The 70,965-nt window shown below is 42.6% G+C and overlaps 3 protein-coding genes, 1 long non-coding RNA gene and 2 pseudogenes across 4 annotated transcripts in view; 5 read left to right on the top strand and 1 right to left on the bottom strand.

The window, feature by feature from the left end:
• Positions 1 to 12,625: 12,625 nt before the first annotated feature.
• LOC148000791 (disks large homolog 5-like) lies at positions 12,626 to 19,897 on the top strand. The gene is made up of 5 exons (XM_087587078.1): positions 12,626 to 12,853; positions 13,592 to 13,754; positions 14,918 to 15,049; positions 15,508 to 15,684; positions 19,309 to 19,897. The coding sequence occupies exons 1-5, from the start codon at positions 12,703 to 12,705 to the stop codon at positions 19,391 to 19,393; spliced, it is 708 nt and encodes a 235-aa protein (XP_087443204.1). The 5' UTR covers positions 12,626 to 12,702; the 3' UTR covers positions 19,394 to 19,897.
• Positions 19,898 to 21,706: 1,809 nt separating this feature from the next.
• Positions 21,707 to 28,116, top strand: LOC148000789 (glutaredoxin-1 pseudogene; annotated as a pseudogene).
• Positions 22,494 to 27,882, top strand: LOC148000790 (uncharacterized). The gene is made up of 2 exons (XR_015638638.1): positions 22,494 to 22,584; positions 26,452 to 27,882. It is a non-coding gene; the product is annotated as an uncharacterized LOC148000790 (long non-coding RNA).
• Positions 28,117 to 38,641: 10,525 nt separating the features above from the next.
• Positions 38,642 to 42,197, top strand: LOC148000788 (uncharacterized). The gene is made up of 4 exons (XM_087587077.1): positions 38,642 to 38,748; positions 39,499 to 39,657; positions 41,020 to 41,151; positions 41,598 to 42,197. The coding sequence occupies exons 3-4, from the start codon at positions 41,039 to 41,041 to the stop codon at positions 41,797 to 41,799; spliced, it is 315 nt and encodes a 104-aa protein (XP_087443203.1). The 5' UTR covers positions 38,642 to 38,748; positions 39,499 to 39,657; positions 41,020 to 41,038; the 3' UTR covers positions 41,800 to 42,197.
• Positions 42,198 to 59,736: 17,539 nt separating this feature from the next.
• LOC148000787 (small integral membrane protein 14 pseudogene) lies at positions 59,737 to 60,036 on the bottom strand (annotated as a pseudogene).
• An 8,175-nt stretch (positions 60,037 to 68,211) lies between these two features.
• LOC134481924 (uncharacterized) overlaps positions 68,212 to 70,965 on the top strand; it is a 7,201-nt gene continuing 4,447 nt past the window's right edge. The window contains exons 1-3 of the mRNA XM_087587076.1: positions 68,212 to 68,353; positions 69,094 to 69,256; positions 70,414 to 70,545. Of these exons, the coding sequence (XP_087443202.1) occupies positions 68,221 to 68,353; positions 69,094 to 69,256; positions 70,414 to 70,545 (428 nt within the window). The 5' untranslated portion in view covers positions 68,212 to 68,220. The remainder of the gene's footprint in view (positions 68,354 to 69,093; positions 69,257 to 70,413; positions 70,546 to 70,965) is intronic.

Below are 70,965 nucleotides of genomic sequence, written 5' to 3'. Positions count from 1 at the left end.
CATTAGAGCACATTTGCTGACACACTTTTATTGCAGTTCAATTTCTATTGCATGCCTTTTGAAAACACATCTAGGGGCTGGGGATTTGGCTCAGTGGTAGAGCGCTTGCCTAGGAAGCGCAAGGCCCTGGGTTCGGTCCCCAGCTCCGAAAAAAAGAAAAGTAAAAAAAAAAAAAAAAAGAAAGAAAAGAAAGAAAACACATCTAAAAGTGGGGTGGGCTTTTCCAGCTAGATTCATGACCTTTTCTCTCCCACTCAGCACCCATACTCAAATCACCTGCGGACATCTCGTTTCCTAAACACAGGTGTGGCTGTCTCTTTTACTTTTCCCCATGGGATAGTTTAGTTAGAATGATCTTACCGCACCAGCCCATCAATGACTGGCTTTCTAGCTTTAATGACTTAGGAAAATTTCTGTTTGTTGATAATGGAAATCGCCCACTGTATAAAGTCATTTGCTCCTGCTCTCAAACAGAGGAAAAGAAAGAGAGAAAAGGTCTGCCTGCTGGGCATACTCAAGGTAGGTCAAGGCCTGTTGGCAGATTTTTCAGCCTGAGGTATGGAACCATAAGAGAAGGTGTACTTGAGGCTTAAATTTCTATTGACCTTGGTGGAAAAAAACGGAGAAGTTTGGGGAACGGGAACGAATGCATTGTTTATTTTAACAATTTGTTTCTGTTAGCTTGTGGTTATGCTTCCCACAGTACTACAGTAAAACAGGGCTTTGAGAAATATGCTCGTTGTTGCCTTGTACCCACCAGCATTCCTTTCATAACTGTGTCTTTCCTCTTCTTTTGGCCTTTCATATTCTGATCCTCATCTGCCCCTCAGAGGACCTTTCCACTTCCTACCACTCAGTCCACCAAAGTAGGGCCATGCCGTTTCAGGAAACTGGAATTTCTGAAAAGCCCATTGAATCTGGAAAGCAATATACCCCAGGATATGTCCTGTAGGTCAGAGTAAGATGTTGCAAAAAGAGGAAAACTGACTGACCTCCCACTTTGTGCTTTCAAAAAGAACAAATACTTCAAAAACTTAGTTTCTCCCTCCTCCCCATTACAGAATCTGATTTCAGCCCTGCACACTGTGCTCTCCTGGATCCATGGATGCTAAGCTGCAGGTTCTGGAGATGCCAACCCCTCAATGTCTGCTCAACTCAGTCCATTCATTCTCAGTTCCTGGAGTGATTGCGTCCACCGACCCATACGCCCATCGCCAATCGAGAGTATTCCACGCAGCAGATCGAGTTCCAGCAAGCAGAAGGAATCTTCACTCACAGAACACATTGCGGACCTTACCTGACACGCTGGACAGAACTAAGAGGTTAGTGAGAAACAAGTGTGTGTGAATACCATCCTATGTCGCCATCTTCTGGGCACATACAGAATTACATCCTATTACCTTACTTGGGAGTCCGAGGCTTCCTTCTACCCTCTCAAGTTCAAGTCACAGATGCAGATATTCACAGCCAACCACTGGACTAAGCCTGGGGACCACAATGAAAGAGTTAGGGGAAAGCCTGAAGGAGATGAAGGGTTTGGAACTCAATATGAAGAACAACAATATCAATTAACTGGAGCCTTCAGAGCTCCTCGGGACTAAACTACCAACTAAAGAGGATACATGGTCCTGGCCATGGCTCCTGATACATAAAGTGTAGAGCATGTGTAGCAACAACTGGCTCATCTGACATCTATGGGAAGGGAGACAACTGGCCCTGTAGAAACTTGATGTCCCAGAGAAGGGGGATGCTAGAGGGGTGAAGTGGAAGTGGATGGGTAGATGGAGGAGTGCCCTCTTAGAAACAAAGAGGACTGGGAGGGTATGGGGGTTCAAAGTGGAGAGATCAATGATGGGGATGACATTTGAAATGTAAACAAATAAAATGACTAGTGTATAATAGATGGTAACAGACGTCTCCATAAGGACTAGATATTCATTATCTGTAGCAGGTTCATTGAAAGTCAAACTCCATAATTGTTGTGACTTACTTATTATTGAAATTTCACATAGATGAACCCAAGCAACATTTTAACTTTTCTCCTTGAACCTATAATAAATCATTAGTTACCTTTATAAAACAATTTAAAAAGCAATTAGGGTTTCTACTCTCTTAGGCTTCGATACAGTGCCTCATTTTAGCTGTCCCTCTCTATGTTCCCTCCATTGCTGCCTCGCCCTGTCTCTTCACATTTCACATTCCTATCCCTGACAGTGTCCCTCAGCAATCCATGAGTGAACTTGTACTTCCCTAAATGAGGACAGTCTGGCCCACGTCCCTAGACCCTCACACTAAACTGATCATACAGTCACACAGATTGAAGAATCAACAGCTAACATCCACATTTAAGTGAATATGTATCCCATTTGTCTTTTTCAGCTTGGATTACCGCATCCAGAATGACTTTTACTAGATCCATTCATTGTCCTGCATAGTGCATGCTTCCTTTTTGCCTTTTGTATTGTTAAGCAGCAATGCAGTCTGTAAATGCACCACGTTTTCTTTATGCATTCATCCGTTAAGGGACAACTTAAATATTTCCAAATTCTAAGTATTACAAACGAGCTTCACTGAACATGGTTGAGCAAAGGTCTGTATTCTACGATGAATCAACATCTGGACATGAGACCTGGAGTTGTATCTTAAGGAACAACAATTTTCACCTTCCTGAAGAACCATCATACTGATCTCCGAAGTTGCTGTAGAAGTTTGCCTTTCCACCAGGAGAATATGAATGTTCCCCTTGCTCCATAACCCAGTCAGCTTGAGTTATCACACGTGTTATTAACCTTAGTCATACTGACAAATATGAAAAGTGATCTCAGAGTAATTTTAATTTGCATTTGTCTGATGTACTAGGATGTTGAATATTTCTTATGAATTTCTCAGTCATTTAAGTTTCTTCTATTATGAATGTTATGCTTAGATAAGTAGCACATTTTAATTATTTTTCTTGAAATATAGTGTTTTAGTTTTTCAAATACATTTTTTTTTATTTTTTTGTATTTTTTTTTATTAACTTGAGTATTTCTTATATACATTTCGAGTGTTATTCCCTTTCCCGGTTTCCGGGCAAACATCCCCTTCCCCCCTCCCCTTCCTTATGGGTGTTCCCCTCCCAACCCTCCCCCCATTGCCGCCATCCCCCCATAGACTAGTTCACTGGGGGTTCAGTCTTAGCAGGACCCAGGGCTTCCCCTTCCACTGGTGCTCTTACTAGGATATTCATTGCTACCTATGGGGTCAGAGTCCAGGGTCAGTCCATGTATAGTCTTTAGGTAGTGGCTTAGTCCCTGGAAGCTCTGGTTGCTTGGCATTGTTGTACTTTTGGGGTCTCGAGCCCCTTCAAGCTCTTCCAGTTCTTTCTCTGATTCCTTCAATAGGGGACCTATTCTCAGTTCAGTGGTTTGCTGCTGGCATTCGCCTCTATATTTGCTGTATTCTGGCTGTGTCTCTCAGGAGCGATCTACATCCGGCTCCTGTCGGTCTGCACTTCTTTTCTTCATCCATCTTGTCTAATTGGGTGGCTGTATATATATGGGCCACATGTGGGGCAGGCTCTGAATGGGTGTTCCTTCAGTCTCTGTTTTAATCTTTGCCTCTCCCTTCCCTGCCAAGGGTATTCTTTTTCCTCATTTAAAGAAGGAGTGAAGCATTCACATTTTGATCATCCGTCTTGAGTTTCGTTTGTTCTAGGGATCTAGGGTAATTCAAGCATTTGGGCTAATAGCCACTTATCAATGAGTGCATACCATGTATGTCTTTCTGTGATTGGGTTAGCTCACTCAGGATGATATTTTCCAGTTCCAACCATTTGCCTACGAATTTCATAAACTCGTTGTTTTTGATAGCTGAGTAATATTCCATTGTGTAGATGTACCACATTTTCTGTATCCATTCCTCTGTTGAAGGGCATCTGGGTTCTTTCCAGTTTCTGGCTATTATAAAGAAGGCTGCGATGAACATAGTGGAGCACGTGTCTCTTTTATATGTTGAGGCATCTTTTGGGTATATGCCCAAGAGAGGTATAGCTGGATCCTCAGGCAGTTCAATGTCCAATTTTCTGAGGAACCTCCAGACTGATTTCCAGAATGGTTTTACCAGTCTGCAATCCCACCAACAATGGAGGAGTGTTCCTCTTTCTCCACATCCTCGCCAGCATCTGCTGTCACCTGAGTTTTTGTTCTTAGCCAATCGCACTGGTGTGAGGTGAAATCTCAGGGTTGTTTTGATTTGCATTTCCCTTATGACTAAAGATGTTGAACATTTCTTTAGGTGTTTCTCAGCCATTCGGCATTCCTCAGCTGTGAATTCTTTGTTTAGCTCTGAACCCCATTTTTTAATAGGGTTATTTGTTTCCCTGCGGTCTAACTTCTTGAGTTCTTTGTATATTTTGGATATAAGGCCTCTATCTGTTGTAGGATTGGTAAAGATCTTTTCCCAATCTGTTGGTTGCCGTTTTGTCCTAACCACAGTGTCCTTTGCCTTACAGAAGCTTTGCAGTTTTATGAGATCCCATTTGTCGATTCTTGATCTTAGAGCATAAGCCATTGGTGTTTTGTTCAGGAAATTTTTTCCAGTGCCCATGTGTTCCAGATGCTGCCCTAGTTTTTCTTCTATTAGTTTGAGTGTGTCTGGTTTGATGTGGAGGTCCTTGATCCACTTGGACTTAAGCTTTGTACAGGGTGATAAGCATGGATCGATCTGCATTCTTCTACATGTTGCCCTCCAGTTGAACCAGCACCATTTGCTGAAAATGCTATCTTTTTTCCATTGGATGGTTTTGGCTCCTTTGTCAAAAATCAAGTGACCATAGGTGTGTGGGTTCATTTCTGGGTCTTCAATTCTATTCCATTGGTCTATCTGTCTGTCTCTGTACCAATACCATGCAGTTTTTATCACTATTGCTCTGAAATACTGCTTGAGTTCAGGGATAGTGATTCCCCCTGAAGTCCTTTTATTGTTGAGGATAGCTTTAGCTATCCTGGGTTTTTTGTTATTCCAGATGAATTTGCAAATTGTTCTGTCTAACTCTTTGAAGAATTGGATTGGTATTTTGATGGGGATTGCATTGAATCTGTAGATTGCTTTTGGTAAAATGGCCATTTTTACTATATTAATCCTGCCAATCCATGAGCATGGGAGATCTTTCCATCTTCTGAGGTCTTCTTCAATTTCTTTCCTCAGTGTCTTGACGTTCTTATTGTACAGATCTTTTACTTGCTTGGTTAAAGTCACACCGAGGTACTTTATATTATTTGGGTCTATTATGAAGGGTGTCGTTTCCCTAATTTCTTTCTCGGCTTGTTTCTCTTTTGTATAGAGGAAGGCAACTGATTTATTTGAGTTAATTTTATACCCAGCCACTTTGCTGAAGTTGTTTATCAGCTTTAGTAGTTCTCTGGTGGAACTTTTGGGATCACTTAAATATACTATCATGTCATCTGCAAATAGTGATATTTTGACCTCTTCTTTTCCGATCTGTATCCCTTTGATCTCCTTTTGTTGTCTGATTGCTCTGGCTAGAACTTCAAGAAATATATTGAATAAGTAGGGAGAGAGTGGGCAGCCTTGTCTAGTCCCTGATTTTAGTGGGATTGCTTCAAGTTTCTCTCCATTTAGTTTAATGTTAGCAACTGGTTTGCTGTATATGGCTTTTACTATGTTTAGGTATGGGCCTTGAATTCCTATTCTTTCCAGGACTTTTATCATGAAGGGGTGTTGAATTTTGTCAAATGCTTTCTCAGCATCTAATGAAATGATCATGTGGTTCTGTTCTTTCAGTTTGTTTATATAATGGATCACGTTGATGGTTTTCCGTATATTAAACCATCCCTGCATGCCTGGGATGAAGCCTACTTGATCATGGTGGATGATTGTTTTGATGTGCTCTTGGATTCGGTTTGCCAGAATTTTATTGAGTATTTTTGCGTCGATATTCATAAGGGAAATTGGTCTGAAGTTCTCTTTCTTTGTTGTGTCTTTGTGTGGTTTAGGTATAAGAGTAATTGTGGCTTCGTAGAAGGAATTCGGTAGGGCTCCATCTGTTTCAATTTTGTGGAATAGTTTGGATAATATTGGTATGAGGTCTTCTATGAAGGTTTGATAGAATTCTGCACTAAACCCGTCTGGACCTGGGCTCTTTTTGGTTGGGAGACCTTTAATGACTGCTTCTATTTCCTTAGGAGTTATGGGGTTGTTTAACTGGTTTATCTGTTCCTGATTTAACTTCGATACCTGGTATCTGTCTAGGAAATTGTCCATTTCCTGAAGATTTTCAAATTTTGTTGAATATAGGTTTTTATAGTAAGATCTGATGATTTTTTGAATTTCCTCCGAATCTGTAGTTATGTCTCCCTTTTCATTTCTGATTTTGTTAATTTGGACACACTTTCTGTGTCCTCTCGTTAGTCTGGCTAAGGGTTTATCTATCTTGTTGATTTTCTCAAAGAACCAACTTTTGGTTCTGTTGATTCTTTCTATGGTCCTTTTTGTTTCTACTTGGTTGATTTCAGCTCTGAGTTTGATTATTTCCTGCCTTCTACTCCTCCTGGGTGTATTTGCTTCTTTTTGTTCTAGAGCTTTTAGGTGTGCTGTCAAGCTGCTGACATATGCTCTTTCCTGTTTCTTTCTGCAGGCACTCAGCGCTATGAGTTTTCCTCTTAGCACAGCTTTCATTGTGTCCCATAAGTTTGGGTATGTTGTATCTTCATTTTCATTAAATTCTAAAAAGTTTTTAATTTCTTTCTTTATTTCTTCCTTGACCAGGTTATCATTGAGTAGAGCATTGTTCAATTTCCACGTATATGTGGGCATTCTTCCCTTATTGTTATTGAAGACCAGTTTTAGGCCGTGGTGGTCCGATAGCACGCATGGGATTATTTCTATCTTTCTGTACCTGTTGAGGCCCGTTTTTTGACCAATTATATGGTCAATTTTGGAGAAAGTACCATGAGGAGCTGAGAAGAAGGTATATCCTTTTGCTTTAGGATAGAATGTTCTATAAATATCCGTTAAGTCCATTTGGCTCATGACTTCTCTTAGTCTGTCGACATCACTGTTTAATTTCTGTTTCAATGATCTGTCCATTGATGAGAGTGGGGTGTTGAAATCTCCCACTATTATTGTGTGAGGTGCAATGTGTGTTTTGAGCTTTAGTAAGGTTTCTTTTACGTATGTAGGTGCCCTTGTATTTGGGGCATAGATATTTAGGATTGAGAGTTCATCTTGGTTGATTTTTCCTTTGATGAATATGAAGTGTCCTTCCTTATCTTTTTTGATGACTTTTAGTTGGAAATTGATTTTATTTGATATTAGAATGGCTACTCCAGCTTGCTTCTTCTGACCATTTGCTTGGAAAGTTGTTTTCCAGCCTTTCACTCTGAGGTAGTGTCTGTCTTTGTCTCTGAGGTGTGTTTCCTGTAGGCAGCAGAATGCAGGGTCCTCGTTGCGTATCCAGTTTGTTAATCTATGTCTTTTTATTGGGGAGTTGAGGCCATTGATATTGAGAGATATTAAGGAATAGTGATTATTGCTTCCCGTTATATTCATATTTGGAAGTGATGTTATGTTTGTGTGCTTTCATTCTCTTTGTTTTGTTGCCAAGACGATTAGTTTCTTGCTTCTTCTAGGGTATAGCTTGCCTCCTTATGTTGGGCTTTACTATTTATTATCCTTTGTAGTGCTGGATTTGTAGAAAGATATTGTGTAAATTTGGTTTTGTCATGGAATATCTTGGTTTCTCCATCAATGTTAATTGAGAGTTTTGCTGGATACAGTAACCTGGGCTGGCATTTGTGTTCTCTTAGGGTCTGTATGACATCAGTCCAGGATCTTCTGGCCTTCATAGTTTCTGGCGAGAAGTCTGGTGTGATTCTGATAGGTCTCCCTTTATATGTTACTTGACATTTTTCCCTTACTGCTTTTAATATTCTTTCTTTATTTTGTGCGTTTGGTGTTTTGACAATTATGTGACGGGAGGTGTTTCTTTTCTGGTCCAATCTATTTGGAGTTCTGTAGGCTTCTTGTATGTCTATGGGTATCTCTTTTTTTAGGTTAGGGAAGTTTTCTTCTATGATTTTGTTGAAGATATTTACTGGTCCTTTGAGCTGGGAGTCTTCACTCTCTTCTATACCTATTATCCTTAGGTTTGATCTTCTCATTGAGTCCTGGATTTCCTGTATGTTTTGGACCAGTAGCTTTTTCCGCTTTACATTATCTTTGACAGTTGAGTCAATGATTTCTATGGAATCTTCTGCTCCTGAGATTCTCTCTTCCATCTCTTGTATTCTGTTGGTGAAGCTTGTATCTACAGCTCCTTGTCTCTTCTTTTGGTTTTCTATATCCAGGGTTGTTTCCATGTGTTCTTTCTTGATTGCTTCTATTTCCATTTTTAATTCCTTCAACTGTTTGATTGTGTTTTCCTGGAATTCTTTCAGGGATTTTTGCGATTCCTCTCTGTAGGCTTTTACTTGTTTATTAATGTTTTCCTGTGCTTCCCTAAGTGTGTTCATGTCTTTCTTGAAGTCCTCTAGCATCATGATCAAATATGATTTTGAAACTAGATCTTGCTTTTCTGGTGTGTTTGGATATTCCATGTTTGTTTTGGTGGGAGAATTGGGCTCCGATGATGGCATGTAGTCTTGGTTTCTGTTGCTTGGGTTCCTGCGCTTGCCTCTCGCCATCAGATTATCTCTAGTGTTACTTTGTTCTGCTATTTCTGACAGTGGCTAGACTGTCCTATAAGCCTGTGTGTCAGGAGTGCTGTAGACCTGTTTTCCTCTCTTTCAGTCAGTTATGGGGACAGAGTGTTCTGCTTTCGGGCGTGTAGTTTTTCCTCTCTACAGGTCTTCAGCTGTTCCTGTGGGCCTGTGTCTTGAGTTCACCAGGCAGCTTTCTTGCAGCAGAAAATTTGGTCTTACCTGTGGTCCCGAGGCTCAGGTTTGCTCGTGGGGTGCTGCCCAGGGGCTCTCTGCAGCGGCAGCAACCAGGAAGACCTGTGCTGCCCCTTCCGGGAGCTTCAGCGCACCAGGGTTCCAGATGGTCTTTGGCTTTTTCCTCTGGCGTCCGAGATGTGTGTGCAGGGAGCAGTCTCTTCTGGTTTCCCAGGCTTGTCTGCCTCTCTGAAGGTTTAGCTCTCCCTCCCACGGGATTTGGGTGCAGAGAACTGTTTATCCGGTCTGTTTCCTTCAGGGTCCGGCGGTGTCTCTGGCAGGGGTCCTGCTGCTCCCCCACGGGAGCCCAGAGGCCTTATACAGTTTCCTCTTGGGCCAGGGATGTGGGCAGGGGTGAGCAGTGTTGGTGGTCTCTTCCGCTCTGCAGCCTCAGGAGTGCCCACCTCACCAGGCGGTTGGGTCTCTCTCTCACCGGGTCTGGGAGCAGAGAGCTGCTCAAATACATTTTTATATTAGCCTGTTGGGCCATACCTTGGAGTGTTTCCCTTCCCCCTCGCTGTGACTTTCAGCCTGCTATGGCAAGAAGTTGTTTACACCTTTGGCAGCTGCTCTAGGCCCCTAATTTGGGGCCAGTACCTTCCATGGCACCCAGCCCTCTTGCTGAGCCTTTCAGCTTATTGATGTTAAGAAGTTGTTTAAGCCCCTGTGTTGGGGCCAGAACTTGCCACGATGCAGATTTTTCCCCTTTTCCTATTTTCCTGGTTGGGGATTTTCGCCTGCTTTATTGTTTTTCCACGGCTTTTGCCTCTGGTATATAAGGAGATCTCAGTAAAGCCCGGATAGCATTCTTTTAACACGAATGACCCGAGTGTGTGTTCCTTCTTAACTCTTATAGTCCTATGCCCGAATCTCAGTGTCTGGATGACACAGGCATCATCAAATGGAGGTCCCACCAAGATCGGGAAAGAGAGGACAACCTGACGAGATGGTCCCAGGAAACCAGCCAGTGAAGGAGGGATGCATTGGGGAAAATGGGCCAGGAAAGGTCCCAGTAAGCAGGATACAGAAGCACCGTGGGCATTGAAAACACATGCAAAGAAAAATAAAGATTTGGGGTAGTGGTGAGTAAACCTTGTAAAAAGGGACAAGGTAATAATGGTCAAATGTTTTTGTGTATGTGTTCTTTTAGAGTTATGCTAAAATCTAGAGAAGCAAAGTCAATTCTCATTGATGCTTTTAGGCTTTGGACCCTGATTAGAGACAGTTTACACCCCGGACAAGAGAGAAAATGGTTTGAGAAAAACAGTCCTCCCAGACTCTCCACAGATGCTTTGGCAAAAGAAGGAAAATGAGATTAAGCTTTTTAAGAGCTCTCCTAGGGACATCCTGCCTCCTTGCTGGCTCCTATTGGAGAAGTGCTCATTTCTGGTTCTGGTCCTTTAGGTAGGATATCTGGGTCCCTTTGGTGGGACACCATCTAGCTCCTTCCCTCTATGTCTATTGTCTGTCCTTGGTGCACCAAGCTGTCCACGGGTGTCAGTTTATGTCTGGGTTTTGCTTCTCGTTGCTTGAATGTTTTGTGTTTCATGTTTAAAAGAAAAAATGGTGAAAACTTTAAATGCTGGTTGATTCTCCCCTTGATTAAGTTTTAAGTCCTTTCAAGAAATAACAAATAAATAAAAACCGTTTCAATTGACCTTTGGAGCCCTGCATCCTAGATAACTGGTTATCTCTGGTGTTAACTATTATGCATGTCCCTGACTGGATCAGGCCTCAATGGAGGAATGTAGCTAGGAGCCTAGGTCTGTCCACTGGGGAAGCTCCCCAGGGGGCTGGCTAAATAGATTAAATAGACTAAATACACTAGCTGGTCTTAAAGGTGCCAGCAGCTTCAAAACTTCTATGGTAAGGGAGCTGGTGTCTGTTTCTCTTAGAGAAATCTGTGACTGTGATTATTGGATTCAACACATAACAAGGTGCTTCTTTTAAAATGACAGCTAAAAAAGTAAAAATTGTGTTTGATCTAAATAGTAAAGATATGTGTAGTCACTTCATTTTTTTTCTGTTTGGTTTTAAATGTATAATACGCTTTACGTGTCTTGGCTATAGGTTACTGGCTTTTAAGTTATTGGGTATGGTTAAAAATTTGTAACATTGGTAACAGAAAGTTGGCTTAAAAAAGGAGTCATTCTAGACAACACGTGGCATGAGGCAACCCAGGGAAACAGGTCTAGGTTGGGTAATACTTTACTATAACTCTTATCATGGAAACAGGACTTATAAAAGAATTTAGGGCAGTGTCTCTTTGGTGAGGTATTAGAGCCTGCACTATCGTTCCTTCATATGCCAGGCTTGGCCGTCATACTTTATAGCATGAGGAATGGACTTGGTGTTTTGAAGAGACTGGATTTTGGAGGATAGATAGTTTGCTGGAGGGTGAGTTTTGCTTTCCAAAGTTATGGCTGTGCTCTGGGGTTAGGAGGGAAACTTAAAGATTTTGGCTAATGATTGCCAGTGTTACATTGACTACAGTTTACAGTCTGATCCCAGACAGACTCGGGATTCTAACTCACACATATTTGTAATTAAGAAAAAATCAAACAGGTGGAGATTGTGACAAGGGTTGATGAGGCTATGGAACTCATAAGAGCATTACAGCCCGGTTGCTTACTGCAACTGCTATTTCAAGAAATACATATAGAATTATTATAGATTTAAGAGATTGCTTTTATGCTGTTTCTTGCACTCTTGGGTTGTTGTGAAATATTTCATTTCTTGTGTTTCCTTGGGTTTTGTTTGACTTGACCATACATTTGTATGCCTTTTTGAAAGAAAAATGTATTCATTTTTATTTATTTTGGTGAATTGTTCTTGGCTGACTTTTGTCTGTGGTTCCTCTGAATGCAATTCCCTCGGTGGCCAGAGGAGGCACCAGATACCGAGTTATAAATGATGGTTAAGCACCCTGTAGGTCCTCTGAGTGAAGACAGCAGGTTGCCCAGGTGTGCACCATGATGTGCTACAGCTTCTCTGCTTCCTCCTGCTCTTCCTTGGCCAGCAGCACTTTGCGTTCTGCCCCTCCATGGCTCTCACTTGGGTCTCAGTTCCCTCACTTTTGGGGATTTTAAATTTTCAGAATGTACAGAAAGATTACAATTTGATGTTTGACCTATACCTGAGAAGCTTTTTTGCTAGGAGAAGGGAGTTTCCATTGCATAAAATGGGATGGTAAGGCCAAGATTTCAGGAAAAAACATGGGTGAATATATTGAAACCATGACCCCTCTCAAGGCACAATCCATGAAACAACGTACTCCAACTTGCATACATTTAAAGGTGTAGGAAAAAAAATATTGGACTCTAGGGAACAGTAAAAATTGTGGGAATTGGATTATATGTCACATGCATGGACCCTGGGTTTATACATTTCAGGGAGAAGAATATCCATCATCCACGGTCTTTAGATCTTTGGCTGTTAACAAAGATGTTCTCTCCATTTCAAGCCCGGATACAACTCTCCCTCTCCTCAGCAACTGAGTTGTAATGAAGGAGTGAGAACTCTGAAGCTCTGGAAGGAGAGTGTGCGAATGTGTGTTCCTGGCTCAAAAGTGAGTCTCTGGAAAAGCTACTGCAGAAACTGGCCAGTCTGGTAGAGGTAGTTAGCAAGTAAGCTATGGCATTTCCCAGTGACATCACCGGTAGTGTCTTCCCTGGAAATTCTCTTGTATCCAGGAGACACTAGAATCTTCTGAGATGTCACCAGTGTTGTGGTGACACCAACTGCCTGAGCAATTTCCCTTCAGTTTCTAATGGGTTCCCGAGGAGGCATGTTCTCCAGGATCCTCAGTCTCTTTCGGAGGGACAATCATATCCATGCAGAGACCAGACCAAGGCAGAGGGAGGCCAGCCCTCCATCACGTTGGAGAAGAAGACGAATGGAAAGGTCCTGGAGGAGGTCAAGTGAGTACTGGGCAGGGCAAGGGGGATTCCTGGAGGAGGTTGGCTTGAGCTGGTCCTTCCAGGAGTAGGACATATGATTTAGAGCCCCAGTCTTCCTAATGGCTGACGCAGACACAACAATTTCTGATCATTAGTTTGACAGAAAACCAAGAACTGTTATATGTCAAGGGGCTTTCCTTGGATCTCTTTAACATCATGGGCAGTGTCAAAGAATACCAGGATGAGCCTCTGTAAGAATAACAAAGTGTCTCTCTCAGGATCGGCTGTTGAAGCACTTCATTCTCAGCAGTGTCCTGTATATTACGTGGGTAATCGATGCCAAGAGGGATACTCTCCTGGTCATATATCAAGGTCTCAGTCACTTTGTCCTGGAACACACAGACTAGGGATTCAAGATGTTAAGCAGTTTGAACTCAAGGACTTACCTGCCTCACATCAGACATTAGCTGAGAAGGTCCTCCATTTCTTCTTGTTTAGGCCAGCTTTAGAATTTCAGTGCCAGAGGAATGGTTTTAGGAGGTGTGGTCTATATCTATGATGGCATATGTCATCATATGGCTCTGATGGTGGGAACAGGGAACTAGCTGAGTTCAGCTTAAAGATAGCTTTCTTGCTCTGTCAGGGATTCACTGTATCTGTAGAACTGTTCATCCTCAGACTTCTGTTTAGAGCAAGCATAGTTTTTCTTGACACTGTGTCCACATATATGCCTGTTCACTGTTGTTTATCTACCTACAGAGTTTGATCAGAAGGCATCGTCCCAACCCTCCACAACACCTGTTGAAGAGGAGAGAATGAAGCGTTTGGAGAACCTCAAAATTGCTCTCCACAAGATGCAGAAGGAGAGAGATGAACTCAGGAGAATACTGGCGGATTACCCGGGAAAGAATTTAAATGACAGGTAGTCACAATGCAAGTTCTGTTAAATCCACATGTCCTCACATCGCAGTAGGCTACAACTCCAGGGTGTCCTCATGGTCAAAAGCACTTTCCTGATTGTATCAGAATGTGAAGTTCAGATGGGAATGGGATGGTGGCACAGGCTATTTTAATTCCTACAAACGTAAATCATAGCCTGTAGCCTGATTGAATCACAGTCTGGGAGTGAGGGTAGTAGTGTGTGAGCTCTCATTGTGTGATTTAAGTAGCCTGGACAGGTGTTGGCTTGTGGGAATTTCTAGGTGCTCTGATTATGACCAATCATTGTTGTAATTGACGTGGAGGTGCTTTGGGTTCAATAGGTCCTGTGAGGAGCTGGAGGGGCCTAATCCCACTTGGTGCCGCACAGTGTGTGACTGGACTGACAACAGGGGATCATTGGTGTTCTCTGATTTTATTCATTGTATTTGGAGATAATGCCACATCCTTGTATTTAATTGGCATTCTAATTGTATTTGAGAGAGAGAGAGAGAGAGAGAGAGAGAGAGAGAGAGAGAGAGAGAGTTTTATGTGAGTTTGTGTATATGTGTCTGCATGTGTGAGTGTGTTTGTGTGTATCACTTAAGATCTGGGTATTCTATGTACTGATTTGGCCTGAGAATTATCCTGTGTCAATTTCCATGGCATGATGATGATGAGGGTGAGAGCCTCACTGTGAGCAGTAGAACATTTCACATCTGCTCAGGTGGACGCACATGGGAATCTCCTGGTGCGTGTTATAAATTCTTTTCCCTGTAAATACTGTTCATGTTCCTTTGGGTTTTCATGTAGCAATAGATTCTATGATTGAGAATTGTTACCTAAGAACAGGAGAATAGTCTTCATGGGCTTAAGTTGGAGCCTGGATTGTGACACAGGGTCCTCAAATGTTCTTGGTAAGCTAGTCTATTCCTTCAAACTCCCTCAGGGAGCTCAAGCAAATCAGCTCCCTCCTTTTGTTTGCTGGCACTGCTGTCTCCGTGTTCATAATAATAAACTTAATAAATACCAAATGGACCCCGTACCAAGAAGCAAGGGCGTGGCATGTCCTAGTCTGGGGTAGTTCAGGATTCAGTCTGAATTCATGTAATTCTTGAATCCTTCATTCATAATGTTATTTCATCCTTGGACCATGCCCTACCACAGGAACAACTTTGAGTCCGAGATGCTCACGATGCAGCACCAGGAAGTGATGACCGACATGAAGAAAATGAGCGAGCAGGTCAATAGAGCTTTGGTCAAATGTACACACCTCACACTGGAAAATGACTGGTACTGGTGAGTAACTTACAAGGTTGTGACCCCAGCACAGGGCACAGCATGTGTCAGCCCATTCTTATCTTTGAAGTAAAGTGAGGATCAGGCTTTATAGTGTTTGAAGCAGACCAGGAAGCCTGTGTCTAAGGAAGGCTCTAGGACACACAAGACACAGAAAGATTGGCCTCCAAGCGACATTCTAATAAAATGGACAAATAAGCACACATAGGGATTAAGTCCTCTTCTGGGAAAAACTTGAATCAATGGTGTCAGGTTTTTGAGAAGTGCCCTGAGTCTTCTGGAATGTGGCTCTTTTCTCCATTTGACCTGTCTCTAGGTCATGCTCCATGGCTACTGTGGAATTGGACTATAATCTGGGGCTCTCTTCAGATCAGGACCCTAGAAGGAGTAATGGACTTGGAGACGTGGGAGGAAGTTGGAGAATGGCTGGGAGTCACCATTTTTTCTTTGTGTCTCAGCCGCAGCTTCTGCCCCCTCCTAACTGAGTTGTTTGAGCTGAAGAACAATGCCCAGAGAGCACGGCATGAGAACAGGGAGCTTCTATGGGAACAGATTGCACTGGAAGAGTCCATTAAGGAAACAACAAGGATCTGTGGGGAAGCCAGTATGAAAATCCGTGTATCAAGCAGCCTCAGGTAGGATGAATGAAGCATCAAGGGCAGGTTTTCCTGATATCTAAGCATAAACCAAGTCAAACCAGTTTAACCTTCTCCAACTTATCCAGACACTCTCCTAGGTCTCATCCAGTTGTTCATCTCTTTGAACATTTACAAAACTTTCTGTGATGTTAGCTTCATGCAAGAAACTGGAGGATTGACAACCAAATCCTCCTGCTCAACTAGAAAATGCATTTCCTTAGGGGGATCTGTTGATCACACACTGCACACTTACATGCCATTATGCTAGAGGGATGCCATGTGGTAGCCGTCTTTGTAGTGCACAGAACTGATTAGAGTTCAGTTCAATTGCCAAAAGAATGGCTCTCATTGTCAATTATGATGGGGCTTGTGGACTTTCTCTCCTTTTCCCCGTACATTGAAAATGGTCCCTCCTGCCTGTCCAAATCGTGGTTTCTAGTGACAGAGCTTGAGAAGCAGTTTGTCCGTCCTGTTTTATGTCAGTGTTTTAGTGGTCTTTCCTGTGGCTTATGTCCTGGAGCTGACTGGATGAACAGGGATGTAAGAAAGACTTCTCTCAGGGTGAGGGTTTGTGTGAGATATGTGAGGATTAGAGGGATATTTTTGTCCAGCTCTCCCAACCTAGTGTGCCCAAGAAGTGCATTCCCTACACAGGTTTACTCTATAAGGGATGGATAGCAGTGTCTAAGCTCTCACTTGACACATTTCCTTTGCCTCATCTGCATTCAACAACTGTTCTTCCAGCATGATGGCCTCCCCATTCTTTTCTGCTTCTCACTTATGATTTCTGTTCTCTCTCTCTCTCTCTCTCTCTCTCTCTCTCTCTCTCTCTCTCCCCCTCTCTCCCTCTCTCCCTCTCTCCATCTCTCTCTGACTCTGTGTGTGTGGGGGGGTGTTTTTTGTGTGTTTGTGGGTACATATATGTGTGATCATGTTTATGACTATGGTGCATATTGTACTTTGGAAGTTGTTTGTTTTAATTGTTTGTGATATGGGGGTCTTATATATATAAGTGTGTGTATATGTGTGCTTTTTCACATGTGTGTGTGAAGTCATCAAGTTTCTGAACACAGACACATATATATATTTATATATATTGTATAAGTCTATATGTGCATATTTAGAAACATGTAAAAGTATACACACACACACACACACACACACACACACACACACACACACACACACCACAAACACTCTGAGAGAGAAAGAAGAAGAGAAAACATAATCTTTCCAATTACATTTTAAACTGTTCTTAATGGGGTCTTGATCACTATTCAAACTATTTACACTGGGAAAACTATTCATAAACATTGATATTACTTGGAGAAAACTCAGGAATAGGGTACAGGGATGTGAGGAGAGGCTGCTGTGTGAAATCTATATACCTCAGTGTAGAAACTGATGACTCAGAGCTCTTCTGCCTTCTTTGCTCTCGGTGTATAGTAACACTGGAAGGTCATGTGGCTTGTTGTGTCTTCTCAGCATCCTGGTTATGTTAATCATTACCTGCCACCACTTTCTCTCCAGATTGGCCTAATTGGTTGAATATACCTTGGCTTTGGAGTTTGGCCTGGAATTTGTTAATTGAAAGATTAATTTGCTTAGAGTTGAATCTGCAAGCAGAAGATGTCCAGGAGTTATGCTGAGGTGGAATCACATCTGTGCCTCAGACAGAAACTTAGGCTCAAAATCGTCCAAAGCACTCACCCTGTGTTGTGTTGTGGCACTCTCAACCATTGTTATTCAAAATCATTTGATCTGAGTGAAAATCATCTGTAAGGAGGGTTTAGAACAGTGATGACCCTCAGACATTGCTGGAGGTGTCAAATGGGTAGCCCTGTGAGAAGCTGTGTACAACTCTTGTGAAAGTTCAACCTTTTGACACAGCGATTCCAGAACAAGAAGTAGGTGTGAGCAGAGAAACTGTGGCACATTAGTGTTTAGTGGTTCACCTCAGAGCAGCCATGAAGCAAAATTATCCAGATGTCCACCAGTCAGAAAGTGAAAAGGTACAATGTTGTCCAGCCCTTCCATGGACTGTGGCTGAGTTTGATTATACCTGCCAGCATTTGGCTTTGAATTAGTCAGCCTTATCTTACTGGAATTATATCTGATAGCATCCCAGTCCAAGTTTTACCTTGGATTGTGGTTATAGAGATTTCCTAGCTGTTTGTGCTGGTAGTTTGTTTCCCCTGTCAGGTACTGTATGGTAAAGGGACCTCATATTGAAAAATGCAGCTCACTTTGCATGCACTGGGAAACAGTGGGCCAGAGGACTGAAGAGGCTCACCTGCCCCCCCCAGTGCTCTGTTTCCTGAAATCAGCCTCCTGTGCACAGCCTTGTGACCTTGCTAAGCAGGCTTGGCTAACAGGCCTAGATGTCACATTTCTAATTTCTGATTTTCATGGGAATACACTTTATTGGCTGAGCTGTCTTTAGGCTATGCTCACTGTGTACTTACCCCACTCCAGGTTTTTTTTTTAATGCCACAATAGTAGACTGGGTGAACCCTTCTATTACCATTAACTGGGAAACTAACCACATTCTGCAAAATACTCTGCTTGTATATGTGAACAAATATATTTGGGTGAGTTCAAAAGTGTGTATGTCTGGGTGTCTGTCTGTCTGTGTCTGTATACATGTATGTCTCCATGGACAATATAATCTTCTAATGACCAGGATGAGGAGAGAATGGAGGAAAGTCTGCAGGACCCCCTGAATCAGCAAAAACTGGTCACTGAGCAAAAGGCCTTGTCTGAGAAGATGCAGCATCATTTCAGTGTCACTGAGAGGATTTGAAAGCACAGGATGAGAGGACCCAAGTAGATTCCCTGTACTTATAAACTGTCTTATTGGGTGTGTGACTTTCTCCATAGTTCTCAGCACCTGTCAGCTAGGAGCAGCTCAGAATATTTTTCTTGTCCATTTTAAAAGAAATTCCATCCATGAAGTGTATGTGATCCATAGAGATTCTGGCTATTGTGTACTGATCCCTCCAGTCTGTGCTCTCTTGTATTATCTGAGCCCAGTGCCTTTAAGTCTCCCCACAAATAGTTTTACGATACCCATAAACAAAGGAGTGGTATAGTTTATTTTCTGCATGAGTATCTCCTTTGGACTTCAATGCCTACCCTCGGCAAGATTTCCATGCAGCATATTCTTGCCAAGTATAATATCACTTCAGTGTGCATGTACTTCTTGAGATATTGTTTCTCTGAGTCTTTGCAGATATTGAGGTTGTCATGTGGACCCCAGGCATATTCCTGCACTGGAGGAATAATAATAGTCTTCATTTCAGTGATGGCCAGGCTTCCAAGGCCTTCCTATTGTTTTCTAGTTTGTTCATATCTCTCCTCATCTGACATTGAGACATTGCTACATGATATTAAAATATAATGTATACGTATGATTGGAATTATCTGCTGTTCACTGTTTAATTTTTAGCAGTTTTAAAAGCTGGGAAAATATGCAGGCCTGTGTGATCTCTTACCCTTCTCACTTGGGCATGAGAGAATGACCTCAGATGAAAGATCATCCTGGATTATCCTGCTGAATTGTGCTGCTGTGTATGGGATAAGTGACATGGCAGGTCCTCACCAGGTCTTATCCACCCCTAGGTCTGAACACTGCAGCAGAAGCTTTCCCAGGGCACAGAGCAGGACTACAGCTCTCAGAGACAGAACTGTCCACCAGGAGCACTGAGGGTGCAAAGATTGACACCACCTCCCACATCTCAGTCCTTGTAACCATACCAATCTTGGGCTAATTTTGAAAGACCTTGAGATGTGGCCTGGAACACGCCTCACGTTTAACCTTTTGACGACTTGTCCATCAACAACCAACCACTCCGAGTGAGGCAGGTCTACATTCCTCTTGAAGAGATTTTTACCATCGTACCTGCCGTTCTGCTGTGTTTGCAAGGCCAGCAACAGGCTGGAGTTATATGTTGAAGAATCAGCAGGAATTGAATGCTGACTAATTTACTTGTTATATTTGTTTTTAGTTTGAAGTTTGGTTTTATGCATTTGGTTTTATTTGTTTACATTTGAAGTTTTGTTATTTATTTGTTAACTTTAGTTTTTTAATTAATATGCTATATTCTTAAGGCTATATACATTGAACTCATTGACTCCCCACTTTAAAATGTTCTTGAATAAATTAATTTTTGCCAATAAATAACAATGTGACCTTTAACCCTTCACTCACAAGACCGTCCTGAGTCGTGTGTGGTTTTTCCTCCTGTAACAGCACAAGTGTAAGGCAACAGTGGTTTTCTGCAAGTCTCATGGAGCTTAGGCTTCACCATCAGTTCACAGCCAGCCAGAGCTACGCAGGAAACTGTGCTCTTGATGTAGACACTTTGTCATGCTCTGTGGAACCCACCTTCATGATGAAAAATATCCTTGCTTTATCCTTGTGCTCACAAATTTAGCTTCCTTTATAATGACAAACAAAGGAGAAACAGAGAAGTATTTCTCTAATACATTAGAGGAAATAAAACCATTCAGTATAGGAATATAAAAAGCGATCAGGACACACGGAGCTGTATGCCTCTGCATTCCTTGTAATAAAGCATCGGTTATGACTGCAGATTTATTGAATTCCAGCAATTTTGGAGGAACGATATTTTTAAATTCTTTTATTAGATATATTTCTTTACTTACATTTCAAACTTTATTCCCCTCCCTTGTTTCCTTCCTTAAGCCCCCATTCCCTTCCCTCTCCCTTCCCCATATGTGTATCCCCTATACATCCCCCTTATTGTTCACCACTATTCCCCTGCACTGCCCCTGGAACATTTTCTTTATTGTTTTGTTGGTTTGTTTGTTGTTACTCTTTTTCTCCTATTTTTATTAAATTGGGCATTTCTTATTTACATTTCAAATGTTATCCCTTTTCCCGGTTTCCTGTCCATCAGCCCCCTAACCCCTCCCCTCCCCTTCTATATGGGTTTTCCCCTCCCCATCCAACCCCCATTACTGCCCTCTCCAACATTCCCTACACTGGGGGTTCAACCTTGGTAATACCAAGGGCTTCCCCTTCCACTGCTGCCCCAACAATGCTATTTACTGCTACCTACGCAGGGTCAGTCCATGTGTAGTCTTTGGGTAGTGGTTTGGTCCCTGGAAGCTCTGGTTGGTTCTTATGGGCTTGCAAGCCCCTTCAGCTGGCCTCATATGGACAAGGCATATTTTCTCACTCTCTCCTTCTAGAGACCAGTAGGAACACATATACTGGATAGCCATGCTTATTGTCTAAACTGCCAGGCGTCCAGGTAGGGCATTAGTGAATACAGCATCATATCTCAGCATCTCTTACAGTAAGGGTTGGAGCAGAACTCCCCCATCTCGTCCTGGGTGACGATGTAGATTAGACCCATCAGATTAAATAAAGAATTGAAAAAAAAATATTTCCTGGGGGTGAAGTGGTGAGGAAATCATGTTGCCGTCCCATAAATGCACTGCTATGAGCAAGCTTCAGACAGCCTGGGGGGATGCAGCCTGCAGCAGAGACCACAGGTCTGTGGTGGAGAATGATTCAGTTCAAAACTGGGAAGGGAGAAGGATGGTTGATATTGTTCCAGTAGATCTCACTGCCTATAAAAAGAGTTTCTTCCAGATCAGTGAATGGTTCTTGTAAAGCAGCTCCTGGACTGGACTACTGAGACCAACCATGAGCCCTCCAGACTGGTGCTTTCCAACCAACAGACAAAAGTATCCACTGTAAAAATGATACACAGATATATACACAGAATACCAGGATGGATACAGAGTTTCTTCAGTTCCATGAATGAGGTATTCAGCAGGTGAGATGGCTCAGCATATAAAGGTAATTGTTGCCAACTCCCTACACTTGAGCTCCTTCCTAGGACCTACATGATTGAAGGAAAGAACAAACCTCTCACAACTTGTCCTCAGATTGTTATGTAGTTGGGTTTTTCCGGTCTTGGTCCACAGAAGCAAAGACATCAGGTTTTCCAATTCCATTTGACACGGGACCAGTACCTTCAACCGAATGTTCCTTCCTGGAAAGCTGCAGCCTGTCAGCGTGGCTCAGTGGTTTGTGAACTGCAAGTGTCCGTCTGGGAAGGTGGTTGTGTTAATCCAGCCCACCTGCCCCTATTGCAGAAAGACCCAAGAAATCCTCAGTCAACTGCCTTTCAAACCTGGTCTTCTGGAGTCTGTGAACATCACAGCCACTTACAACACCAATGAGATTCAAGATTAATTACAACAGCTCACTGCATGGAGAACAGTTCCTCAGGTCTTCATAGGTAAAGAAATACTGAAAGACCCCCTCCCAGAAAGGGAATTGTACAAGCCCAAGGCCCTCAACTATAGAAGTAAAAAGTAAGTTTTTAGATATGTGGGACAAGCTGACCCATCATTTAGACGAAACAGACCATAAAAGAAAACAAAATGCAGAAACCAGACTAAATTATGGGCACTGCTTCATGGGCCACCTGGCAGAAAAAAGAAAAAGTCCCTGACCCCCCGGAAGCCCTGACCACCATGTACTTTTTGCTAACTCACTGTTATGATTATAGCCAAAATAGGTAACATACACGTATGCCTCATTTACTCCACCAATCACATCCCTGTAACCATGCATCTGCTTCTGTAAGCCGGCTTCTGCTCCCCAAAATACTATAAAAAGCCCACCCTGGCTCTGCTAGGCGCGCCAGTCTTCCGAATTGACTGGGACACCCACAGATACCTGTGTATCCTGATCAATAAAAATCCTCTTGCAGATTGCAGCCTGTGGACTCGGTCTGGTCATTGGGCTTGAGGATCTCCCTCCTGAGGGAAGATTCTCTCTGAGAGTCTTACATATGGGGGCTCGTCCGGGATCGGAGATCCTCTGCCTAGAGACCACCGACCACCCACCGGGAGGTAAGCTGGCCAGTGTTTGTCTTGTCCTGTCTTGTCTTGCTTTGTGACTTGTTCTGTAAATGCTTAGTTACTTGGCTTGGGTCTAGACCGTTTGTATTTGGGCGGGCCAGAGAAGGAGCTGACGAGCTCGAACTTCTCCCCCGCAGCCCTGGAAGACGTTCCAAGTGTGTTTAGAGCCCGGTTTTTGGGGCCTCAGCCTGTATCGGAAGTTTACGTGGTTTTGGGTTGGAGGAGAGAGGAGAGAGCCGGATCCACTGAAGGATTCAGACCCTCGTCGCCTCTGTCTGAATTTTTGGTTTCAGTTTGACACTGAAGCCGCGCGGTGCGTCTGTCTGTCTGACTGTTGGAATTGTTTGTCTCTTTGTGTCCTAATTTTCTTTGAACACCTGTGGAAATTGGTTATAGGATGCTTTGTCTTGGTCTTGTTTGTCTGGGTTGTTTTCTGTGGTATTGTCCAGTGTCTTTTTGGCTTTTGTTTCGTTTTTGAACTTTGGATAGACGACTGTGTTTAAAATCTTGGAATGACACTGTGTTTGAAATCATGAAACTGTTTGCTTTGTTTGTCAAGGAGTTTTACTTGGTCCTCTTGGTGCTTAACTTGGAAATAATTTGCTTGAGAAAAATTGTTTTATCTTTCTCTCTTAGCCTCCTCCCCAAGGAGAGATGCCCCTCCCTTTGCTCCCCTTGTCCAGTCTAGCTGCTGTTAACAGTTGTGTATGAAGAACTCCAGGTTAGTGAGTGACCCTGTCTGAAGCAGGTATTAACAAGAGCCTGAAAGCTTTACCTTAGATCCTGAAGAAAAATTCTCCCTGTTGCTTAAACATTCACAGCTTCTAAGGAAGGGACAGCACAGAGTAGGACAATATAGGGGCTGAGGGTGACAAGCATGCAGGCCTGCTAGCAAGCTGCAGGCTGCGCGTGGGCAGTGGTGCAGCTCAGGCCAAGTCAGCGTAAGAGGAGTTTCAAGGTGATGAGGCCGGCCCGGGTTGATGCTTTGACAACAAGAAGATAGCGTAGAGTTAGTGGTTGTTTTATGAGACTTTTGGCCCTGAAAAAAAATAATAATTCCAGTTGCTGCCTTCAGTGACCAGACCTTCAACACTTGCTCACAGAAGGAGAGTGTTCATTAAGAGAAGTTCTTTAAGGGAGCCTGCCATATCTGCTGGCCCTATTCCAAGAGAGGAGTTGATCTCCAACATTAAGTAACCTTCCCTGTTAGTCATCATTGACATGGAGAGTGCCTTTGATCCTATCCCCACAGCAGCCAGTTCCTACCCCTGTGGTCAAAATGCCCCAGGTTTGGGGGCAGAGAAGCCCCTAAAATAGTTTCGAAAAGAATCTGCAACAAACTGTGAAGAACTTTGTTTTGCCAGTCAAAATTTAGAATTCAGGCTTTGGCTGTGGCCAAGGTCAGGATTAATGTTTTCTTTTCCATGGGCCTTTAGCCCACTGAGACAGTTTGGTAAAGGGCTGCTACTGAGGTCCTGAAAGTCCCAGGTGAACTGGTTACAATTCTTTTGTCAGCCACTTGGTATCTAGCACCCAGGTCCTAACCATCTCTCCATCCTTTTGTTATTAGTTCTTAAGTCCAGAGAGATGGTCGGTAACAGATCAGCTCCCTCTGCTTGCCGTTCTGTTTCACAGACACAAAGCTTGTGCTTATTTTTACAACAGCCTTTTTGTCCCAAAAAGTCCTCCTGGTTTAGCTGTGTGACTAAATGCTATTTGTCCTCTTCAGTGGACCTCTATTCTCAAGATTCTCTTGTTTTCTCACCATCCCATTTGAGATGCTTGTTAGTAACTGTTACAGGTCTTCTTTACCACTGAGGAAAGACAGAATCCTACTGGAGGCCAGAAAGAATGTTCCAGACATAGATGGAAGACCCTCACTCTTGACTGTTGACTTGAATACCCCTGAAGGTAGGGAGTGCTCCAGGTCTGCCACCAGGCTCCAAGGGTGGGTCTCTGAGGGGCTGGAAAATGCCCCACCAATCTGGCTAAGATAAGAAAAAGATATAAAGAGAGAAAGTTACAAAAATTTAAAGGGTTAAGCTAAGTTGCTGAGAGTTAGTGTAAGTTGCAGAGAAAGTAAAGTTGAAGTGTAGTTACATAAGTGGACAGCATCTAATAGCTGTAGAGGAAGATGCAGAAGATATGAGAGAGAGACTGAGGAAGAGAAAGAGGAAAGAAGGTAAAAAGAGCAGGAAGCTAAGGAAGAAAAGAGACAAAAGGAAAAAGAAGCTAGAGAGCTAAAGAGGGATAAAAGACAGGAGAGGAATATATACTGGCCACAGTAGTTAGGGAACCTAGGAAGACAGTACCTGGCAACAGAAGAGAATTCCTAGCTAAAGATCAGTGTGCCTATCGCAAGGAAAAAGGACACTGGGTCAGGGACTGCCCCAGGAAGAACAAGAAGGGCCTCTCCAGCAACCCGGAAGGCAAGCCTCTTGGTCCTAGAGTGCTGGCTATGCGCTAAGATAGAAGGGAAGCCCGCCCAGCTGTTTTGTGAATATGGGGGCCCAACACTCTGTGCTCCTACGCCCAAATGGGCTAGTGTCCAGCAAAAGACCTTGAGTACAGGGGACTACCGGCAACAAATGATACTCATGGACTACCCGAAGAACAGTGGACCTTGGCGTGGGCCGGGTATCCCACTTGTTCCTTGTGATTCCAGACTGCCCCTACGAGTCTAAACCCTGCAACCCTGCTCCCGGACCCCGACCTAGACACCCCCCTTCATGACTGTCAGCAGGAGCTCACTAAAGAGTGGCATAAAGATCGGACTGATCAGCCAGCAGAGGAGGTAGATGCCATCTGGTTCATAGATGGGAGCAGCTTCTTACAGAAGGAAAAAGATGGGCTGGGGCAGCAGTGGTAGATGGAAACAGAGTCATATGGGCTCAGGCCCTACCAGAAGGCACTTCTACTCAGAGAGTAGAGCTCGCTCCCCTCACCAAAGCCCTTGAACTGAGAAAGAGACTTAACATCTCTGTGGACAGCAGCAGAGGGGCCTGCTGACATCTGAGGGCAAGAAAAAAAGAGATTCTGGCTCTGTTAAGGGCCCTACATGACCCAGCCAGGCCGAGGAAGAGACTCTGGTACACCTCAACGAGAAAGAAGATCCTGCTACAAAAATAGGCAGAGGCCATGATAAAACAAATGCATCAATAGACTCACTTAGGGGTAAGCAAACTCATCCAGACGTTTTCAAAAACTAAATATTATGTCACAGGTCTCAAGTATCTCGTGGAACAGATAGTGCACTGATGTATACCATGCCAAAAGGTAACTGTTTTCAGGAAAGTTGACTGTGGTAGGAGGCTCCGTGGGGAACGGCCTGGATACTACTGAGAAGTGGACTTCACAGAGATAAAACCAGGAAAATATGGTTATAAATGTCTCCTAGTGTTTATAGATATCTTTTCAGGAATAGATAGAAGCTTTCCCCACCAAACAAGAGACGGCCTCTACAATCATCAAGAAGATACTGGAAGAAATCTTCCCCCGATTTGGAATGCCCAAGGTAATCTGGTCAGACAACAGCCCTACTTTCGTTGCCAAGGTAAGCCAGGGTGTGGCCAAGTATTTAGAGGTCAATTGAAAATTACGTTGTATTTACAGACCTCAAAGTTCAGGACAAGTAGAGTAAATAAATAAAATTCTAAAAGAGACCCTGACCAAATTGACCATGGAGACTGGCACAGACTGGGTGACACTCCTTCCCTCTTGTTCTCTTCAGAGCAAGAAATACCCCTTCCAGATTCAGCCTTACCCCTTTGAGATCTTATATGGGGCCTCAGCTCCCCTGACTGTATTAGATGATGTTACTGAACCAACATGTCATAGTAATAATGATTTATATGCCAGGCTAAAAGACCTACAGGTGATACAGAAAGAAATCTGCTCACAGCTGACAGCAGCCTATGCCCCGGAGACCCCTGAGACATGTCATCAGTTCCAGGTTAGAGACTACAGCTACACTGAGCCCAGACACTCGAGCCTCGCTGGAAAGGACCGTACCTGGTGCTGCTGACCACCCTGACATCCGTCAATTCTCAGCCCTCACCAGCAGCGTACTAGCTGTTGGGGCTGAGAGCTGGGACCTAGAGGCACACTCAGATCTTCAAAAAGCTCCCTAGACTTAAGTGACTGGGAGGTTGCTAACAAGAACTTCATGTTTGCCTGTTTGCCCTGGGTTCCCTCGGAATAGGTGTAAGGATAGGCTTGATTTTTATTACAAATGATGTAACATTACATATGTTAGTACTCCTAACACTTCTTGGGACTGTGCCTCAGGGATCACAACCTATATAAGTTTAGAAGTTCTAAAAGACCTTGGTGTATAGGTTCAGATAGTGTCCAGATTAGAATCCTGATGCTAAAGACTTAATAAGACACAAAAGAGAGTTGAGAATTATTTAAGGCTATCCAGGTGCTACAAGGGCAGCACAAGGACATCTGCTGTTGCCTTACAATGCAAGGCTTATAGAGAATTCAGAACTGCCATTGACTCAGATATAAAAAGAGTAAAAAAGACTTTTTAGCTGACCTCCAAGAATACCTAACCTCCCTCTCAGAGGTAGTCCTTCAAAATAGGAAAAGATTAGACCTGATATTCCTTAAAGAAAGAGTCTGTGTGCTACACTAAAAGAAGAATGTTGTTTCTATGCAGATCAGACAGGAATAATAAGAGATACAGACTTTCAGTCATTCAAACTTTTGTGCTGAGACAACAGTATCAGATGGTGAAAAAAAAAAAAAACAGAGGTACCTAAAACAAGTTGAGTGGAAGATTCCACTCAAGGACAAAAAAAGAAAATGGGGGAATGAAAGACCCCCTCCCAGAAAGGGAATTGTACAAGCCCAAGGCCCTCAACTATAGAAGTAAAAAGTAAGTTTTTAGATATGTGGGACAAGCTGACCCATCATTTAGACGAAACAGACCATAAAAGAAAACAAAATGCAGAAACCAGACTAAATTATAGGCACTGCTCCATGGGCCACCTGGCAGAAAAAAGAAAAAGTCCCTGACCCCCCGGAAGCCCTGACCACCATGTACTTTTTGCTAACTCACTGTTATGATTATAGCCAAAATAGGTAACATACACGTATGCCTCATTTACTCCACCAATCACATCCCTGTAACCATGCATCTGCTTCTGTAAGCCTGCTTCTGCTCCCCAAAATACTATAAAAAGCCCACCCTGGCTCTGCTAGGCGCGCCAGTCTTCCGAATTGACTGGGACGCCCACAGATACCTGTGTATCCTGATCAATAAAAATCCTCTTGCAGATTGCAGCCTGTGGACTCGGTCTGGTCATTGGGCTTGAGGATCTCCCTCCTGAGGGAAGATTCTCTCTGAGAGTCTTACAATACTGCATATGCAGACGCAGCGATCTGATCTCCATGCAACAGAATGGGGAGCTGATGACCCGGCTGAAGCAGATTTGAGCTCTGCAGTTAGGAAAGGGGTGCAGGCAGAGCCCATGCCGAGAGCCATCATCCAGCCATTCCGATGGCCCGTGCCCCTGAGAGATGATGTGCATCACAGAGGATGTCACTACTTTTTGGTGATGGGGATTTTCAACAAATTGGCTTTTATTTCTTCTTTTCCTCAGTGCTAAAACTTGTTGCTGTTTGCCTCTAACCATGGGGATGAGAAGCTTAACAGACCACACTGGCTTGATTTTCCACTCTTCATGTGCTGACACGTCTCTGCCTCCTAAGCCCATGTTTACCATCCAGTTGATCTAAATCCCCATTGAATCTGTTTCTGGTTTCCCGCCATGCTGGTCAGCTGAAGTCATTTTGCAGAAGTCCACTTCCTGAATGGTTATTAAATCAATGGATATTGTGAATTTGTTCATGAGCCACACTCAGGCCTTTCCCTCCCTCCTGCATGCACCGTCCCACTTCTCCATTCACAGCTCTCAGCCAGTGTTCTCAACCTTGCCCTCCCACAACCCACAGAAGTTCACACTTGTATGAGCACGCTGTTTGAAAAATCAGATGAAGAGCTTTAGCATACTTGGTCCTCACTGTAGCCATAATAACATAGACGACAGAGCTGATGGTTCATTCATCTCTATTCGTAAAGGAGATTAAGAAAATCCCAAGAAGTTTTATGTTGATCCTAGTCAGAGTACCAGCAAAGTCAAATATGAAATGCAAAATTGCAGAGCTCTCCTACCAAGAATATCTGTATCAAAACTTGTTTGCAAAACACTGTCCTAAATAATTTCCTCCATTCACACTTTGACATTTTGTTTTGATGTCTTGCTATGACATTTAAGTATCATAGAACTGTAGGTCTCTTCTCTGGTCTCCAGTGAGAAGGACACATTCCTAATAATGATGTATCTGTAGATGACTAAAAAAGAAAAAAGAAGATCAGGATTAAAGTTCTGGGTTAAAGGTATGACTTCCTACCTCAAATATCCAGATTACAAGTAAATTTGAATTTACATTAAACGGAAATCCCTCACAGATTTCCCCTCTACTTTTGTGGTTTGGTAATCTCAGATGAAGACAATTTAACAACCAAGAATAACCTTTAGAGTCATATTCTCCTCCTCACTAATATTCTTGAACAAATGGCACACTAAAAGATCAAAAGGAAGGGATGGTTATAGTGAAAAGCTACATCTGGGTCAGCTCTAACTCTCTTAGTCAAGGTGACTTTGGATTCGCTCCTTAATGCCCATGGATTGCTCACATAGGACTCTGTAGAGTGTTGTTTCTACTTCCTCACTTTAAACTCTAGGCAGACCAAGCTATCAACCCTGCCCAGGTTTCTTTGGATTGCACATAAAAGACACACACATTAAGATACTTTTGATGAGATGGCTCAGTGGCCAGGTTCTTCTAAGTCTCCTCCAAATAGGATGCCCTCCTTTTTACTCCCAGCTCAGCACCTCTAAATCTGCCCTCAGCGCAGTTGCTCAGGTGCCTTTAGTCATAGCTCAGCTCCCCAAATCAGCTTATTGTGTTTCTAACCTCCTGCCTGCTACACCAAGCCCAGTCTGGGAGGCCACCAATTGCCACTCAGCCCTAGATCTCAAATGGCTGGTAGTTTTACTCCCTCTGAAGTATTAAATCCCTTCTCCTCTCCTGTGTCTCCTAGCCTGCCTGGAGGAAAACTAGAAGACATGCCTATGCCACCCAGCTGGTTGGCCAACAGCATCTTTATTGAACTATCAAGAATCAGTGTTCACAGGAAGATTCCTGATCTAAGCATCAAAACCACACCCTACGGGACTCAACGCCTGTCTCTGGTTTAAAGTGGGAGATAGAGTAGTTAGAATTGGATAATTGAAATTCAAATAATAATGATATATATGTTACTAATTATGCCTTGATAAAAGGCTGCTAGAGAGTGGAAATGGGTAACATTTAAGGCAAAAGGGAAAAAGCCCTAATGCAGCAAACACAGTGGACCTGCCAGAAATGCTGGGGTCTTTCTGTGCATCTGAATTTGTACTTGACCTTTTTCCGACCACTTCTTGACCACTCCATGCACCCTAAGAAGAATAGAACAAAAAGAAAAACAAAACGAAATAAAACAAAATAAAATAAAAAACAACCAAAACGAAACAGAAAGCAAAAGAAAAAAAAAAAAAACCCTTGCTAAAACAGGAGGACTGAGGGAAGATTGCTTGAGGTCTTCATTGTTAACTACAACTAAAAGCTACCAATGGCTTTCAATGCAAAAATTATTTATTATTTTACTTGAAGCTTCTGTCTGGGTCAAAGAAACAGGGTTTGGAGGCAGCACCACCAGGAAACTGGAACAAATAATACTATAGAGCTCACCACTGATTATTACCGTGGTGACTGAGGGCACAGCAAGAGAATACTGGTGTGAGACAATGGGTCTTTTGGTGTTCTAGATGCTTGCAATATAATATCTATGACTCTGAAATGAGTTAGAGCCATCCTGAAATCATGACTAAATGGACTCTTCCATTTCTTTGGAGCACAAGATCTGTCATCCAATTGACTGACTATGATTAGTACTTGGGACCTGGCCTCTGTACTAAGGCTAAGGCTTCTGATGGAAAATCCTTCACCAAAACAGTGAATGGGCCATGGTGGTGCCAGCCAACAGCCATGCCCTGTGTCCACCCTGCAGCCTCCAGAAGAGGTCTGAAGAGGTCAAAGTTACCAACATTTTATTTGTGGCTTTGACTTGTCACTTTTTATTTTAAATAAAGTTCGATTTCTGTCATAATTCCTTCTAATTTTTTCCTCACATGAAACTTCACTTGTGACCTCAAATTCTATTAATGAAGTGTTACTTTTCTCTGGAATAGGCTAAGGTTTGTATTTTCCTTTTATACCTTACTGTGATGGCTAATTGTAGCTGTCTAAATGGTGCATTCTTGAGCAATGGACGCCATCAGAATGGCTGGCAGTCATGTGTCTTTGGCATTTTCTTGATGGCAGTTGATGTATTTGATTTAGCCCACTGTGGGTGGTACCAGCCCTAGTAAGGGGAGGAGAGGTCATAGAGAAAGGTAGCTGAGCAGATGAGTAAGCAGAGTTCCTCTCTGTTGTCAAGCTGCTGCCTTCTGTTCTTATCTCGTATTCCATTAATGATGAACTGTAACTTATGGGGTGAATAAAACCTTCACTTTCCCACATTGGCATTTTTATGTTTCCTATAACAATAGGAAACTAACTTGAACAATCGGAATTTTCTTGAGATCTGCTCTGATAGTCCCTCCTCCTGCAGGTTTTAAAATCAATACACACAGTTCCTGGACACTCTAATCTGTTGAAATACTTGCTCTGCCAACCACATCACACTGCTTAGGTAACTATCACATTTTTTTCTCATGACAATTTTTCCTTCCTCTTTTTTTTCTTTAAAATTATCTTTCTAAACATGTTAGCTCTTTGTACTTTAAAAGTTGTCCTTTTTCCCATAGTAGAATATTTATATTCAAATTCATATGTTTCATAAAAGTGGGTGATTTATTGTAGTAAAATTTTCTAATCACTATTTATTGTATTAATTTTATTAATTCATCAAAAACTGACCTTATTATATTATCTACTTATCCATAAAGATATAAAAGCTTTGATTTATTCAAGTCTTTAAGGTCTTTCAGAACATCAGCTGGAAAGTCTTATATGTATTCAGGATGGATCGTGGGTACTTCATATGTCTTCTTACTAATAGTATGCTTTATAAGTAAGCTAATCCACAGTATTTTGTTATATATTTTAAGAGTATTTTGAGTAGAATATTTCCCTGATTTCTTTCCCATGGTTTTTTATTGGTATACAGGAAAGATAAAGAGTTTTGTGTGTTATTTTGCATTCTACTACTTTTATGAATGTATTTTCAGCTTTAAGAAACTTAATTTTTTTAGAGACAAATTGTCTCTATTTAGCATCACCTCTAGCTAATTCATAGTTGCCTTTGCATTTTAAATGTTTTGATCCACATTATTTTATTTTATATTTTCAGATGATTATGAGGGGAATTTTTCCCAGATTTTCTCACGGTATGATTTGGATTGGCATAAAGGAAGGCTAAGAAATTTTGTGTGTTCACATTGTATTGTGCTTTTATGAATGTATTTATCAGTCTTAAGAGACGGTGATACATTTCTAGAGTTTTTAAAATAGTATCACGCCATCTGCGAATGAGAACATTTTGACTTCTTCATTTTCTTTTTTTTTTTTGTTTCTTTTTTTTTTTAATTAACTTGAGTATTTCTTATATACATTTCGAGTGTTATTCCCTTTCCCGGTTTCCGGGCAAACATCCCCCTCCCCCCTCCCCTTCCTTATGGGTGTTCCCCTCCCAACCCTCCCCCCGTTGCCGCCCTCCCCCCAACAGTCTAGTTCACTGGGGGTTCAGTCTTAGCAGGACCCAGGGCTTCCCCTTCCACTGGTTCTTCATTTTCCATTTGGGTTACCCAAGTTCACTACCCACCACTGATGCTTATTGTCATTGATTCCACTTTTCCTCTGGGTTTCTCTCTTGTCTCTTTTCATTGTTGCTACTCCCCCCACCCCTTGTCCATCCTTCCCTGCCTCTACCTAGGTCCCTCCATCCTTCTGCCTCCCATGATTATGTTCTTCCCCTTCTAAGTGGGTTCAAGCATCCACAATTTGGCCTTCTGACATGTTACCCTTCATATGATCAATGAATTGTATAGTGGGTCTTCTGAACTTTTGGGCTAACATACATTTGTCACTAAATGCATCCCATGTTATGTCCTTTTCGATCTCTGTTACTTCACTATTTTCCAGTTCCATCCCTTTGCCTACAAAGTTCTCGGTGTATTCATCTTTGATACCCGAGTACTGTTCCTCTGTTTGAATAGAGCGCACTTCTTATACTCATTCCTCAGTTGAGTTGAGGTCTATCGTGGTTGTTCCCAGCATTTGACTAATATAAGTAAGGCTGCCATGAACATATTCATCCACACGTCCTTGTCATATGTGGATCATGTTTGAGTATATGCACTGAAGTGAGTGGTAAAGCTGGGTCTTCAGGTACAGCTATTTGCATTGTTCCCATTATCCTCCACATTGATATCCAGAGTGGTTATACAGCTAGTAATCGCACCAACAATGGAGGAGTGTTCCACTTTCTCTACATCCCACTCTCTCAGATGTAGGGTTGGTAAAACTCTTCTCCGAATCTGTAGCTTGCTGTTTTGTCCTATTGGCAGTGTCCTTTGCTTTAAAGAAAGTTTCAGATTGTTGAGATTTCATACATTTACTGTTGATCTTAGAGCCTGACCCTTTGGTATTGTGTTCTGAAAACTTTGTCCTGTGCATATGTGTTCTAGGAACTTTGCGACACTTTCCCTTCTATTAGCTTCTGCATGTTTGGTTTTATGTGGATTTCCTTGATTCACTTGGACTTCAACTGTGTAGAGAGAGAAATGGATCCATTGGCACTCAACTACATGCAGACCACCAGTTAGGGTAGCATCATTTCTTAAAATGCCTTCTGTTATGTACAAAATCCTCAGTCATTAGGGAAACACAAATCAAAATAACCCTGAGATTCCACCTCACACCAGTCAGAATAGCTAAAATCAAAAACTCAGGTGTCAGCAGATGCTGGTGAGAATGCGGAGAAAGAGGAACACTCCTCCACTGTTGGTAGGATTGCAAACTGGACAACCTCTCTGGAAATCAGTCTGGAGTTTCCTCAAATATTGAACATTGCACGGCCTGAGGACCCAGCTATACCTCTCCTGGGCATATACCCAAAAGATGCTCCAACATACAATGAAGGCACATGCTCCACTATGTTCATAACAGCCACATTCATAACAGCCAAAAGCTGGGAAAAACCCAGATGCCCTTCAACAGAGGAGTGGATACAGAAAATGGGGTACATCTACACAGTGAATACTACTCAGCTATTAAGAACAATGACTTCATGAAAATCTTACGGCAATGGAAGGAACCAGATAATTATCATCCTGAGTGAGGAAACCCAATCACAAGAAAACACACATGGTATGCACTCACTGATAAGTGGACATTAGCCCAAAATCTCAGATTACCCAAGATGCAATCCACAGACCACATGAAGGTGAAGAAGGATGACCAAAGTGTGGAAGCTTCAGTCCCTCTCAGAAGGGGGAACAAAAATACTCACAGGAGGAAGTGTGGAGATGAAGTCTGGAGCAGAGACTGAGGAAAGGCTACCCAGGGACTGCCCTAACTGGGGATCCAGTCTATATACATCCACCAACCTCAGACAATATTGGTGATGCCAAGAAGTGCAAGCTGACAGAAGCCTGATATAGCTGTCTTCTGAAAGGCACTGCCAGAGCATGACAAATACAGAGGCGGATGTTTGGAGTTAACCATTGAACTGAGAACAATGGAGAAGGCAGAGAAAGGATTGAAGGAGCTGAAGGGGTTTGCAACCCCATAACAACAATAATACCAACCAACTACAGCTCCAAGAGACTAAACCACCATTCAAATGGTACACATGGACAGACCCAGGGCTCCAGCAGCATGTGTAGAAAAGGATTGACTTGTTGGGCGTCAATGAGAGAAGAAGCCCTTGGTCCTGCGAAGGCTCTATGCCCCAGTGTAGGAGAATGTCAGGGCAGGGTGGCAGGAAGGGTTGGGTGGGGGGCAGAACACCCTCAGAGAAACAGGGTGAGTGGGATGGGGTAGGGGGATATGGGTGTGAAACAGAGAAAGTCTATAAAATCTGAATGTAACTAAAAACAAATAAAGAATAAAAAATTTAAAAGGGCATAACAAATGCAAAAGGTTGGGGTGCCATTCCATAGTTGTGATGTGTTTCTTCTGTGAGAGCATACTGGTTAACTCACTTCTCTATGACTGTTTTCTTATTTGAAAGTAAATAATGGGATCATCTGTGGAGTGGTTGGAAAGAATAAAAGCATTGCCTAACATGAATAGGTCCCTCCAGAGCATGTGCTTAATATTGTAGGAATAGAACAATTAGCTGGAGAGGGGGGATTAAAAACAAAAACCAAACAAAAAACAAGAACATCAACGATTAACATAAATTTTGAATGCTGGGATTAATGCGTGTGCTGACTTTGATCAGCTTTGTAGCTGCTTCTCATAAACACACACATGTCCTATCACAGTTCTAGCAGTCGCCAGCAGAGAGAGCAGTGAGGTAGTGTGTGCTTCTTCCTTTCCAAGACACCCCAAGGCCTCAGGCCTGCATCCAGTGAGCTGGAAGGAAGAGCAGCCTGGTTGAAACTCCTGCTGCCATGGCAGATTCTGCAGGAACATTTTCCTTTGCCCACAAGGAGCCTGTGTGGAGGGGACCTTTTGGCGGGGTCCTCAAGGACTCTGCATGTCCTATTCTACAGGGAGAAGCCCAGATAGGTCTTTGAGAAAGGTCAGTGAGTTGTTCGGGAAGTCTCTGTGTGGCATAGGGCCTGGTATGGGTGAAAGAATGGCTGCTTCCCTGAGGGCAAAGGATAGACCTTCTAGGGCTATGTCCTCCTACTTTATATTTTCACCTGGTGGCTTATTATTCATATTTTCTTCATGGGATACGACTATGGTCTTGGTGAGCATCTTGTCTCTCTGATTCTCAATCAGTTCTTTGTTGTCACAGAGCTTTTGAGCTTACTCCAGCCCCTGGGACTTATTCATACCTCCAAATTTCTCTGACTCTTGGCATTCCTAATATTTGTGGCATACTGAGTGACAAAAGCAATGAATTAGCCTGGTGCCCAGTGCATATGGATCTGAGGGTGTATAGATATCATAAGCCTCTAGGATACACTCTAGGAAAGCAGCAGTGTGCTCTTAGGTCCCCTGTGTGACCTCACTTAACTTTGCCTGCTTTGTGGGCTTCTTCTATTCTGCTGCTCTCAGAAATGGAAACTCCTGGAATAGATGTATAGTGTCCCATTACCTTTGTCATTGTTAGGATATTAGTGGGGGTAAGTTTGATTGAAATATACTCTCAAGAACATTATCCAAACCAGTGCGTCTTGTGTACCATCTATATGAAGTACCAAGTTCACAGACAGTTCTGCATGAACTTCCCAAAGCCAGCAAATTGGAGCATGAAGAAAGCCCAAGGCATCCATTACCAGCATCCTTAGCACCTGCCCCAGGATGGGTAAATTGGCTTTGGTGGAAGAAGGGATCTACTGTGATAGCTGGCCCTCATACACCCAGAGAAGAATATACTAGGAGAGTTGGGGAAGGATTGTGGGAGAGATTAACTGGGTGACAGGGGGCAGTGAGCAGCATGCAATGTGAATAAGTAAAATATGTATAAATAAAGTTCTTTAACAAAATGGGACACAGTGTATTGTTGTACTAACTCTACTATGTTTACACTAGTGAACACTTTAACAACTAGAGAGACTAGACATGATAAAGTAGGATGCCTTTGTCATTTACAAATACTATTTACACAGCAAAGATAAATGAAATGGAGGACTTGCAGCCTAAAGATTGGTTGTTTCCAGCACATCTATGTGACCCTCCTTCCCTTTATCAGGACTCTGGAGGCCTCTGTTCATCCAGGTCTCACAGATCACCCAAAAGGCTGTCCTTACCAGCTCTGGTCAAGTGCCCTTGTGCTCTTGGCAGACCTCTGCTCAGGCTGCAGAGGCACTGAAGGGCCAGCCTTCTCCTTGCAGGGGTAGCCATTATGTCAGCCATTCCAGACTCTCTGCTACCCAACTGGAGACTTCTGCAGAGGCCTGTCGATCTCAAAAACAGGAGCTTGGGTAATCCAAAACCCTAGGATGCCATCCTGCACTCATGATGTGTTGATTACCTGAGACCATACACGTTAACTCTCTTCTTCATGCCTGTTTTTCTTATTTGAAAGTAAATAATGTGATCATGTGTGGTGTGGGTGGTAAGAGTAAAATCTTTAACATGAAGGATAGGGCCATGAAGAGTGTGGGTAACATTCTAGGTACAGAGCAAATAGAGGGAATTACCAAAGAAAACAATGGGAATTCTAACAAAAATTGCAAAAAAAGAAGAGAAAAAAACCCTTATGGGTGCTGGGATTAAAGGCATGTATCAACTCTGACCAGCATTGTAGGTATTTCCAATAAAATATTTAAAAAACCAAACAACCCTATTATTCTTTTAGCAATTGCAGCAGAGAAGACTGTGAGAGATCGTGTGCTGCTGCCGCCATGCCATGATCCTGTAACAACAACTGCCTTGGTGATAGGAGCCTGTATGCCGCAGGCCTCTTGGTGGGCCTGTCATCTCAAAAAAAGATGCTTCAGTCATCTAAAAGATTGGACTCCAGTATACTTCAGGCCAGGAAAGAAGACAGCCACCATGAGTAAAAGAACAAGGAAAAATTACATTGGAAAAATATGTGCCTTATTTGGAAGAAATGACCCTAAACTTCTGAGGCGTCCATCATCTCCACACCTCTGTTTTGAGCTTTGTATAGTGATGTTGTCCAACTCCAGGTGGGAGTCAGAGGCAAAGCCCTTCCCAGAAAAGACAGACGTGTTTTAGACTCTTATGACTGTGAGGTTAGGAGGCGTCATAGCACAGATTGAGCGCACCTAGGATAAGAACACAGAAGCCACACATGACAATGCCAAATGGACTTTCCCCTGAACTTATGGACCCACTAAAATTGAGGTTTAACCTGACCTCAGGCCCTTCAACTCCCTGCCCATCCTGCTGATTCTTATGTTTGCTAGGAGTAAAGTATCAAGGGGCAACCCCCGATATCCTCGTGCCTGGACTTGGAAATGAAGGAAGACAGATATTGGAGAAGTGATGGCTATCGGGCTACAATGTAGGAACACGCAGTCCAGATTGACCTTTACTCACTGATGACCAATTTAATTGTCTGGCTATATTTGAGAAAGGGATGATGTCCTACTTAATATGTAAAAGAATGGACAGAAATTTATGATTTTATATTTGCCCTGTAGTTGATCCCCTATATTCACAAGAAAAGGGAGTTTTTATTGCAAAAAGGAGGATTATCAACCATTGACTTTGTGAAATACATGGACGTTTATGTGGAAATAGTGCCGGCTATTAAGGAATGCACAGTAAGCAAATATTATTCAGGTTTTATAAAATTAAAAGTATAGGAGAAATATATTGGCCTCTAGGACAGGAAAACCTTGGGAATTGGACTGTGTATATGTGCATTGTCTCAGGTGTAGATTTATTATTGAGAGAAATCTCCCTCATTTATGGTCCCTAGGGATTTGGGTGTTAACAAAAATCTCTTCTCCAATTCAGGGTTGTAACCAACTCTCCCCATCTAGAGCATTGATGACATCCAATGAAGCTGAGAGAAATATCTAACTTTGGAGGAGAAGTTGCCAAAGGATATTCCCTGGGTCACAGGAGAGGCTGCAGGAAAGGGTCCCATAGAAATCGGTTGCTTTTGGGAGAGCTGGGTAGCAGGGAGGCCATAAAACTTCCCAGTGACATCAGTAATATGTTATTAGTAATGTCTTCCTTGGACAATCTCTTGTATCTAAGAGAGCACTAGAATCTTCTGTGATGTCACAGTGTTGTGGTGACACCAACTGCCTGTGGAATTCCTTCAGTACCTTTTGGGTTCACAAACAGGCATGTTTCACCAGCTGCTCAAGCTCATTCAGAAGGAGAGGGGAGACCAAGGAGAGACCAGACCGAGGCAGAAGAAAGCTGGCCTTCTGTCTTGTAAGTACAGAAGAATGAAATCGTTCTGGGGAAGGTACAGTGAGTACTGGGTAGAGTCGGGGAACTTCCTCCAGGAGGCAGGTTTGAGCTGAGCCTTTCAGGAGTTGGCCTTACAGGCAGGAGCCTTGGAATTTGTCAATTGCAGACCAAGAGTCAAGAGTCCTGATGATTAATTTGACAGAGAGCCAGGAATTGGCAGGCCTGCAGCTTCTTTTCTATGAGCTTTTTAATTTCTACTGCCAAGGAATGCCAGGAGGAAGCCTTATGAGGATAACAATGTGCCCGTTCATGGTTGGGTGCTGAAGCACTTCATCCTCTAGATTCCTGTAGGTTACTAAGTCTGTGATGACAACAACAAGGAAGGATGAACCCTCTAGTCATGAATTGAGGTCGCAGACACTTTAAGCTTGAGCACACGATTAGGATTTGATGGTGCTGTGAACTCCAGGATTTACCTGCTCCACGTCTGATATCTGCTGACAATGTCCCAAATCTTTATGTCTGAGGTAGAGTCTATCTTTCAGTATGAGGGATCCTTTAATAGTGAGTGAGGCTTATGTATGGCAATGGAGGTTGGGAAGAGGGAAATAGCTTAAGAGTCCACATTAGAGGTAGCTTTTCTTCTCTTTCAGGGATTCAACAAGTCTCCATCCTTTCCTCTTCCTCAACCTCCATTTTGAGATTCAGAATGGTCTTTTCTACCCATGGGCTATCCAATATGTACATTCACTTGTGTTTATCTACCTACAGGGTTTATTCGGAAGGCATCATCAGAAAATTTCATCAGTAACCATGAAAAGCGTATAAAGAAATTGGAGGAACTAAAATCTGAAATCCAGAAGTGTAAATTCGAGCGGGATGAACTTTCTCAAATCCTGGACCTTTATGTCAGGATGGTTTGAACTACAGGTAGTCATTATGCCCTGTAACCTACTGACTGTCTTGTGCTCTCTCTGCTAAGCCAAGATTTCCTCACATCCAGAAAGTGTTTCACCTTTCATCCTGGACTTTAAGGAGCCTTGGCAGGTGCTGGCCTGTGAGAGAAGCTAGGTGCTGTGTGTTTAGGGTCAACCTCTCTTGTACTTGACCCTGAGCTCCTTGGAGTTGGATTGGATTTTTTTTCAACAGCTGGAAGGACCTGGTCACACTTGCTGCATCTAAGTGTGTGAATGAAATGCCTGAATGTCATCACTCTTACTCTGATTTTGGTCGTTATACACTGATTCTATGGCACCTCCACGATAAAGTTGGCATTCTAATTATGTTTGTATATGGGTTGGTATGTATGGATGGATGTGAAAGTATTTGTGTGTGTTTTGCTCAGGATCAGGGAATCTGGGACCTTTGATTGGGTCTGAGGATTTGTTTGATGAACAGTTTGCAGGTCATGATAGTGATGAGTCCGTGAGGCCGTCATTGATCAACAGAGCACTTTGCTCCTTCTGTTTACCTTGCTGGCACATAGGACTCTCCTGAGGGGAGGAGGTGTTATGAATCCTCTTCCCTGTAAAAAGTAGTTTCGGCCTCTGGGAGTCATGTAACAAGGATTGAGAATCCCTGCATTCAAAACAAGAGAAATGTCATCACATCTTTCTGTTGGACCCAAGGCTATGGCACAGACTGGAGGAAACATCTTATACTTCTTACACAACTATTCAATTCCTTCATGCTTACCTGGCCAGCTCTTCAAGGTCAGCTCCCTCCATTTGGTCCCCTAGCTCTGCTGTCCAAAGGCCAGGATAATTAGTTTAACCAGCACCATTGGAAGGAGCAAGTTTGTGGTATATACTGGGCTTAGGTAGTCCAGAGAACAGTCTGAGTTCATTTATTTATTTATTTATTTATTATTCATTTTCCTGCTTTGAACTTTATTTTCTTTTTTGTAATTATCCAAGGATGGTTTACTGTGACCTAGAAAAGGTCACTGTGGGAATAAATTCTTGGCACTTGTTATTCCCAAACATGCAGCTCTCAGACTTTCCCCCTCCTATACAGAGGGTCTTTGTAGGACCGTATCTCACCAGCCTTTTAAGGAGCCCTTATTTCAAAACAAATGCATGCTGATTTAGAGAGCAATATTTTCTATGGGAGAGTGATGGTTTGAGTCTCCCTGTTGTGTTTTTGCTGTGGTCTTTGAGTTTTCCACTTTCTTCCCTAGCCCGCATTCCTTGAATTTGAATTTTTATTGGCTATTTTTTATTTACACTTCACCTAATTCTGAAATCAAGAGTTCAGACAGTTATTTGTTCCTTCGGTCATTTTCTAACACAGGCTGAATGTTGAATTGCCAATGCTTAAATCCCAACATGAGATGAGAACGATGGATATGCCTAAGATGACCAACTGGATAAGTGATGCCATGGAGAAGTACAAGGAGCTCATACAAGAGAACAATTCCTACCGGTGAGTCACTGACAGAAAGGAGACCCCAGCAAGCACTAGGCAGGGAATACTTCTGTCCAGCTATGACTTTGAAAAAAGATCTGTGATCCATGAGAAACACATGGGAAGATTGTATAGCTGCTGGGTCTTCTATCAGCCCTCAGAGGGGATTGGCCCTCTACCTGCCAATGGTTTTAGAATACCATGAACACATAAGCACCCATATGCACCATTTCCTCTGCTTTGATGTGCATATACCCTCTAATGTCAGGATTTTCTGAAGTACTTTGATTCCCGTGGAGTGCGGCCTCGGGATTTGACCTGCCTCTAATTGGTGCTAACATGCAAACTGTGGCTGTAGTCTGGAGATGCCTGGGGATGGGGCCCTTGAAGGGATGATTGTACTTGCAGGAGTGGCAGGCAAATAGAAACTGCCTGGGATTTACCATTATTTGTTTTTGATTCAGCATCAGAAACTTCCACCTCCTGAATGAATGCAATGAATTGAAGAAGAATGTAAGGATTTTGATGAATGAGAACAGAAAACTGCTGGTGGAGCAGACGGAACTGCAAGCATCCTGTGAGGAGGGAAAGAGGTTCTGTGAGGAGGCCAGCAAGACCATGTACACCGCAGATATTGAATCCTTGTGTCCTGTTACTTTTGAGTAAATCGAATGTATCCTTGTGAATCAAACAGTGATCTCGAACTCGTCACTCTTAAGAACCTTCTTTATTGAGGTGTGACGTAACCATCTGAAATCCCACAGCTCTCAGGCAGAGATGGATCTCTGCATTCTCACAGGGATTGGGCATCATAATGACTTCCCAGTCAGACTGAGATACAAAGACAATTGTGCTTTCAGTGTAGATTGTGTGTCCAACTCTGAATACCAACTTCATGATGAAAAAATTATCAATGCTGTATCCTTATCAAATATTTAGCCACCGCTAAAATATACTCTTTTGTGGATGAGAGTGTTGAACATATTAATGGAATATTCATAAGATTTTCTGTAGTATCTCCCAGGAAATAAAACAATATTATAGGGAGTATAGAAGCAGTCATGAAACAGAATTGCTTGCTTTTGGTTTCCTTCAAACATGATATCAATTATAACTGCACAGAAGAGATAATAAATTGCAAGAGCTTTCAGGGGATAGGGTTTTTATGGTTGGTTGTTTTCTTGTTCTTCTTGATTAGGATGATGACTTTTGTTCTTGACAATGTACTATGTTCCATTTGGGATTTCAACACAAGCAGACCACATAGTTTACAATTCAGTTTCTAGATTTCTTTAAAAGCTGGACAAAATATCCAGGCAAAGGTGCCCTATGAGTTTTCTCCTTTGTTTTTCCCTCCTTTGGGTGCTTTTGTTTTTGTTTGTTGTTGTCGTTGATTTATTTTATATTTATGAGTGTTTTGCCTTCTGTAGGTCTGTGCATGCTGTTCCCCAAAGGCCAGAAGAGGTCATTGGGTTTCACCTGGAACTTAAGTGACAGAGGATTGTTAGGTGCCCTGAAGGTCTTTTGAGAAACAAATTCTCAAATGATGAGCCATCTCTCCAGCCCCTACCGTGGACGTTTGTCCTTCATCGTGTTCCTTATTTGTGGCCATGGATCATACCTGAACAAAGTGTTTCTTGAGATATGTAGGGACACATTTATGGGGTCTGCATGCTAATTATCTAGACTTCCAGGCATCTATGTGAAGTTTTAAGTTAGGGTTTCACTGCTCTGAACAGATACCATGACTAAGACAAATGTTATAAAGGACAGCATTTAATTGGAGCTGGATTAAAGGTTCGGATCTTCAGTTCTTTATCATCAAGGTGGGAGCCTGGCAGCATCTAAGCAGATATGGTGCCGTAGGAGCTGAGAGTTGTACATCTTCATCTGATGTTTGCTAGCAGAATCCTCAGTTTCAGGCAGCTAGGATGAGGGTCTTAAAGCCCAGAACCACAGCTAAACACCTGACCCAACAAGGAAATACCTACTCCAAAGAGCCGTACCGTATTAGTACCGCTCCCTGGGCCAAGCATATACAAACCTTCACATTCCACTCTGAGGCTTCCAGAGGCTTGTTCAAACATATGAGACGATGGGGGCCACATAGTGGTGTTTCTGAGACTTCCTTTTTCAATTCAATTTATCTGATTTTCTTAATCTAGGTCTCACGCAGAATCTTCAGACAAGTGCAAAAGGTAGCCAGATTCTTTACCATAAAATCTCCCCAAAGAGTCTCTAAGCAAATATTGAAATTCTTCACAGTATGCTTGGGACAGAGTCACACAATTTAAACCACTTTCAGTAACAAAGTCTTCCATATTTGTTCTAGGATAGCCCATTAAGCCCTATTTAAAGCATTTCCACAGCTTTCCAGATCCAAAGTCCCCATGAAAGAGTCAGAGTTGGGGCCAATCTGAGGCCAGTGGGAAAATTCCACCACCAACCTCTGAGCACAGAAGGACCCCTCCCTTCCAGGAGGAGTAGAGCTAGTGTAGTTCCTGCAACAGCTGCAAACCAGACTGTTGAAAAAGCCTCCTGTGACTCCCCATCCGACTCCCTCAGAAGGTCCCAGAACAGCCCACTGACTGCCAGTCTATTTGGAGGTTGCCTCTCCCCCCTGATTGTACCCTGTCTAGTTACCTTTGTACAAATTCTGCCCCAATTATTTGAATTCTACCCTAATTGCAAGTATATAGCTCCCTGGTAGACTCTGCTCAGGGACTTCTCTCTCTGAAATGGGATGACCCCGATATTTTGGAATGACTAAACTCTTGCCTTTACATAGATTTCCTCCTCTGTGAGTCACATTTCAGGAGGTCCACATAGTGGTTCAATTTGCACCTCATATTTTGTGTATTGGCCAGTAAACTCACCTCTTGGAGGAGACCCACAGGAGAGTGGTGAATCGGGGAAGTGACAGCTTGAGCGATGTACCACAGTTGTCTACGTCTCCTCTATCTAGCTTCTTTGTGTTCTGCTTTTGGTCAGATTCATATGTGCAAGCTTAAGGAGGGCTCGGACAGCCTCAGTAACAGGACTTTGATCTGGCCAGTGGCTGGAGCAGAAGGCCTGAGTTATCCTGTCCGTGGCATGGACAGGCTGGTCTGTGTACTTCAGCTGCCAAGGAGGGCACTTTGTGTTAGTTGTTCTTTTGTTTTCTGTGTTCTTGGACTTGGACTGACGAAATTTTTTGACATGGGACAGGTTGTTAGGACTAAAGCCCACTTAATGTAACTTAGAGTGGCCTGCGTTTGATGTTAAATGGCCACAGGACCCCCCCCCAAGGTGTCAGCAGTAGAGGATATAGTGTTTCAGAAGTTTTCCCTCCTCCTCCCTGCTAACACTTCTTTGTCAACGGGAACAAAATCTGAGTCCAGCCTAGCAGTTAGCTCCATCCGTGTTGACAGTGTTAGCTTTGGGGCTGGAGAGATGGCTCAGTGGTTAAGAACACTGACTGCTCTTCCAGATGTCCTGAGTTCAATTCTCAGCAGTCATTTGTTGAGTTTCTTTTTCCCTCAGGACCAGCTCCAGGTTTTACATTTCTCACCGGTTTATCCCCTCTTCCCCTCTCCTTCTGCCTAGGGCAGACACAGTGCAGTCTGGCATCCAGGGTCCATGACAGGAGAGGCCCCAAGTGGTCATATGTATCCATTAACAGAGTTTGCAACTGACTCCTGCTCACATCTTTTGTTCAGTAAATGAATATCCTTCTTGCTAAGAGAAATGCATGCTCCCTGTCCGAGTAAATGTGGTCTCTGAGTTTTTAAGATGAAAAAGATTTATTTTATATAAAGAAAGGGGATGCCTCTGGTAGGCTCATGTTGAGGCATCTCTTCCCCTGAGGGACCAGCCACAGGATGGCATAATGTAGAATAAACTGTATTCAGGACATGACACCAACTCCCCCGAAAAGTTCTTACAAGTTCTCTTCACCACAGACATAGGCCAAGAAACTGGCCCTTGGGCCCACAGGGAACCCACCCAGATTGGTTATTTAATGGGTGTAAGGGTTAGGGATCTCCTCCAGATTTGCCACCAGGCTCTGTAAGCAGGTTTAAACAATAATTGGCCAGTGTTTAGATATGATATTAAATAAGAGAAAACAGAGAACTCTAGTACAGGGCGTTCTTCAATTAGTTAGTGCCAAATATTAGATAAAAGTTACAGATACAAGCTAATAAAAGTTGCAAAGATTATAGAAGAGTGCAGATTAGACAAGAAGAATGAATTAGAGCCCCTCTAGCGAACAAAGCCATGGATCCAGGAGAAAAGACTACCATAGAAATGGCCAATGGCTTATTTATCATAGAAACTGGACTCAGTGACAGCAGGATTGCCTGCTTATTATTGTTGCCGCAGCACTGTTGGATAAAGATGCAGATAAGTTAACTTTGCGACTCATCACACACACACACACACACACACACACACACAAAATTCTGATTGTTGTTCAGTAATGCCTACAGGCTTCATTTTCAGACTTTCTCAATTTACCATGGCTTACATATTTTCCAGCCACCTGTTTCCCCGAACCGTGCATTTCTGCTGCCCGACCCTGACTTGGACTGTCCACTCCATCAAAGTGATTCTTCTCTGCCAGAGACAGAACAGATCTGGTTTATTAACAAAAGCAGCTTTACCCATGAGGGTCAGAGGAGATCAGGGGCAGTGGTGACACTGGAAATGGAGGTAGTCTGGACTCAGTCTGTTCCTCCAGACACTTGAATTCAAAGGGCCAAGCTAATAACATTAACACAAGCCCTCATCATGGAAAAAGAAACCAATGGCTAGAGATAACACATGGGCTAACAAGGCCGCTAAGGACATAGTCTTAAAGAAAACAGCATCCATAGATTGGATACTGTTCTATCTGAACCACCTAGATCAACTGATATATGGAGAAAAAGAAATTAAATGGGATGGTGATGATCGACTGAATGTAAGCTAATATTATCCATCTCTTTAACAAGAACTCTTCTCAGAAAGATCCACAGAGTCACTCACTTGGGAGTAAAACGAATGACAAACTTTAAAGCTTATCAGCTGAGCAACACTCCCAGTCACCCCAAATATCCAAACTCCTGACTGAGAGGTAAGAGCCTGGAGGCCTCTACTGGGAAAATTGATTTTATAGAGATTAAGGAAGAAAGACATGGCTCAAAATACCTGCTGGTTTTTGTGGACATTTCCTCCTGGATAGACGGATAGAGATACTAGAAGAGATTTTCCCAGATTTGAAGCACCTAAAGTAATAGGACCAGATAATGGGCCTGCCTTCATATTTCAGAAATGTCAGTGACTAACTAAGATCTTGGGGACAAATTGGAAGCTTCATTATGCATATCATCCCCACAGTTAAGGGCAGGTAGAAAGGATAAATAGAACTCTAAATTAGACCTTAACTAAATTAGCCTTAGAGACTGGTGGGACTGGATGATGCACCTTCCCTTTGCCCTATACTAGATGTATATGGCATTCTAGCCCCCATTGTATCCAGCCTACAGTTGGCAGCTATTACAGAACTGAAAATGATAATTTAATACTTAAGGTCAGCGCTACTCAATAGGCTCATGACTATGTTTGCCCTAAATTATGTGCCCTCAACACCCTGGCAGTCCCCTACATTGGGGAAATTATCCTTCACAGGACCATGAACTTAGGGTTTTACTGCTGAGAACATATAGCATGACCAAAGTAAGTTTTATAAAGGACAACATTTAATTGGGGCTGGCTTATAGGTTCAGATGTTTAGTTCAATATCTTTAAGGTGGGGACGTGTCACCCTCTAAGCAGGTGTGGTGCTGTAGGAGTTGTGAGTTCTCCATCAGAAGGCTGCTAGCAGAATACTAACACTCAGGCCTTTCTCTGACCCCAGATATCTTAATCAAGCAACTGGCTTTTGAAAATGCTAGTACAGTAGAAAAACACTGTCTCAAAAACCAACCAACCAACCAAACCAACAAAGACAAATTAAAAACAGCAGCAATGGGGTTGGTGATTTAGCTCAGTGGTAGAGCACTTGCCTAACAAGCGTAAGGCCCTGGATATGGTTCTCAGCTCTGAAAAAAAAAGACAAAATAAAAACAGGAGCAGCAGCAACAATAACAACAACAAACGAAAGAAAGAAAACACCAATGCATACTCTTATGTGACCTTACCTCCAAGTTATTTCTGAATTGTAAATTAAAATGCCTATAGTCAAAAGCTGTGCAGAATTAAGATAGGTGTTCCCTGGTGGTTCCAATTGGGGGTGGGAGACCATGACAGACGGGGTAGAAAGAAGAACATAAATAGAGGAGAAGCCACCATGAGGTAAGAATCTTTAAATAATGGCCATGTGAGTGGGCTAATTGGAGTGAAAAGCATCCCAGACAAAACCATGGCAAATTATATAACAGAATTATTGGAAAAATATGCATAATAGTATAGAGGATAGCTATCTGCCCAGTTCTTGTGCTAATTAAGGATTATCATAGATATAAAGCTAGTGTGAATCTTTTATCCAGAAACTAACTGGGCAAAGGATGGGCAGAAATCCATGGTTGGGATCAAATACTTTCTACACACAAAACCAGATTCAGCACCTAGAATTACAATCTTCCCAACCCCAGATAACTACACACCAGCATAGAAACACAACCAGTAACAGCCAGGGCATTCAAATCTCTATTAGAGCCCATCAACACTATGACAGAAGGCCCTGAATATGTCAACATGATTGAAGAAGAAGAATAAAACAGACTGTAAAACAGCATTTGCACATATGGGAGAGGCCTTTAAAGAGAAAGTAAAGAAATGTGTGAAAACAATAACTGTGGAAGGAAATGAATAAAGAAATCCTAAACAGAGAGATGTGGATGAGTAAAATGTAGGAACTCAAATAGTCTCTCAGAGGCAGACCTTAATAACAGACTCCAACAGATGGAATAGAGAACCTCAGGCATTGAAGAGATGATAGAAGGAATGGATACGTAGATAGAGGAAATCTTAAATCCAAAGGGAGGAAAAGAGTGGAGGGGGAAAGGAATAAAGGAAAAGTAAAGGAAGGAAGGAAGGAAGGAAGGAAGGAAGGATGGAAGGAAGGAAGGAAGGAAGGAAGTAAATCCTGGAAGAAAACATCCAAGAAATAGACAGGATTTTTCTGCAAAATAACAAATATAATAAAGACAATAAAGTATATAGGAAGGATGAAAATAAACTCTTCAAAGGCAAATAAAACAAAAAACAAAAACAAAAACCAACAAATAAACAAACAAACAAACAAAAATTCTCAACAAAATCATAGAAGAAAATGTCCTTAACTTAAACAAGAGACTCATCAAAGTAAAAGGAGCACACAGTATGAAATAGACTGGAGTGGAAAAGAAATTCCCCTGGGCATATATTTCCTAAGACAGTGAAGATGGAGAACAAATAAGTGTAATAAAAGCTGCAAGGGAAAAAGTACTGGTAACATACAAAGTCAGTCCTCCTATGAGAATCACACATTACTTCTCCCAGAGACTCTAAAAGCCAGAAGAGCCTGGATAGATTCAACGAAGACTAAGAGACCAGACTAATAAAGTTGGATTTTTGTTGACCCAAGGGCCTCCCTTCTTTTATCACATACAATATTATTAGATACTTCCTAAAATTGCCTTCAGAGCTTCTTTGAGGAAGCCTGAGGAGCTTAAGACCTCTGATAAAGTATTTTGTACAAAAGGACCTGCTTGCTTTTTCCTTATTTCTACTACAGCAGGATGGAGGCAAAGTTTTTTGCAAACTACTTTTAATAAGTAGCCCACATCATAGGTAATGGAAGAGAAAAGTTATTAGGATATGGGGGAAGAGGACCTGTTCAGCAATAGTTCTTCTGGAACGAGCTTGTTTTCCTTTGGCAGCAGTTCAGGACAACAGCAAGCAGCAAACATGACTCCGGAGGGGATTTCTCAGGGGAGGAAAGCAGGAGTGTGGTGGAAACATTGTGGCAGCGGCTGTGCAGACTCAGCAGCTCCTGCTCAAGCTGCAACAAAGCACCCTGTGCTCTGAAGCAGAGCAGCTTAGCCAGTTAGCTGGAGACCTGGCTCTCCCACTGCCCGCCTTACCTGGAAACCACACAGAATACACGAGGACAAACAACTGTGCCCAAGCTGAGCAGGCAGCGCAAAAGCGCCTGTGAAGGACCAGCAGGCACCACCTTAGTCAGCTTCATCAGAGCAGAGAGTCTAAAGTCTTTTCCTCCTTCAAGCATGGCACCCCAGCCCATTTTCTTTCATTCCCTGCCTTTATTTTGATGGCTTCTACTTCCCTTCATAAGTTTGTCGTTTAGTTTCTTTTCTCTCTTTTTTGTTTCTTTGTTACTTTCTTTCTAATAACTAATATAAAGGACCAGCAATTTGATATTTCTAACCTAATATTTGTTGTGGTTTATGCCATGCATATTTGCACATTAAAACTCTTTTTTCTTGCATTTGCCACACTTTAATCGGACTCATTAGCTTAGCTCAATTTCAGTTCTTGGGTTTTCTGAGGTAAGTGAATGTTGGGGTGACCTCATTCCCAACTCCTGATCCTTGTGCCTCTAAAGTCAAATGCTTATGAATTTTCAAAGTTTTCTTTGCCAGTGGATATGTGTGTGTCTGTGCACATATGTGCCACATATTCAGTCCATGTTTGTACCATGGGTCCCAGGTATTGAACTCAGATAATCATACTAGGGTAGCAAGTTCTTTTACCTGCTAAGGACCTTGCTGCTATTGCACAAGTGTGTGTGTGAGTGTGTGTGTCTGTGTGTTTGTGTGTGTGTCTAATTTTCATATATGTATACACCATATATTGCGCCAATCTCTGCCTCTCAATACCATTGTCCTTCCTTTCCTCACCTCTTCTATCATTTCTTTTTATCCCTCTGGACAGTTTCTCGTTGTTGACATCAATTTAAAATGTAGGAACACACACACGCCATTTGAAACCAAGTTAAAATGAAAAAATAAAAATATGCAGTCTTTTTGATCAGTACTCCTTAGCAATAGCTTTTCTTTGATTTTTTTATACAATTGATATATAATAATTAATGGGCAATCAGCTTGCAAATTTTCCTTAATGATTATATCCTTGGAATTTTCATAAATGTTAGTATACTATCTGTGGATAAAAATGTCAACTTTTAATTCCTACTAGTGACGGGCCTTAAATTATCACCTTCCTCCATTCTGACCACAGCAGTCTGCTGTCTATAAGGGTGATCACCACTTAATAAATAAAAGGGAAACAGAAGAGTGGTCTTGTTCTGACCCCTTCTACCCAAATGGTGTTACATGTTTGTCCTGAAGAAATGAGGATATATTTTGCTAGGTATGGGGTGCCAGCTTGTGGAAGTGAGAATTTAGTGCACCTGAGTGATGTCTTCTCCCACAGTTGCCTTGGCTGGAGGAGACCTGAATCATCCCAGTCACAAGCACTCCTCTCTCGAAAGAAACCCAACCTCAGCTTTAAAGGAAATGGACACTTAATATCCAGTGAGATTCGTGCACATCCCTCACTCTGGCATAAGTCCAAAAGACTTTCAGAAAAATGAAAGGGCACTTAGCGCCATTAGAAAATTCATGCCAGAGTCTTCTGTCTAGTCCAATGGAACAATGCCTCGAAATACCCAGCTACAAGTTGTTAATCTATACGCCATGCCGTGAATCATCTAAGGTGATAGTATATTTCATAACGCCCTAGTAGGTACTTAATTGCTTTTTTGTGGATTTTTTGTGATTTTTCATGGTGGTGGTCCACTGTTACTTCAAGAGTTCAAGCAGGAGGGCAGAGGCAGGGAGTAGAACATCCTTGTTTACATAGATAGTTCCATGCTAAATACAAACAAAAAGATCTTGGATTACAAATACAAAACCCCAAATGAACATGTCATTGCAGATGTGTGTCCCTTCGGAGCGCACAGGTTAAAATCAAACTTTATCATGCCAAGAGAACATCCACAAGAAAATTGCTGGAGACACCAGGCAGATTAGAATAGAAGTAATGGTGCCGGAGAGGTGGTTCCACACTTAATACTGGCTACTGTTCCAGAGGTCCTGAGTTCAATTCCCAGCAACCACATAGTGGCTCACAACCATCTACAGTGAGATCTGGCGCCCTCTTCTGGTCTGCAAGCATGCATGCAGGCAGAATGCTCTATACGTCATAAATCTTAAACAAACTAAAATAAAAATAAATAGGTTTGGAAAGCTATGTGTATTATATATAAAAAGTGCAATTACATCTACTGCTATCCTGCATAGATATACAGGGGCCTGCAGCATCCTTCTATTTCTGATAGTTCACCCACCACTTCAATATCTGAGACCAGTGTCACTTATGAAATACTTCATTTAAGTTATAAATGTACCATTGTCATTCAAGCCTGGAAATATTAACTCTTTGAATGAATGTACAGAGAATTTTAGTCAGTATGTTGCCACAGGATCTGTCAGGGGTTGGAGAGATGCTTCACGGATTAAGAGTACCAATTGCTCTCCCAGAGATCCTGAGTTCAAATCCCAACAACCACATGGGTACTTACAGAACTCTGCAATGTGATCTGATACACTCTTCTGGTGTGTTTGAAGATAACTACAATGTACTCACAAGTAGATATTATATAGTAAAAAAAAGGAAAAATAGGACTTCTCAGTTTAATCTGGCAGACCTAAATGTCATGGACTTACTGGATGGAGCAGGGTGGACTTGATCCTGTAGGAATGTACCCAGGCACTGAAATTGGCACTTTGAGTCACTATGCCCAGTTGTGAAGAGTCCTTTCATGGTTGTGGTGAGCAACTTTGCTTATCCTTTCCCATCAGCCAATTCTTTCTATATAAATGAGATCATTTCTGTAGTGTCTGGTTTCAGGTGAATTCTGATTGGCTCTGTGATTCTGACATTTTTGTGGCTCCAGTTGACTAAAGAGGAAGCCATCCATGGTTTTCTAGGTCTCTGAGTGTTTTACCTCTTTTAAAAATATTAATCAATCATGTTTTTTTTTCTTTTTTTTTTTTATTAACTTGAGTATTTCTTATATACATTTCGAGTGTTATTCCCTTTCCCGGTTTCCGGGCAAACATCCCCCTCCCCCCTCCCCTTCCTTATGGGTGTTCCCCTCCCAACCCTCCCACCATTGCCGCCCTCCCCCCATAGACTAGTTCACTGGGGGTTCAGTCTTAGCAGGACCCAGGGCTTCCCCTTCCACTGGTGCTCTTACTAGGATATTCATTGCTACCTATGGGGTCAGAGTCCAGGGTCAGTCCATGTATAGTCTTTAGGTAGTGGCTTAGTCCCTGGAAGCTCTGGTTGCTTGGCATTGTTGTACTTTTGGGGTCTCGAGCCCCTTCAAGCTCTTCCAGTTCTTTCTCTGATTCCTTCAGTAGGGGACCTATTCTCAGTTCAGTGGTTTGCTGCTGGCATTCGCCTCTGTATTTGCTGTATTCTGGCTGTGTCTCTCAGGAGCGATCTACATCCGGCTCCTGTCGGTCTGCACTTCTTTGCTTCATCCATCTAGTCCAATTGGGTGGCTGTATATGTATGGGCCAAATGTGGGACAGGCTCTGAATGGGTGTTCCTTCAGTCTCTGTTTTAATCTTTGCCTCTCCCTTCCCTGCCAAGGGTATTCTTTTTCCTCATTTAAAGAAGGAGTGAAGCATTCACATTTTGATCATCCGTCTTGAGTTTCGTTTGTTCTAGGGATCTAGGGTAATTCAAGCATTTGGGCTAATAGCCACTTATCAATGAGTGCATACCATGTATGTCTTTCTGTGATTGGGTTAGTTCACTCAGGATGATATTTTCCAGTTCCAACCATTTGCCTACGAATTTCATAAACTCGTTGTTTTTGATAGCTGAGTAGTATTCCATTGTGTAGATGTACCACAATTTCTGTATCCATTCCTCTGTTGAAGGGCATCTGGGTTCTTTCCATTTTCTGGCTATTATAAATAAGGCTGCGATGAACATAGTGGAGCACGTGTCTCTTTTATATGTTGAGGCATCTTTTGGGTATATGCCCAAGAGAGGTATAGCTGGATCCTCAGGCAGTTCAATGTCCAATTTTCTGAGGAACCTCCAGACTGATTTCCAGAATGGTTTTACCAGTCTGCAATCCCACCAACAATGGAGGAGTGTTCCTCTTTCTCCACATCCTCGCCAGCATCTGCTGTCACCTGAGTTTTTGATCTTAGCCATTCTCACTGGTGTGAGGTGAAATCTCAGGGTTGTTTTGATTTGCATTTCCCTTATGACTAAAGATGTTGAACATTTCTTTAGGTGTTTCTCAGCCATTCGGCATTCCTCAGCTGTGAATTCTTTGTTTAGCTCTGAACCCCATTTTTTAATAGGGTTATTTGTTTCCCTGCGGTCTAACTTCTTGAGTTCTTTGTATATTTTGGATATAAGGCCTCTATCTGTTGTAGGGTTGGTAAAGATCTTTTCCCAATCTGTTGGTTGCCGTTTTGTCCTAACCACAGTGTCCTTTGCCTTACAGAAGCTTTGCAGTTTTATGAGATCCCATTTGTCAATTCTTGATCTTAGAGCATAAGCCATTGGTGTTTTGTTCAGGAAATTTTTTCCAGTGCCCATGTGTTCCAGATGTTTCCCTAGTTTTTCTTCTATTAGTTTGAGTGTGTCTGGTTTGATGTGGAGGTCCTTGATCCACTTGGACTTAAGCTTTGTACAGGGTGATAAGCATGGATCGATCTGCATTCTTCTACATGTTGCCCTCCAGTTGAACCAGCACCATTTGCTGAAAATGCTATCTTTTTTCCATTGGATGGTTTTGGCTCCTTTGTCAAAAATCAAGTGACCATAGGTGTGTGGGTTCATTTCTGGGTCTTCAATTCTATTCCATTGGTCTATCTGTCTGTCTCTGTACCAATACCATGCAGTTTTTATCACTATTGCTCTGTAATACTGCTTGAGTTCAGGGATAGTGATTCCCCCTGAAGTCCTTTTATTGTTGAGGATAGCTTTAGCTATCCTGGGTTTTTTGTTATTCCAGATGAATTTGCAAATTGTTCTGTCTAACTCTTTGAAGAATTGGATTGGTATTTTGATGGGGATTGCATTGAATCTGTAGATTGCTTTTGGTAAAATGGCCATTTTTACTATATTAATCCTGCCAATCCATGAGCATGGGAGATCTTTCCATCTTCTGAGGTCTTCTTCAATTTCTTTCTTCAGTGTCTTGAAGTTCTTATTGTACAGATCTTTTACTTGCTTGGTTAAAGTCACACCGAGGTACTTTATATTATTTGGGTCTATTATGAAGGGTGTCGTTTCCCTAATTTCTATCTCGGCTTGTTTCTCTTTTGTATAGAGGAAGGCAACTGATTTATTTGAGTTAATTTTATACCCAGCCACTTTGCTGAAGTTGTTTATCAGCTTTAGTAGTTCTCTGGTGGAACTTTTGGGATCACTTAAATATACTATCATATCATCTGCAAATAGTGATATTTTGACCTCTTCTTTTCCGATCTGTATCCCTTTGATCTCCTTTTGTTGTCTGATTGCTCTAGCTAGAACTTCAAGAACTATATTGAATAAGTAGGGAGAGAGTGGGCAGCCTTGTCTAGTCCCTGATTTTAGTGGGATTGCTTCAAGTTTCTCTCCATTTAGTTTAATGTTAGCAACTGGTTTGCTGTATATGGCTTTTACTATGTTTAGGTATGGGCCTTGAATTCCTATTCTTTCCAGGACTTTTATCATGAAGGGGTGTTGAATTTTGTCAAATGCTTTCTCAGCATCTAATGAAATGATCATGTGGTTCTGTTCTTTCAGTTTGTTTATATAATGGATCACGTTGATGGTTTTCCGTATATTAAACCATCCCTGCATGTCTGGGATGAAGCCTACTTGATCATGGTGGATGATTGTTTTGATGTGCTCTTGAATTCGGTTTGCCAGAATTTTATTGAGTATTTTTGCGTCGATATTCATAAGGGAAATTGGTCTGAAGTTCTCTTTCTTTGTTGTGTCTTTGTGTGGTTTAGGTATAAGAGTAATTGTAGATTCGTAGAAGGAATTCGGTAGGGCTCCATCTGTTTCAATTTTGTGGAATAGTTTGGATAATATTGGTATGAGGTCTTCTATGAAGGTTTGATAGAATTCTGCACTAAACCCATCTGGACCTGGGCTCTTTTTGGTTGGGAGACCTTTAATGACTGCTTCTATTTCCTTAGGAGTTATGGGGTTGTTTAACTGGTTTATCTGTTCCTGATTTAACTTTGATACCTGGTATCTGTCTAGGAAATTGTCCATTTCCTGAAGATTTTCAAATTTTGTTGAATATAGGTTTTTATAGTAAGATCTGATGGTTTTTTGAATTTCCTCTGAATCTGTAGTTATGTCTCCCTTTTCATTTCTGATTTTGTTAATTTGGACGCACTCTCTGTGTCCTCTCGTTAGTCTGGCTAAGGGTTTATCTATCTTGTTGATTTTCTCAAAGAACCAACTTTTGGTCCTGTTGATTCTTTCTATGGTTCTTTTTGTTTCTACTTGGTTGATTTCAGCTCTGAGTTTGATTATTTCCTGCCTTCTACTCCTCCTGGGTGTATTTGCTTCTTTTTGTTCTAGAGCTTTTAGGTGTGCTGTCAAGCTGCTGACATATGCTCTTTCCTGTTTCTTTCTGCAGGCACTCAGCGCTATGAGTTTTCCTCTTAGCACAGCTTTCATTGTGTCCCATAAGTTTGAGTATGTTGTATCTTCATTTTCATTAAATTCTAAAAAGTTTTTAATTTCTTTCTTTATTTCTTCCTTGACCAGGTTATCATTGAGTAGAGCATTGTTCAATTTCCACGTATATGTGGGCATTCTTCCCTTATTGTTATTGAAGACCAGTTTTAGGCCGTGGTGGTCCGATAGCACGCATGGGATTATTTCTATCTTTCTGTACCTGTTGAGGCCCGTTTTTTGACCAATTATATGGTCAATTTTGGAGAAAGTACCATGAGGAGCTGAGAAGAAGGTATATCCTTTTGCTTTAAGATAGAATGTTCTATAAATATCCGTTAAGTCCATTTGGCTCATGACTTCTCTTAGTCTGTCGACATCACTGTTTAATTTCTGTTTCCATGATCTGTCCATTGATGAGAGTGGGGTGTTGAAATCTCCCACTATTATTGTGTGAGGTGCAATGTGTGTTTTGAGCTTTAGTAAGGTTTCTTTTACGTATGTAGGTGCCCTTGTATTTGGGGCATAGATATTTAGGATTGAGAGTTCATCTTGGTGGATTTTTCCTTTGATGAATATGAAGTGTCCTTCCTTATCTTTTTTGATGACTTTTAGTTGGAAATTGATTTTATTTGATATTAGAATGGCTACTCCAGCTTGCTTCTTCTGACCATTTGCTTGGAAAGTTGATTTCCAGCCTTTCACTCTGAGGTAGTGTCTGTCTTTGTCTCTGAGGTGTGTTTCCTGTAGGCAGCAGAATGCAGGGTCCTCGTTGCGTATCCAGTTTGTTAATCTATGTCTTTTTATTGGGGAGTTGAGGCCATTGATATTGAGAGATATTAAGGAATAGTGATTATTGTTTCCCTTTATATTCATATTTGGATGTGAGGTTATGTTTGTGTGCTTTCATTCTCTTTGTTTTGTTGCCAAGACGATTAGTTTCTTGCTTCTTCTAGGGTATAGCTTGCCTCCTTATGTTGGGCTTTACCATTTATTATCCTTTGTAGTGCTGGATTTGTAGAAAGATATTGTGTAAATTTGGTTTTGTCATGGAATATCTTGGTTTCTCCATCAATGTTAATTGAGAGTTTTGCTGGATACAGTAACCTGGGCTGGCATTTGTGTTCTCTTAGGGTCTGTATGACATCAGTCCAGGATCTTCTGGCCTTCATAGTTTCTGGCGAGAAGTCTGGTGTGATTCTGATAGGTCTCCCTTTATATGTTACTTGACCTTTTTCCCTTACTGCTTTTAATATTCTTTCTTTATTTTGTGCGTTTGGTGTTTTGACAATTATGTGACGGGAGGTGTTTCTTTTCTGGTCCAATCTATTTGGAGTTCTGTAGGCTTCTTGTATGCCTATGGGTATCTCTTTTTTTAGGTTAGGGAAGTTTTCTTCTATGATTTTGTTGAAGATATTTACTGGTCCTTTGAGCTGGGAGTCTTCACTCTCTTCTATACCTATTATCCTTAGGTTTGATCTTCTCATTGAGTCCTGGATTTCCTTATGTTTTGGACCAGTAGCTTTTTCCGCTTTACATTATCTTTGACAGTTGAGTCAATGATTTCTATGGAATCTTCTGCTTCTGAGATTCTCTCTTCCATCTCTTGTATTCTGTTGGTGAAGCTTGTATCTACAGCTCCTTGTATCTTCTTTTGGTTTTCTATATCCAGGGTTGTTTCCATGTGTTCTTTCTTGATTGCTTCTATTTCCATTTTTAATTCCTTCATCTGTTTGATTGTGTTTTCCTGGAATTCTTTCAGGGATTTTTGCCATTCCTCTCTGTAGGCCTCTACTTGTTTATTAATGATTTCCTGTGTTTCCCTAAGTGTGTTCATGTCTTTCTTGAAGTCCTCCAGCATCATGATCAAATATGATTTTGAAACTAGATCTTGCTTTTCTGGTGTGTTTGGATATTCCATGTTTGTTTTGGCGTGAGAATTGGGCTCCGATGATGGCATGCAGTCTTGGTTTCTGTTGCTTGGGTTCCTGCGCTTGCCTCTCGCCATCAGATTATCTCTAGTGTTACTTTGTTCTGCTATTTCTGACAGTGGCTAGACTGACCTATAAGCCTGTGTGTCAGGAGTGCTGTAGACCTGTTTTCCTCTCTTTCAGTCAGTTATGGGGACAGTGTGTTCTGCTTTCCGGCGTGTAGTTTTTCCTCTCTACAGGTCTTCAGCTGTTCCTGTGGGCCTGTGTCTTGAGTTCACCAGGCAGCTTTCTTGCAGCAGAAAATTTGGTCTTACCTGTGGTCCCGAGGCTCAGGTTCGCTCGTGGGGTGCTGCCCAGGGGCTCTCTGCAGCGGCAGCAACCAGGAAGACCTGTGCCGCCCCTTCCGGGAGCTTCAGTGCACCAGGGTTCCAGATGGTCTTTGGCTTTTTCCTCTGGCGTCCGAGATGTGTGTGCAGGGAGCAGTCTCTTCTGGTTTCCCAGGCTTGTCTGCCTCTCTGAAGGTTTAGCTCTCCCTCCCACGGGATTTGGGTGCAGAGAAGTGTTTATCCGGTCTGTTTCTTTCAGGTTCCGGTGGTGTCTCAGGCGCAGAAGTCCTGCCACTCCTGGGCCCTCCCCCACGGGAGCCCAGAGGCCTTATACAGTTTCCTCTTGGGCCAGGGATGTGGGCAGGGGTGAGCAGTGTTGGTGGTCTCTTCCGCTCTGCAGCCTCAGGAGTGCCCACCTGACCAGGCGGTTGGGTCTCTCTCTCACCGGGTCTGGGAGCAGAGAGCTGCTGCGGGCCGGGATCCGCGGGTGTGGGACTTCCGGTAAACACAGACCGTGCCTCCTAGAGAAATTCTGCTTCCCTGTCCCAAGCTCACCAGGCAGCTTTCTTGCAGCAGAAAATTTGGTCTTACCTGTGGTCCCGAGGCTCAGGTTCGCTCGTGGGGTGCTGCCCAGGGGCTCTCTGCAGCGGCAGCAACCAGGGAGACCTGTGCCGCCCCTTCCGGGAGCTTCAGTGCACCAGGGTTCCAGATGGTCTTTGGCTTTTTCCTCTGGCGTCCGAGATGTGTGTGCAGGGAGCAGTCTCTTCTGGTTTCCCAGGCTTGTCTGCCTCTCTGAAGGTTTAGCTCTCCCTCCCACGGGATTTGGGTGCAGAGAACTGTTTATCCGGTCTGTTTCTTTCAGGTTCCGGTGGTGTCTCAGGCGCAGAAGTCCTGCCACTCCTGGGCCCTCCCCCACGGGAGCCCAGAGGCCTTATACAGTTTCCTCTTGGGCCAGGGATGTGGGCAGGGGTGAGCAGTGTTGGTGGTCTCTTCCGCTCTGCAGCATCAGGAGTGCCCACCTGACCAGGCGGTTGGGTCTCCTCAATCATGTTTATTTAAAGTATTAACATCAGAAATTTTTAATGGGAATTATTTTAAAAAATCATTAAACAACCAAATCGATTTTCCTATTCTAGCCATATAAGCCAGCTGGACTTTGTAAGGAAAATGATCTAAAGCATCAGTGTCAAGGACTACAGAAAACTGCCACCCACAGGTAAACTGCCACAGTAAAGTGACTACAGCATGGTTCTGTCATTCATACCAGACAACCCAGAATAAATACCTTATAAAAAGAATTAAAATCTATCCAAACAACTTAAAATACTTAAATGCAGAAACCTTAATTTTCCTTCAGTTGGGCCAGAAACCACCACAGACGCTATGGTCAGTGTTCCAGGGAGAACGAGTGGAATGTTTAAGCCTAGGCCAACCAACATAGCCCTCGACTTTTCAAAGAAATCGTTTACTCAGGTATACTGTAAACAAGGACTGTGGCAACACAGGAAACAAAGGCAGTTGGCAAGTGAAACTTCTAGAAGCTCATGAAAACAATACCATCCAAACTGCAGATGGAAAAGGAGAGACAGGTAGTGCCAGGTTCTCTGCAGTCGTTCGGTCCTGCAGGGTGTCAAACAATCGCTGCTTCCCACACCAGGATGTTAGCCCACAGGAGGGGCTGGCGGGACCTGTCCACTGTGAGGACTGGAGGGCTTTCCAGGAAGGCTGAAGCCTCTCAGGTTAGGAGGCCTCAGTAGAAAGAGGAGCACAGCGATCACCATCCAGGCCATCAAGATCACAGTGATGCTGATGCCACTGTCACCGGAGGGCCCTGGCAATTCCCGAAGGCATTCTGTGTCGGTACAATAGGCCCGGGACTGCCGGAGCAGATTGATGAGTCTTCTCATGGCGCGTTCACGAGAGCAAATACATTCACAGGGATCAAATCCTCCTTCAGTCATGGTTGGTTACCAGCTTGATTTTACTCAACTCTTTAAAGCCACCCAAACAAGTGGTGGGTGGGGAGGGAGGTGGCCTGGAGTATTCTGGATGCCCCTGTCGCTGCGGCTGCTGCTGGCCGCCACCCTCCTCCCCTCCGGATTAGATAGTCAATGTCACTCTTAGCCACTAGACCCGGATCTGCGTTTTGCCTTTTGTATGGGTGGATCACGAGGTTGTCAAGTGTGGGCAGAATCTGGGAGACAGCTTTGCCTATCGAGGTTGGTGTTAGTCTTTGTATGGTTGCCAGGAACCAATTCCAGATCCTCTGGAAGAACAGTAAGTGATTTCAACTGCTGTGATATCTTCCCTGCCCCTTCCTCTATACTTTGATCTTTCTTTCTTTTTTTTTTTTCTTTTCCGGAGCTGGGGACCGAATCCAGGGCCTTGCGGTTTCTAGGCAAGCGTCTACAACTAAGCTAAATCCCCAACCCCATACTTTGATCTTTCTGTAGTCTCTCTGACTCCATCTGCCATAATGAAAACTTCATCTCATAAAACACTGTGGACAATAGCTACTGTGAAAAATACCATAAGTTGACAGAGCCTCCATTTTCACATAAATATATAAACACATAAATACCTAAAGAAACACAGAGACACACATAAACACAAGCACAGAACACACAAAGACACACAAGACACACACAGCCCAAGTCATCATATTCTTTAGTAATTCTGTCCAGAGCCAAGTGGTTATAGGGATAGAAGAAAGTACAATTCCCAGCAATTTCAACTGAATATCATGTAATGCATATTTATGAAATGCATACTTCACAGTATTTTAGGATTCGAGTACATTATACTATCTATCCTTTATTTTCAAAAGTATCGAAAGTTATGAAGAGAATTCCAGCCTAGTATCAGACTTGTGTCCATCAGAATCAGAACAGTTTGCTGTTTGAAACTTTCTTTTATTACAACTGTTTCCTAATGTCACATAGGAAAACCGGCTTCAGCCAGAAATGCCTTTAGCTACCACATGCATCTGAATCTCACCCTGGGAAAACCATGAGAATCCATGAGAGAATGTGTGTGGCTCTTTGATGTCCAGCTTTCCTGTAGGTCTCTTCTGGCTTGCACGAACACCACTCCTTGATTCCTCCCTCTAAATGGCCGTGCAACCTTCTTGCCTTGCTCTGCTGCTGGTCACTGACAACTTGAGGAAGGTAAAAATTGCCTAGTGTGTTAGTGAAGCAGGCCTTTGAATGTCGCTCTGAGGGGTTTTGGGGAGAGAATCGACGTAGAGCAAACTCTGAATGGTGGTAACACCATAACTCTCAGGCCAGGTGCCTGCACTGAATGGCACAGAGAGGAAGCTAAGAGCTAGAATTTCCCTATTTCTGCTCCCTGCTCCACCCACATGGTAAGAGTCTCATTCACATCCTGCCAGCCAGTCCACTTCTACCAACTGCACCTCTCACGGCTACACTCACCCCTTCTAGGATGGAGTCTGTGCTTCCCGACTCTGAGCCAATGGAACCCTCCTTTCTTAAAATGCTTCTGTGACAGAATGGGAAACACGACCAGTGCAGTCACTGCTTCCTTCTGCCTTTTGCAGTCTCCTCCCGCCTGGTTCCCTCACAGCCTTCGCAGTCCAATGTGTCTATAAGAAAACAGGCTAAAGATGTCACCTTAATTCTCCTTTGACTTGTCTCTGGGAAGAGCCTTTTGCTACATCAGCCCAGATAGAAGAGTGAACGAGGAAAAAGAGAAGAGAAGACAGTAGATGGCCTAGGCAAGGGATAACTGAAGTTCTCCTTGTAACACAAGCTACTTCCCAAGATATTACCACTAATCCAGTTTCTGTGTCAATATGACCCACAAAACCTAACCACCTATCATTAGAGCACATTTGCTGACAAAATTTTGTTGCAGTTAAATTTCTATTATATGTCTTTCAAAACACATCTAAAAGTGGAGTGGGCTTTTCCAGCTAGATTCATGACCTCCTCTCTCCCACACAGCACCCATATTCAAATCACCTGTGACATCTTGTTTCCTAAACACAGGTATGGCTGTCACTTTTACTTTTCTCCATGGGATAGTTTAGGTAGAATGACCTGACCACACCTGTCCATCAATGATTGGCCTTCTAGCTTTAATGACTTCGAAAAATTTATGTTTGTTGATAATGGAAATCCTCCCACAGTATAAAGTCATTTGCTCCTGCTCTCAAACAGAGGAAAAGAAAGAGAGAGAAGGTCTGCCTGCTAGGCATAGTCAAGGTAGGTCAAGGCCTGTTGGCAGATTTTTCAGCCTGCTGAGGTATGGAACCTTAAGAGAAGGTGTACTTGAGGCTTAAATTTCTATTGACCTTGGTGGATAAAAACGAGGTAGTTTGGGGGATGGGAATGAATGCATTGTTTATTTTAACAATTTGTTTCTGTCAGCTTGTGGTTATGCTTCCCACAGTGCTATAGTAAAATAGGGCTTTGAGAAATGTGCTTGTTGTTTCCTTGTACCCACCAGCAGCCCTTTCATAGCTGTCTCTTTCCTCTTTTTTTGGCCTTTCCTCATCTGCCCCTCAGAGAACCTTTCCACTTCCTACCAGTCAGTCCACCAAAGTAGGGCCATGCCGTTTCAGGAAACTGGAATTTCTGAAAAGCCCATTGAATATGGAAAGCAATATCCCCCAGGATATGTCCTGCAGCTCAGAGTAAGATGTTGCAAAAAGAGGATAACTAACTGATCTCCCACTTTGTGCTTTCAAAAAGAACAAATACTTCAAAACCATAGTTTCTTCCGCCTCTCCATTACAGAATCTGATTTCAGCCCTGCACACTGTGCTCTCCTGGATCCATGGATGCTAAGCTGCAGGTTCTGGAGATGCCAACCACTCAGATGAATTCAATGTCTGCTCAACTCAGTCCATTCATTCTCAGTTCCTGGAGTCAATCCGTCCACCGACCCAGACGCCCATCGCCGATCGAGAGTATTCCACGCAGCGGATCGAGTTCCAGCAAGCAGAAGGATCTTCAGTCACAGAGCACATTGCGGAACTTTCCTGACATGCTGGACAGAACTAAGAGGATAGTGAGAAACAAGTTTGTGAAAAGGATCCTATGTCGCCATCTTCTGGGAAAATACAGAATTACATCCTATTACCTTACTTTGGAGTCTGAGGCTTCCTTCTAGTCTCCCATGTGCCTCTGTTCAAGACATAGATGCAGATATTCACAGCCAACCATTGGACTAAGCCTGGGGACCACAATGAAAGAGTTAGGGAAAAGCCTGAAGGAGATGAAGGGGATTGGAACCCAATATGAAGAACAACAATATCAATTAACTGGAGCCTTCAGAGTTCCTCGGGACTAAACTACCAACTAAAGAGGATATGTGGTCCCGGCCATGGCTCCTGATACATATAGTGTAGAGCATGTGTAGCAACAACTGGCTCATCTGACATCTCTGGGATGGGAGGCAACTGGCCCTGTAGAAACTTGATGTCCCAGAGCAGGGGGATGCTAGAGGGGTGAAGTGGAAGTGGGTAGGTAGGTGGAGGAGTGGCCTCTTAGAAACAAAGAGGATTGGGAGGGTATGGGGGTTCAAAGTGGAGAGACCAATGATGGGGATGACATTTGAAATGTAAACAAATAAAATGACTAGTGTATAATAGATGGTGACAGATGTCTCCATAAGGACTAGATATTCATTATCTGTAACAGGTTCATTGAAAGTCAAAATCCATAACTGTTGTGACTTACTTATTATTGAAATTTCACATAGATGAACACAATCAACATTTTAACTTCTCTCCTTGCACCCATAATAAATCATTAGTTACCTTTATAAAACAATTTAAAAAGCAATTAGTGTTTCTACTCTCTTAGGCTTCGATACAACGCCTCATTTTACTGTCCCTCTCTATGTTCCCTCCATTGCTGCCCTCTCCCTGTCTCTTCACATTTCACATTCCTATCCCTGACAGTGTCCCTCAGCAATCCATGAGTGAACTTGTACTTCCCTAAATGAGGACAGTCTGGCCCACGTCCCTAGACCCTCACACTAAACTGATCATACAGTCACACAGATTGAAGAATCAACAGCTAACACCCACACCCACATTTCAGTGAATATGTATCCCATTTGTCTCTTTCAGTCTGGATTGTCTCATCCAGAATGACTTTTACTAGATCCATTCATTGTCCTGCATAGTGCATGCTTCCTTTTTGCCTTTTGTAATTGTTAAGCAGCAATGCAGTGTGTAAATGCACCATGTTTTCTTTATGCAGTCATCCGTTAAGGGACAACTTAAATATTTCCAAATTCTAAGCATTATAAATGAGCTTCACTGAACATGGTTGAGCAAGGGTCTGTATTCTAGGATGAATCAACATCTGGACATGAGACCTGGAGTTGTATCTTAAGGTACAACAATTTTCACCTTCCTGAAGAACCATCATACTGATCTCCGAAGTTGCTGTAGAAGTTTGCCTTTCCACCAGGAGAGTATGAATGTTCCCCTTGCTCCATAACCCAATCAGCTTGAGTTGTCACATGTGTTATTAACCTTAGTCATACTGACAAGTGTGAAAAGTGATCTCAGAGTAATTTTAATTTGCATTTGCGTGATGTAGAAGGATGATGAATATTTCTTATGAATTTCTGTCATTTGAGTTTCTTTTATTATGAATGTTATGCTTAGATATGTAGCACTTTTTAATTATTTTTCTTCATATACAGTGTTTTAGTTTTTCCAATATATATTTATATTAGCCTGTTGGGCCCTACCTTGGAGTGTTTCCCTTCCCCCTCGCTGTGCCTTTCAGCCTACTATGGCCAGAAGTTGTTTACACCCTTGGCAGCTTCTCTCGGTCCCTGATTTGGGGCCAGGACCTTCCATGGCACCCATTCCTCTTGCTGAGCCTTTCAGCTTCTTATTGTTAAGAAGTTGTTTACGCCCCTGTGTTGGGGCCGGGACTTGCCACGATGCAGATTTTTCCTGTTTTCCTATTTTCCTGGTTGGGGTTTTCACCTGCTTTATTGTTTTTCCACGGCTTTTGCCTCTGGTATATAAGGAGATCTCAGTAAAGCGTGGACAGCCTTCTTTTAACATGAATGACCCGAGTGTGTGTTTCTTCTTAACTCTTATAGGCCTATGCCCGGTTCTGAGTGTCCTGATGACACAGGCATCATCAAATGGAGGTCCCACCAAGATTGGAAAAGAGAGGACAACCTGACGAGATGGTCCCAGGAAGCCGGCCAGTGAAGGAGGGACGTATTGGGGAAAATGGGCCAGGAAAGGTCCCAGTAAGCAGGATACAGAAGCACCGTGGGCATTGAAAGCACGTGCAAAGAAAAATAAAGATTTGGGGTACTGGTGAGTAAACCTTGTAAAAAGGGACAAGGTAATAATGGTCAAATGTTTTTGTGTACGTGTTCTTTTAGAGTTATGCTAAAATCTAGAGAAGCAAAGTTAATTCTCATCGATGCTTTTAGTCTTTGGACCCTGATTAGAGACAGTTTACACCCTAGACAAGAGAGAAAATGGTTTGAGAAAAACATTCCTCCCAGACTCTCCACAGATGCTTTGGCAAAAGAAGGAAAGTGAGATTAAGCTTTTTAAGAGCTCTCCTGGGGACATCCTGCCTCCTTGCTGGCTCCTATTGGAGAAGTGCTTATTTCTGGTTCTGTGTCCTTTAGGTAGGGTATCTGCGTCCTTTTGGTGGGACACCATCTAGCTCCTTCCCTCTATGTCTATTGTCTGTCCTTGTTGCACCAAGCTGTCCATGGATGTCAATGTATGTCTGGGTTGTGCTTCTTGTTGCTTGAATGTTTTGTGTTTCATGTTTAAAAGAAAAAATGGTGAAAACTTTAAATGCTGGTTGATTTCCCCCTTGATTTAGTTTTAAGTCCTTTCAAGAAAGGAACAAATAAATAAAACAGTTTCAATTGACCTTTGGAGCCCAGCATCCTAGATAACTGGTTATCTCTGGTGTTAACTGCCATGTGTGTCTCTGACTGAATCCTGCCTCAATGGAGGAATGTAGCTAGGAGCCTAGGTCTATCCACTGGGGAAGCTCCCCAGGGGGCTGGCTCAATGTCTACACTAGCTGGCCTTAAAGGTGCCAGCAGCTTCAAAGCTTCTATGGTAATGGAGCTGTTAGCTGTTTCTCTTAGAGAAATCTTTGACTGTGATATTTGGAATCAACAGGTAACAAGGTGCTTCTTTTAAAATGACAGCTAAAGAAGTAAAAATGGTGTTTGATCTAAGTACTAAAGATATGTGTAGTCACTTCATTTTTTTCTGTTTGGTTTTAAATGTATAATAAGCTTTACATGTCTTGGCTATAAGTGACTGGCTTTTAAGTTATTGGGTATGGTTGAAAATTTGTAATATTTGTAATAGAATGTTGGCTTAAAAAAGGAGTCATTCGAGAAAACACGTGGCATGTGCCAACCCAGGGAAACAGGTCTAGATTGGGATAATATTTTAATATAACTCTTATCATGGAAACCGGACTTGTAAAAGAATTTAGGGCAATGTCTCTTTGGTGAGGTATTAGAGCCTGCAATATCGATCCTTCATATGCAAGGCTTGGCCGTCATACTTTATAGCATGAGGAATGGACTTGGTGTTTTGGAGAGACTGGATTTTGGAGGATAGTTTGGTGGAGGGTGAGTTTTGCTTTCCAAAGTTATGGCAGTGCTCTGATGTTACAAAGGAAACTTGAAGATTGTGGCTAATGATTGCCAGTGTTACATTGACTACAGTTTACAGTCTGATCACAGACAGACCTCGGAATTCTAACTCACACATATCTGTGCTTAAGAAAAAATCAAACAGGTGTAGATTGTCACAAGGGTTGATGAGGCTATGGAACTTATAAGAGCATGACAGCCTGCTTCCTCCAACTGCTATTTCAAGAAATACATATAGAATTATTATAGATTTAAAAGATTGGTCTTTTTTTCTTTTCTTTTCTTTCTTTTTTTTTTTTTTTTTTTTTTTTGGTGCTGGGGACCGACCCGGGGCCTTGCTCTACCACTGAGCTAAATTCCCAACCCCTAAGAGATTGTTTTTATACTGTTTCTTGCACTCTTGGGTTGTTGTGAAATATTTCATTTCTTGTGTTTCCTTGGGTTTTGTTTGACTTGACCATACATTTGTATGCCTTTTTGAAAGAAAAATGTACTAATTTTTATTTATTTTGGTGAATTGTTCTTTGGATGACTTTTGTCTGTGGTTCCTCTGAATGCAGTTCCAACGGTGGCCAGAGAGACACCAGATACTGAGTTATAAATGATGGTTAAGCACCCTGTAGGTCCTCAGAGTGAAGCCAGCAGGTTGCCCAGGTTGAACTCCAATTCTAGCTCCCAGTGCACCATGATGTGCTACAGCTTCTCTGCTTCCTCCTGCTCTTCCTTGGCCAGCAGCACCTCTGCATTCTGCCCCTCCATGGCTCTCGCTTGGGTCTCAGTTCCTCCCTCACCTTTGGGGATTTTAACTTTAAGAATGGACAGAAAGTTTACAATTTGATGTTTGCTCTATACCTGAGAAGCTTTTTTGCCAGGAAAAGGGAGTTTCCATTGCACAAAATGGGATGGTAAGACAGAGATTTCAGGAAAAAACATGGGTGAATATATTGAAACCATGACCCCTCTCAAGGCACAATCCATGAAACAACAGGTCCAGCTTGCATACATTTAAAGGAGTAGGAAAAAATATTGGCCTCTAGGGAACAGTAAAAATTGTGGCAAATGGATTATATGTCACATGCACGGACCCTGGATTTATACATTTCAGGAAGAAGAATATCCCTCATCCACGGTCTTTAGATCTTTGGCTGTTAACCAAGATGTTCTATCCATTTCAAGGCCTGATACAACTCTCCCTCTCCTCAGCAACTGAGTTGTAATGAAGGAGTGAGAACTCTGAAGCTCTGGAAGGAGAGTGAGCGAATGGGTGTTCCCTGGCTCAAAAGTGAGTCTCTGGAAAAGCCACTGCAGAAACTGGTCAGTCTGGGTGGAGGTAGTTAGCAAGTAAGCTATGGCATTTCCCAGTGACATCACCGGTAGTGTCTTCCTTGGAAATTCTCTTGTATCCAGGAGACACTAGAATGTTCTGTGATGTCAGCAGTGTTGTGGTGACACCAACTGCCTGAGCGATTTCCCTTCATTTCCTAATGGGTTCCCGAGGAGGCATGTTCTCCAGGATCCTCAGTCTCTTTCGGAGGGACAATCATATCCATGCAGGCACCAGACCAAGGCAGAGGGAGGCTAGCCTTCCATCACGTTGGAGAAGAAGACGAATGGAAAGGTCCTTGAGGAGGTCAAGTGAGTACTGGGCAGGGCAAGGGGAGCTCCCTGGAGGAGGTTGGCTTGTGTTGGTCCTTCCAGGAGTAGGACGTATGATTTAGAGCCTCAGTCTTCCTAATGGCTGACCCAGACACAATAATTTCTGATCATTAGTTTGACAGAAAACCAAGAACTGTTATATGTCAAGGGGCTTTCCTTGGATCTCTTTAGTGTCCTGGGCAGTGTCAAAGAATACCAGGATGAGCCTTTATAAGAATAACAAAGTGTCTCTTCCAGGATCGGCTGTTGAAACACTTCATTCTCAGCAGTGTCCTGTAGATTACTTGGGTAATTGATGCCAAGAGGGATACTCTCCTGGTCATATATCAAGGTCTCAGTTACTTTGTCCTTGAACACACATGATTAGGGATTCAAGATGTTAAGCAGTTTGAACTCAAGGACTTACCTGCCTCACATCAGACATTAGCTGAGAAGGTCCTCCAATTCTTCTTGTTTAGGCCAGCTTTAGAATTTCAGTGACAGAGGAATGGATTTAGGAGGTGTGGTCTATATCTATGATGGCATATGTCATCATATGGCTCTGACGGTGGGAACAGGGAACTAGCTGAGTTCAGCTTAAAGATAGCTTTCTTGCTCTGTCAGGGATTCACTGTATCTGTAGAACTGTTCATCCTCAGACTTCTGTTTAGAGTAAGCATAGTTTTTCTTGACACTGTGTCCACATATATGCCTGTTTACTGGTATTTATCTACCTACAGAGTTTGATCAGAAGGCATCGTCCCAACCCTCCACGACACCTGTTGAAGAGGAGAGAATGAAGCGTTTAGAGAACATCAAAATTGCTCTCCAGAAGATGCAGAAGGAGAGAGATGAACTCAGGAGTATCCTGGCCGATTACCCGGGAAAGAATTTAAATGACAGGTAGTCACAATGCAAGTTCTGTTAAATCCACATTTCCTCACATCACAGTAGGCTACAACTCCAGGGTGTCCTCATGGTCAAAATCACTTTCCTGATTGCATCAGAATGTGAAGTTCAGATGGGAATGGGATGGTGGCACAGGCTATTTTAATTCCTACAAACGTAAATCATAGCCTGTGGCCTGATTGTATCACTGCTGAGAGTGAGGGTAGTAGTGTGTGTGCTCTCATTGTGTGGTTTAAGGAGACTGGACAGGTGTTGGCTTGTGGGAATTTCTAGGTGCTCTGATTATGACCAATCATTGTTGTAATTGACGTGGAGATGCTTTGGGTTCAATAGGTCCTGTGATGAGCTGGAGGGACCCAATCCCACTTGCTGCCTCACAGTGTGTGACTGGACTGACAACAGGGGATCATTGGTTTTCTCTGATTTTATTCATTGTATTTGGAGATAATGCCACATCCTTATATTTAATTGGCATTCTAATTGTATTTGAGAGAGAGAGAGAGAGAGAGAGAGAGAGAGAGAGAGAGAGAGTGTTTTGTGTGAGTTTGTGTGTGTGTATGCATGTGTGAGTGTGTTTGTGTGTATCACTTAAGATCTGGGTATTCTATGTATTGATTTGGCCTGAGAATTATCCTGTGTCAATTTCCATGGCATGATAATGATGAGGGTGAGAGCCTCACTGTGAGCAGTAGAACATTTCACATCTGCTCAGGTGGACGCACATGGAAATCTCCTGGTGCGTGTTATAAATTCTTTTCCCTGTAAATACTGTTCATGTTCCTTTGGGTTTTCATGTAGCAATAGATTCTATGATTGAGAATTGTTACCTAAGAACAGGAGAATAGTCTTCATGGGCTTAAGTTGGAGCCTGGATTGTGACACAGGGTCCTCGAATGTTCTTGGCAAGCTAGTCTATTCCTTCAAACCCCCTCAGGGAGCTCAAGCAAATCAGCTCCCTCCTTCTGTTTCCTGGCACTGCTGTCTCCGTGTTCACAATACTAAACTTAATAAATATCAAATGACCCAGTACCAAGAAGCAAGGGCGTGGCATGTCCTAGGCTGGGGTAGTTCAGGATTCAGTCTGAATTCATGTAATTCTTGAATCCTTCATTCATAATGTTATTTCATCTTTGGACCATGCCTTACCACAGGAACAACTTTGAGTCTGAGATGCTCACGATGCAGCACCAGGAAGTGATGACCGACATGAAGAAAATGAGCGAGCAGGTCAATAGAGCTTTGGTCAAATGTACACACCTCACACTGGAAAATGACTGGTACTGGTGAGTAACTTACAAGGTTGTGACCCCAGCACAGGGCACAGCATGTGTCAGCCCATTCTTATCTTTGAAGTAAAGTAGGATCAGGCTTTATAGGGTTTGAAGCAGACAAGGAAGCCTGTGTCTAAGGAAGGCTCTAGGACACACAGGACACAGAAAGATTGGCCTCCAAGCGACATTCTAATAAAATGGACAAATAAGCACACATGGGGATTAAGTCCTCTTCTGGGAAAAACTTGAATCAATGGTGTCAGGTTTTTGAGAAGTGCCCTGAGTCTTCTGGAATGTGGCTCTTTTCTCCATTTGACCTGTCTCTAGGTCATGCTCCATGGCTACTGTGGACTTGGACTATAATCTGAGACTCTCTTCAGATCAGGACCCTAGAAGAAGTAATGGACTTGGAGACGTGGGAGGAAGTTGGAG

Source organism: Rattus norvegicus, chromosome 15 (genome assembly GCF_021556685.1).
Source record: "Rattus norvegicus strain SHRSP/BbbUtx chromosome 15, alternate assembly SHRSP_T2T, whole genome shotgun sequence".
In the NCBI taxonomy this organism is placed as follows: Eukaryota; Metazoa; Chordata; class Mammalia; order Rodentia; family Muridae; genus Rattus; species Rattus norvegicus.
The sequence above is the reverse complement of the archived record's forward strand: the minus strand, read 5'-3'. Positions and strand labels throughout refer to the sequence as shown.

Coding starts and splice junctions, on each gene's coding strand:
- LOC148000791 (XM_087587078.1), top strand. CDS start 12,703: ATGGGTTCCCGAGGAGGCATGTTCTCCAGGATCCTCAGTCTCTTTCGG. Junction 15,050..15,507: donor CTGGAAAATGACTGGTACTG/GTGAGTAACTTA, acceptor TTTGTGTCTCAG/CCGCAGCTTCTGCCCCCTCC. Junction 15,685..19,308: donor CGTGTATCAAGCAGCCTCAG/GTAGGATGAATG, acceptor ATCCACCCCTAG/GTCTGAACACTGCAGCAGAA.
- LOC148000788 (XM_087587077.1), top strand. CDS start 41,039: ATGCTTAAATCCCAACATGAGATGAGAACGATGGATATGCCTAAGATG. Junction 41,152..41,597: donor CAAGAGAACAATTCCTACCG/GTGAGTCACTGA, acceptor TTTTTGATTCAG/CATCAGAAACTTCCACCTCC.